At 39.9% G+C, this 72,089-nt stretch overlaps 2 protein-coding genes across 2 annotated transcripts; one reads left to right on the top strand and one right to left on the bottom strand.

Annotated features, from left to right (window-relative positions):
- Positions 1–8,387: 8,387 nt before the first annotated feature.
- Positions 8,388–24,892, bottom strand: LOC124115784 (O-acyltransferase like protein-like). Its single transcript, XM_048381598.1, has 16 exons — positions 24,316–24,892; positions 22,603–22,805; positions 22,349–22,445; positions 20,349–20,442; positions 18,071–18,470; positions 17,249–17,366; positions 16,183–16,359; positions 15,407–15,500; positions 14,464–14,580; positions 13,467–13,683; positions 12,856–12,995; positions 12,134–12,232; positions 10,717–10,840; positions 10,360–10,552; positions 9,540–9,682; positions 8,388–9,159 (listed from the first exon to the last, which is right to left on the bottom strand). Exons 1-16 carry the CDS (start codon positions 24,761–24,763, stop codon positions 9,046–9,048), a joined length of 2,778 nt encoding a protein of 925 aa, XP_048237555.1. The 5' UTR covers positions 24,764–24,892; the 3' UTR covers positions 8,388–9,045.
- Positions 24,893–32,324: 7,432 nt separating this feature from the next.
- Positions 32,325–43,597, top strand: LOC124114340 (checkpoint protein HUS1-like). The gene is made up of 8 exons (XM_046474840.2): positions 32,325–32,477; positions 33,657–33,784; positions 34,317–34,493; positions 35,656–35,763; positions 37,768–37,842; positions 38,514–38,613; positions 39,809–39,946; positions 42,036–43,597. Exons 1-8 carry the CDS (start codon positions 32,426–32,428, stop codon positions 42,119–42,121), a joined length of 864 nt encoding a protein of 287 aa, XP_046330796.2. The 5' UTR covers positions 32,325–32,425; the 3' UTR covers positions 42,122–43,597.
- Positions 43,598–72,089: the final 28,492 nt, after the last annotated feature.

Here is a 72,089-nt window from a genome sequence, read left to right as displayed (position 1 = left end):
TACTCGTCTCACTGCTCTTTACTAGTTTTTTTCATATACTAACATGGGGCGTCTCTGGTGTTCATAATAACAACCTTCGTCAAAATATCGCAAGCAGCCTCCTACCAACTGGGATCACACCTTTTAAAAAATCATGATGGATGCTGTCGAATCATATGCCGCTGTTAAATGACTTTCAGAGTCAGTTCAGTCAGTTCGTGATGTTCTCATAAGTAGACTTCACTGACAGAAAGAGGAAACAGAATTGGAATAAACCCATTCTGGTGCAGCCAGCTGTCATCCAACGTCTGGCTGCTCCACATGAAATGTTTTTAGTTGCCAAAACCACGCATCAGTATAATCAATTTTTTACTTGTCTCTGTCTATTCCTCATTCGTGCTGGATTTAAAACCTAAAAAATCCGTACGAGTGACAAATAGAGAATCTCATAGACAATTGCCGAGGACTTTTTCCACTTTTATCAACGAGTGTTGATATTTTATCTATCATAAGACACGAGGGTGAGATTTTATTTATCATCCAACATCATTCTTCAAACTTTTTCAGTTTTTAGACAATAATAAGCAGTGTCTTAAGTGTAAAAAGTACTGGTAACAGCTTCAGTAGCAGAGCCATTTGTGATGTCTTTTGGTTGTGACGCCATGGTAACCAATGACGTCACAATGGTCTGCAAAGCATTGTGATGCAATGTCATTGCAGCGATATCTACAATGTAGATATCGCTTGATCTCACCCAAGGGAGCCAGTTTGGGATGATAAATTGTAATCTCAGAAAGGATCGTAAGAGGTTTACAGTCAAAAATTAAAGGAAAGGTCTTCCTCATAGATATGAATATTGGAGACATTCAGGCATGGAGTTGCCATGGGCATCCCCATAGGCGCCAACTGCGTTAAGGGTCAAAGGGAGACAACTCTCCAAAACGTAGAGGCCAAACCTTGTTGACAATTTTAACTATAATCTTTATCAATAAGGTCACGAACGTGATCTAAAACACAGATTAATGTCCTTGCACATCACAAATAAGGATAGTAAAACACAATTCGGTGTCAAATAATGAATTTCGGTACCAGAATTTTCATGTGAAATATGTGAGGTGGGTGTTGGAAAATCCAAGATGGCTGTTACTGGCGGTATAGGTCTCATATTAGGTCAGTAACAACCATCTTGGATTTTTTACTGACGGTACACGGGCTCATGTGGGGGTTAGTAGTTCTGCTCTCTGATTGGTCAATCTCACTTTGAGGTTTAATAATGGTGTATATGTGGAGGAAATTTTCAAATGTGAGCCATTAGTGACAAAAGTGAACGCCGATGGCTGGGATATAACTGGAATAATGTTCAAAGCGCCGTAAAATGGAACTCACTTACTCACTCACCTTTACGCGAACACCTGGTACTATCACTATTTGATAGTGATAGACACATGCTTATGATAGTGTGGAATTGTACAACGGAATCTTTCTCATGATAATGGAATGGCCTTTCGCTTTTATTTACTTTATTTACAGTGTATGTAACCTACGATGATTAATAAAATTAATGTGCTGATATATGATATATAGATCACAGAAATCCGTTCTGGCAGAGAACAATCTACCCATATACGATCTGTGGTTCGTAACGCCAATAAAACAAAACTAAGAAAGAATATATTTCCACCATGGTTACTGTATCTAACGCATACATGTACTACGTGTGGAAAGGCGTGTATTGTATTTTTCATTTATTACGCTTCAGTAAATTTACACATATGGCCAATTGAAGTTTACACATAAAAGCACTGGCTTACTATCTGCGGTATTAAGGGCTGTAGTACATAGATACCTCAGTGTTAACTTCTGTAGTACAGCATACCGCGGTATTAACTGCTGTACAACAAACATCATCTTTGAATGATAACACCAATATTCTACAACGCCCTTTCTCTGTCTTTAATAAGCAGATATATTGTCATCGACTACCTATTTAGTGTGGAAGTCACATGACGAAATTTACAATAGCAATTTCAACGATGCATATCAAGCAAAACTGATGTAATTTCACAATTCTTTTCATAAGATATTTAAAACACAAACATAGAATTGTCACAAAATATACAACAACTATATAGATAATATATCCAAAATATCTCACCTGACCGGACTATATTCATCCTATTTAATAAGTATCACCTGGTTTATGATATCGCCGTTTGATGTTTCAGAGGGAATTCCCCATCACTTAAACCAAGCACATACCACACAGTACATCACACCTATCCATACATAAGAAAAGAGACACTGATTTTCCCACCGGGCGCTGCTATAAATACTGATCCATGCCGCTGTCGGTGTTTCCTCTCCGAGTGCTGTCATTGCGCTAGGTATATATAGCCACGCGGGGCGCCAAGGTGTATCCAAGGTCGTCTCAAGGCTAGAAGCCCCCGCTCAGCACGTACGGGGGAACTCCCCTTCTTGACGTCATTGTTTATTTCCTGGTTGCTAAGAGCGTTAATATTGATTTCCGAAAGAAATGACGGAGAGTTTAAACCGACAGATAAGGTTTGGGTTTAATCGTATATAAATGTAGACAGTATAATTAATTCCCAAAATGCATATATTATTACAAAATATGGCATGATAATGACAATAATATCAATAAAATACAGGCTTTCGTTTTTCAAATCTCGGGACCAAATACCTTCAAATTACAAAAGTTAAATATAATATTAATCCTTACTGGACCGTGGTATATACCCTCCCAAATGTATCTTTTGCAAATGGCCCCCTTTGTGACATTTGTCATCGGAGTATATGCTTCTACATAGCCGTATTCTACTGGGACAGGGTGATCTATTAATGTATCTACATTCATATCATATTTCTAATTTTTCTATTTTCAAAAATACCCTGAACAGAATCGACACCTCAGATTCGATTTGAGCACGATTTGGCAGAAGCTAAAAGTAGTCATATTATCGCATAACTCTCATGAGAATGAATCATTCAGTGATGTGGTGACGTCACTTCCGAAACCAAGTTATGGGTCCAGGCTTTTTATATAAAAGAAAGAATGAAAATAGAATACACTGGGCAATCGAGGCTGTTCTTCAGAATGATCAGAATGATACTGGTATCATAACTATTTGATAGTGATTCATAAACACATGCTCATGTTATAGTCGGCATCGCCCAGTCGGCTCTGCTTTTATGAGAGATTTCTTATGAATACGGAAAGGGTTTTGTCGCTTTTATTCAAAATAATCAAATAAATGTGTGGATCATGATGATAAACTTCCATGTTCATCACCACTGGGGACTTATCTCCTCTACTGGAGTGAGCACGGGTGACCCAGTCGTCGCTGTACGGAGTTGCGTCCCTTGGGCACGGCAGAAACCTATGATTGTGGGTTCGAATCCCGAATTATGTTTCTAGTTTTGTTACCACCATACCTGCTCATGGGTTTCACCAAAATGGTAAGCGTCTAATACCTGGATCACTTCGGGCTTTCCTCCCACATTAAGCTGACAAGCCGTGATATGACTGGAATACTGTTAAAAGCGGCGTTAAACCCAACTCACTCACTCCTTTCTTTGAGATACCATAACGGTAAGTGTCAAACAAAGAGAGACGACGATAGAATGATTAGTCTTACAACTGCAACAAATCCTTTTAAGGCGTATGAACATGAATTGCTTATAAGGGTGAGCAACAATTTCTTCAAAGACAGCATATTATCTTTGAATACTGGGACTTTATATTGATTATGTCTATTTAACGGTCATTCATTCCTGCAATGGTTTGTGAAAAGTAGGCTGTGGCTTGGTAATTAAGTGTCAACATTAATAGGTTCCATGAAGACTGAGGTGAGAAATTTGGACTGTCTCCCTGGTCTAGAGGATAGAGTGTCTGCCCGGATCGTGGGTTTGATCCCCGATCACGTCATACCAAAAGACTTTAAAAGATGGTACTCGTTGTTACCTTGCCTGGCGCTCGGCTTTAATGGGCCGAAACAAGGACTGGTCGGCTCGGAGTCTTAATGGGGTCATTCCTGTTATATTCGGGTATGGTATCTCAGTGAGCTAGCACTATCAAATCGGCATCAGTCCAGACTAATACAAATAGACACACACACGTGCATGTACGTCGCTATATATGTGCAACAATTTTAAACGCAACTTCAAACCCCATTTCACCTCACCATACCATGTTTAAAATGTTGTAAATTTGTGCCGAAAAAAACAAGTTTATTGATTTTCAAAGATAAGATGTCTAAGATTTGTATTATGCGAACTATTTTTTCATATTATTTTTTAAATCTTAAATCAAATTATTTTTTTGAGTGCTGACTTAGCGTCAGTACAGTTCATTATGTGGTATATAAAATCGCTAACTGATATTTGCAATTGAAAATAAAACATATAACATCAACTGAAAGATATTATAGTTTCTTTTGTCCCACAGTTTCCTCTAGATACGGTTAGCGTTATGGGAGATATTTAATGTCCGTAATAGATCCTCATCGTGGCAATTGTGCAGGCAGACACGGAGAATGCGACCGATGTGACTTTGCTGTGGAACACTTCCAATTATCATTGGGGATATTTGTCAAGTTGATGTATAGCAAGTGCAGTGCTTACATGTACAGAAACGTAATTCCAAAACAGATTTACTGCTTTAAGGTTATTTGTTCCAAGTTAATGCGGGATGGTTGTTTTTATGGAAGGTAATTATATTCTGATTCTGCACACATCATACCAGACTAGACAAGCAAACAATCGGAATGCAACAACAAAAGTGATAGAGGTTGGTCTCTGGTTCCAGAGAATTGCTGTTCAGAACATACAAGACAACAGTGAAAAATCTCGGATTTTTATTTTACTTTTTTCAAATTCGTCTGGAACACTAAGACAGTTTCCAGTCTGACATTATAGTATTATTATATTTTTGTAAGCGTAACATAAAGCACAGATTTGCTATTATATTACGCATATACTCTTTCATACTTTTTATGAATGGAAAAGATAACAGACATTTATTGTACAGTGGGTTGTGATAGGAGTAACGCAGAGGTACAGCATTGTACATCTCTGTGGTACTTTTCCGTGTATCAAAACGATCCGTGTTACCCAATTTTCTGTGTAAGAAGGTATTATACACATTTTCACTGAATCATGTAAAGTGTTGACCCGAAGTCGTATATTCTCCGTTAAACCATAAAAATATCGATACACTCAAAACATGTTAATAAGACAGGTGTCCGGGAAACATCCAGGAACTCAACAGAACTGATGTTTGAACCATAGACAATGTACCGTTATGTGGTCTCTGTTTGAACATACAGTAAAGTACGGTTATAACGAACCCAAAGGGACCACTAATTTTAGTTCGTAACAACCGTAGTTCATTATAAGCATATGTACAGCATATATACAACAATTGGCCGGGACTAATAATGAGTTTGTTATATCGGTCAGTTCGTTATAAGCGTGTTCGTTATTAACGTAGTTTACTGTTTAACTAAAACTGAAATAAATTGCACGAACCTTGAAGTATGTTCCCAGCTGGTCATCAATATGTGCGCCGTAGCAACGGTTCTGATCATTTGTCAGAGTAATGGTTTCGGGCTAGGTTGCTTTCTAAGATGTCCGCGCTGACGTCACCCAGTTTCCGAGAAGCTGAGTGGGCCACTAACATCCGTGGTGAGCAGTGACGAGTTGCAGCACGTGTAACGGATACCACTTGTTATGTAAACAAGGTGTTGTTGTGATACAAGGTAGCTTTAACCCCAGAGAGTCCGGGAACAATCACGACACAGCGGTTGGTCAGACGGTGCTGATAAAAGCGTGAGCGAGATACCGGGAATCTGAATGGAATCTGAATGGAGTCTGAAAGGAATCTGAAAGGAATCTGAATGGAATCTGAAAGGAATTTGAAAGGAATCTGAATGGAATCTGAATGGAATCTGAACGGAATCTGAATGGATTCTGAAAGGAATCTGAATGGAATCTGGAAGTGTCCCTGATGCAGGAAGACGAATGCAACACATCATCCCTTATATGATCTTTGTAATAAAGGTGACAAAACTATTTCCTAAAACTAAGTAGAGTACATTGTGCGATTCCCATTGTGTCACAAGCGAGTGTCACTATCGAATAGTCATGATACCGATGGCATCTGTCTCAGACTCCATCTCAGATTCCAAACCCTCTTATTATAAAGTAAACTACGGTTATAACGAACTCCTATGGACCACTCATTTTAGTTCGTAATAACCGTAGTTCGTTATAAGCATATGTACAGCATATATACAACAAATGGCCGGGCTAAAAAATATGTTTGTTATAACTGTCAGTTCGTTATAAGCGAAGTTCTTTACAGATGATTTTTTTTCTCCCTGCAGTGTTTTATTGTACAATAAACAACGACCACGAGTCGTGTATTTTCATATATGAGATATCAATATCATGTAACGATGTTATTTAAAAGTAAAAGCTTTATCAAGCAAGTTATCATCATGTGCTTGATAACGCGGTGTTAGAACCTACACCGAAACGTCGCTCTTAATTGTAATAAAGAAGTTGTTCATCCATAAATTCTTATCCTTACTTAGTACTCCAACTTCTAAATACCTATCAAAGAAGTAAATATGAAGGCAAGTAGGATACAGTGCGGCTGGTTGTTGATAACATGTCAGACGCAACGGAAGTTAATAAGTAGCATCTGAATCACCCGCCCTTACATGTACAAACTGTGTTGCGCTGATACAATCTTAGATACACAATGTAATATGACGAGCTACTCATAATGAAAGTTGACCCTTGAAAATCCGTTGTTAGAATAGGTCTTCGGCAACCCATGCTTGCCGTAAAAGGCGATTGTTCTTGTTGTAAGAGACGACTAACGGGATCGGGTGGTTAGGCTCGCTGATGGTTTATGCATGTCATCGTATCCCAATTGCGTGGATCGATGTTCATGATGTCAATCAGTGGATTGTCTGGCACAGACTCGATATTTACAGACCGCCGTCATATAGCTGGAAAACAACTAACAATCAAACAAACAAACATAATGACAGTTAGAGTTTAGTGACATAAAAATCAAACGTGATTCATGTAAATGATCTTGGAATAAAATAATAGCTGCTTAATTAGTCATACATCTCAAACCTAAACTTAAAAGTATCGCAATTATCGCTGTTTACAGAGGTTATATGGAGTCCAGTGATCATGTCTATTCACGTGTCAAACAGGAAGCACACAATAACTGTTTATACTAATATGCTCATTTAAGCTTTTTGGGATATACTTGGATAAGATAGGAACTGCAACAATAGCAATAGATTTGCTTATTACCGGCGAACAATTTGCTTGCCTTTGCATGTGTTTGTGACAGGTGCCACCGGTGGGTAGTATACGCTACCATTTCGCGAACACTTGGTACATCACCATTTAATGGTATTGTCGTAATTGTACAATGGACTCTGCTTTCATTTCTTATTAATAAGGAAACGGTTTTGTCGCTTTTGTTTACTTTTTTTTTGTAATTGAAAGTAATTAATATATCCATTAATATACCAGTAAGTGATCGTTGCTGAAAGAGAACAATGGTTTCGGTTCTTGGACATAATTGTTGTCAAAACCGGCATATAAATGTCTATAACACGCTGTCGTTATGATCAACTTGTTTTAAAACTTTTTACTGTTAGACCCAGATCCAAGCAGGGTATAAAACAATATTTAGCTGAGGACGGTCATTTGATGGTGATTCATAAACACATGCTTATATTTATGACAACGTAGGACTCGTAATAGGTTTTAAAGAAAAGGTGTTGTTGGCTTTATTTACATCGACATGCAACAGTATGTACCGCGCAGGTGTGTGGTGACAACAGTGGTTCGCAATGTCAGTTTAAAGAAATCTCAAAACAAGTAGTTATAGAGGAATATGAATAACGCCTAAGGAAGAGAACATATGGATGTCAACTTCTTTATAATGGGGAACACAACGTTTCGGAGTATATGCTTACTCCTTCATCAGGTGAATGAATGCCACGAGGCATTGTGTTCCTCATAATAAAAACGTTGACATCCATATATTCTCTTCCTTTAGTGAATCACTTCTAAATGCCTTTCAAAGACCTGATGAATAACACTGCATATTCGAAACAAGGGATGCAACATTGTTGTTACGGATTGTTTCACCAGCATCACGTATTTGAAACATGTATTCTGTAACGGTGCTTATGTCGCTTCAATACAAATGCTACATCCCTCCAAATATGACGTGACTGTGAGGGACGAGACATCGATCGCGAACCCGCAATAACCAAACGTCAAAGACATCAACATTAAACATAAATTTATTCATAAGCATTACATAAATAACATGTATAGATAATCTCTGCTATAAATAACACTCTCATTTAAAGTGTAAATAAAGGTATGACACAAATCGGAATTTCCCCAAAGGTTATTTAAAACAATAATTCCTGTGATATTGTTGAGGCCAGGCATTTCTGATTCGGATAAGCGTTGTTTATTTTTTATTACTTGGTTTACGGATCCTCCGACCATAAATTTCAGAAATGTGCAATGAAATAAAAATAATTTTATATTCCCGAGATATATTTCACTAAAACCCTTAAATAGTGTCGAGAGCATAGGCAACTTCAAGACAGCTAACGTGTGACAGTGCAATAATTACAACCGTTGCATACTGGTTCCGGAATTATTTTCTTTAATAGTTCTGGTCATACATTAGTTTGTTAAAAATCTAGTCCGACCAGACAATGCAGTGATTATTATTATGAAACATTCGACGTCGTCAGCGTTCGATAATAGTTGTGTTCAAACTCAGACCTAATTTACCTTACCTTTCTCTTACAGTCAGCATAGGCCTATTTACAAAAATTGTAATGACCAATTTAAAAAATATCTTTTCTTCAATTACATAATTATAATGTCTTTATTGACCACCGACCCAGTGTTTTTAAAAGAGAAATCCTTAAACCATGTAATAAACTATCAAAGGCCTAAATGAAGTCTTGAATGAAACCGCCATTGCTATGTGATGTTTCTGATCAGCGCCTCCAGTGTAATGAATGGCTGTTGTATGCAGGTGATGAGCACCAGTGCCAGCATGGTGGCCATCACGAGTATAGGGACATACAGCAGCCACTGAAACACAAAATAGTATCCGACACAATCACAACTGTCCAATATATATAGGTACATATGGGTCAGTAAGTGAGTTTGCACTCAGTAAGTGAGTTTGGCATGAAGTGTTTGTCTGTTTTATAGCGGCGTGACGGTTTAATGTGGGAGATAGGTCCAAAGTGTTGTAGAGCGATCGTAAATGATTACTGAAAATCGCTTGCATGTGTATGAGGCTGACATTCCAAGGATGGTTATAGGTTGGGTGATTTTGATTCAATTTTGCACAACGTCTTGGGCCTCTTTGCCATAAGTGACACTAATAGAGTTTTTGGATGGACAAAAACAATTTACAGTTTAACTTTACGGCTTAATAACCTCAGAAGCATCTTCAGCACACATACCAGGCCGAATGGTGAGAAATGGATGAGACTGCGAGAGGTGTCACGCACAAGCATGATGACCAGCGGATGGAGGAGGTAGATCCCGAAGGTGATGCGGCACAGAGGGAAGAAGTAGTTCCAGGACAGGAATGTGTTGATAAAACCTGGAACAAAAGCAGGAAATGACAAGTGACATTACATGTCATAAGTGGATCCATGTGTACCTTTCTCGCAATGTGTTAAGGAGAAATTCGGAATGAGTGTGTTTTACCATAAATGATATTTCTTTTAACAGTATTTGCGTTACATCACAATGTGTCAGCTTAATGAGAAATCCGAAAATGACAATGGGCATGGCTATATAATGTTTGTCGAAACCACGGAGCATGGGAATGTCGCTGACAAACAAAAGATCACAAATCGGCGAGAATCTTGGATTCGAACACACGACAATCGGATCTTTGCAGCTAAGGCACTCGACCCTACATAGCTACAAGTTTGAACCTTTGACATTTTTTTCAGAGTATTGCAGAATTGTTGTTAAATACGTGGACCGTTATCATTAATTGTGTTTCATTCGGCAACAACGAACGGAGGTACAAACCATGGTGGATATTAAGTGAGTGAGTAAGTATGGTTTTGCGCCGCTTTTAGCAATATTCCAGCAATATCACGACGGGGGACACCAGAAATGGGCTTTACACATTGTACCCACGTCGGGAATCGAACCCGTGTTTTGGGTGGGACGAGCGAACGCTTTAACCACTAGGCTACCCGACCGCCCTGGTGGGTATTACGGTGGTTTTGAAACTTGGCTAGATGTTCAGAATAGTTGACGTACCTCCTTGCCCCACAGCGCAGGCAAATATAACCCAGGATAATGCCAGTCCCCAGGCAGGGCGAGCAAGTGCTTCATAGACCCCCGCTTCTATGGCAGTAAATCTCCTCCCGCCGACTCTGTTCTCTAGGTACGTTATATAGATCACTAAAGCCATCGTGCAAAACGACATTAGCCAGCCAAGTAGCATTGGAATCTGGAAAGATATCGCAACTACAGAATGTATGTCATTACATCACGAGGAATAGGCTTATAAGTGTTTATGAAGTGGCCATGGAAATGGTTTTGACACTTTTAATTACGTAAACCTATGACATCTTTATGTTGATTAGAAGTTTAGCACAGTTTCTATGTAATAACCTTTCTGAGATGAGTCCTTCGGCCCACTTTGTTTAAGATATACCCCAGCATCATCCCGATAGCAAATACGCCCACCCGGCAGTAGGGCTTGGCGTACACATCGGAGAAGTACCCGCTGTCCATTCTGAAATCAAATCAAGTCATCAAACTAAAACTGTTATTTGCATTTTTCACAATTTTTGATAAAGTTGAAACGGTCACCATTAAACTAGTGGCTCAAAGGAACTCTTTATGTTCTGCTATGTTATTGCCTGCATTGTGTTTGCCGAGACCGAGAGTTTATTTCAGTAAGACGGAATGAAGATTGGCTTTTGATGTTGTTGTTTGTTTGTTTGTTTGTTTGTTTGTTTGTTGTTTAGCGCCGCACTCAGCAATAGTCCAGCTATATGACGGCGGTCTGTACATAATCGTGCCTGGACCAGACAATCCAGTGATTGACATCATGAGCATCGATACACGCAATTGGGATCGATGAAAAGCATCAACAAGCATCGACCACCCGATCCCGTTAGTCGCCTCTCACGACGAGCATATTCGCCGACAAGCACGGGTTGCTGAAGACCTATTCTACCCCGGATCTTCACGGGTCTGAGATTGGCTGCTGATTATCTTCTTTCAAAGAACATTACTTGTTTGTTTTGTTTGTTGCTTAACGCTGTTATGATGAAAAATCTAGTCTGTCCAGAAAATCCAGTGAATGATTTAATGAATAACGATCAACGCCGTCGGAGTACTGTGACACGTAATGAACCACATCACCGAGTCCGAACACCCTGACCAGTGGTCCCTGGGGACCTACTCTAACACCGCAAACACTGTTAACAATGTATACAAGAATAAAACTATGAACACCGGTAGGCATGTTCCATGTGAGCGTGATCCATGTCAGATGAGTGAGTGAGAGAGTTTGGTTTAACGCCGCTTTTAACAATATTACAGTTATATCGCGGCGTGTCAGCTTTATGTAGGAGGAAAGCCCATAGTGATCAGATCTCAGACGTTTACCACTTCGGTGAAACCCACGATCAAGGCACGGTGCTGACAAACCTGGAAACATAATCGGGGCGAACCGGAATTCGAACCCACAATCACAGGTTTCTGGCGTGCCCAAGGGACGCAACTCTGCAAAACGAATCGGGGCGCCTCAGACGACTGGACCACCTGTGCCCCCGTCCCATGTCGGATGACATACGGCAGATCAACTACATTGTATATGAGTGAGTGAGTGAGTATGGTTTTACGCCGCTTTTAGCAATATCCCAGCAATATCACGACGGGGCACACCAGAAATGGGCTTCACAACATTGTATATGAAGTAAAAGGGATCGCAAAGGCAACGCTGTTACAATCCTCAATGATGGTGACCAGCGTCAGTAAATTCTAATAATCCAAATGGAATGCTGATATACCGTCCTACCTTAGCATATTGCCGTTGATCTTGTTATTCAGGATGCCAACAGATACCAGCTGTGTGGCTACGAGCAGACCAAGCAGGACAAAACCAAGGGGAGGTAACCTGGAATCATACTAGACTTTAAGAAGAAAGTATACCTCAGCAGCTTTATCATACATTAAGTGGAACCTTTGTCATGATCATGAATAAGTACTTCGTTTATATGTGAGGTATCAATGAACTACATTCCTAACACACCAGTTGAAATAATTTAGAACAAGGGTAGATGTTTCTTGAAGAACCATACATACTACTCAAAACAAGTTAGAGAATACCCGGCTCTGGCATGACAGATTAATAGAGTAATATGAAGGCTTTAGGTGTTCTTACACTTCTTTTGAGTAGTATATATGTACATGTACGTTTCGAGTCAAGAGCAGATTTAAGAGGGGAAAACAATAATGTAAAACGCAATACTGTGCCACCTCATTTTATTTGAAATTGCACAGTGGCCCATATATGTATTTTTGTTTGGCTCAGCTGCCGTGATCCGAAAGTAGAAGGTTCGGATCCAGATCCGTCTCTGTTTTTGTCCTTGGTATAAAAGTATCAGTACCAAGGTCACGCTTATGGTCTTGACTTACTTGTAAACGTCTACGATCAGCGTCACTTAAACATTCCTCCTTCACTGTAGTGTGACTTTCGGCTCAGGCAGGTTATGTATGTGTGATAATATGGAGTCATACCTGACCAGTGGGATGAGGATGAGTGGAGAGATGAGGTAGAACTGCGTGTCATTCACCAAGAAGAATGTCCAGCTCATGCACTGGAACATCAGCATGGTGATGGACAAATTGATTAACATGAATGATCTCTTACAAAACTCCTAGGTAAAATATAAACTACAAAAACTGCAAGAAATAAAGATTGACACCGTGACACATTCCTGTGCTTATTAATATCTTCATTTTGTGGTTAGCATCATATGATGGGGTATCCTTTCAAGGATAATCTATTCAATATGCAGCACTTCTGTAACTAACCAGGAACAGAAAATGAAACCTTATATTAATATCATATATTAATATTTGTATTCATATCAAAAGAACAGTATGATTGTAAAAGTGTTTCACCATTTTAACTGACCCCTTGAAGTTACGGGAGAGAAATGGTCTTCAGCAACCCATGCTTGCCGTACAAGGCGACTATGCTTGTCGTAAGAGACGACTAACAGGATCGGGTGGTCAGGCTCGCTGACTTGGTTGATGCATGTTTTCTTATCCCAACTGCGTGGATTGATGCTCAGTATGTCAATCATGGTTGTCGGATTCAGACTTGATTATTTACAGACCGCCATCATATAGCTGGAATATTGCTGAGTGTGGTGGTAAACAACAAACAAACAAACCATTTCATCTGCCATATAGAAGTTGCTGAAGAAGAATACGTTGGCCCACCAATGGTCCCTGCACTGGTTGACGGCGGTTGTGGCATACTTCCAGCGAGGTCCGTGGCCCATGTAGGGCATGAGGTTGGCAAATATCATCAACACCACCAGGTAACACGGTAATATTCTATACGACACAAATAAAGTAAACAGCTTTATGGACGAACTGAACAAGCAGGGTGCCGTTGGACAAAGCGATCTCAGCGCTAAGGTGATCGTTACTCCCATACCTTAACAGAGACTTACGACAGTCGTAGCGCTAAGGTTGTATTGAACAACGGCACCCAGGTGTATGTTTATACCCCCGCAAAAATAGGAATTGAGAATACAGAAATATTTGATTGACATGCGTTTTCGTCCAGCGTTTCTTCTCAAACTGCCTATTTTTAAAATGAGGAACGCTAATGGAAAAACATTATGAACATATTTTAGAATATATTAGAATAATCAGTTGTATTCTCCATAAACAACTATTGGATAGCAGAAGAAGAATAGAGAAACTTTGGAGCACAAATACATTGAATTTATAATTTATATTGGATCTATTAACGTGTTTATTTTGTTGAATATTGTGCATTTTTGAGTGAGTGAGTATCGTTTTACGCCCCTTATGGCAATATTCAAGCAATTTAAAGACGGGGAAAAACCAGAAATGGGCTTACACATTATACTCACTCACTCAACCACTCACTCAACCACTCATTCAGACATTCACTCAACCACTCCCTCAACCAGTCAATCACGTACTCAACCACTCACTCAACCACTCAACCACTTACTCAACCACTCACTCAACCACTCACTCAACCACTCACCCAACCACTCACTCAACCACTCACTCAACCACTCACTCACCCACTCACACAACCACTCACACAACCACCCATCCACTTGCTCACTTACTCACCTCAACAAACGATGGAGATAGAACAGCAGGAGAAACTTTGGAGTCACCCTAAACTCTTTGCCCGCCGACTTCTTCTTCTCCACAGTCCGGAGAAAATTGTAGGACAGCAACGTTCCACTGTTGGAAACAGAGAGGGGCAAACCCGCGATTGGTTGAGATAAATATAGTGGCATTTGAAAATATAGTGACACCGGGTGTCATTAGACGATTACACATTATTCGAGAGTTTCGCTTTTATGGATGGGCTGCTCCTACATTCCAACAGTGACTGTGTACCCTCAGTGCTTTGATCAATGCATCATTGTATCAGTGATGTGTGAGATGTCTGGTATTTACTTTAAGAAATGTCAAGTGTTTATTGAGTCTTCCAGAATCAACTTCTCTTCTACATTCCAACTATTTTCCTTACATTGCCATACAGATAATAACCATATGGCTGCTATTGAGTGAGTGAGTTGGGTTTAATGCTGCTTTTACAGTAATATCGCGGCGTGTCAGCTTAATGTGGGAGGAAAGCCAGAAGTGATGCAAGTGTCAGACGTTTACCACTTCGGTGAAACCCACGAGCACGGGTATGGTGCTGGCATACCTAGAAACATAATCGGGGTTCGAACCCACAATCATAGGTTTCTGGCGTACCCAAGGGACGCAACTCTGCACAGCGAATCGCGGCGCCTCAGACGACTGGGCCACCCGTGCCCCCGACTGTTATTGAAAGCCAAAAGTTTCTTAGTGAATGATCAAACAGCAGGCGTAAACCACTTTGATCAACGCCATATAGGATAAAACAACTATATAAAACTCTGAACAGCGACCTTGCTAAGTGTTGCATGAAATGCAATGTATTGACGTTTGTAAAGTTTGTTCAATAATGCGCGGTATCAATTTTGGATGCGCACTACATGTGTTATACATACGCGTCCGAAGTATGAGTTCACCTCACCTGAGTATGAAGAAGGAGTCTGAAGCAAATGTACTGTTGATTATTGCTTGAAACAATGGACACTCAGCCAATTCCACGAGAGTGACGCTGTTTTCTGAAAGCAAGTTTGACTTGTTACTTCATTGCTGTGTGTTCAAGTATTCAGCATATTTCCATCGACGAATGGCTGACGATAATAGGTTTGATTGCACACCATGACATGAATATGAGTCACGCTTTGAAACCGTTTCATGGCAATAGTTATATGATCCCGTCTTGTCCCAACTTAACACTTATAAAACGATATCAATGTCATATTTAAATTTCCAAAAGGTAAATGGAAGCTAAAGATATGTAAAATAAAACTGGTACTAGAATGTTTGTTTGTTGTTTAACGCCGCACTCAGCAATGTCGCAGCTGTATGACGGAGGTCTGTAAGTAATCGAATCTGGAACAGACAATCCCGTGATTGACATCATGAACATCGATCCACGTAATTAGGATACGATGACATGCATCAACCAAGTCAGCGAACCTGACCACCCGATCCCGTTAGTCGTCTCTTACGACACGCATAGCCGCCTTTTACGGCAAGTATGGGTCGTTGAAGACCTATTCTACCCCGGAATCTTCACTGGTCTGGTACTTGAATGAAATATGAATGAAGCACTGGTATATACAGGACCAAGTTTCCATGCATGATACGACGGTTTGAATCGTTTGTACTGTGTTATGGGGTAATTTAACATACAATAAGATACATTCCGTTGCATTTAGGAAACAAAATTATAGTTACCAATCACGTCTGGTGTTCTGTGTATGAAGCTGATGGTGTTGCCAAAGACGACCCAGCAGATGGAGAGGAACCGGATGCCACTGAGAAAGAGTAGCTGGTCTGGATTGCCCCCTCCCAGAACTGACGCCAGGTTATTTGGGAGGGAGAAGCACAGGAGGATATCAGTGACCACTCCACCTGAAAAAAACACAAAGTAGTACTATGCACGTAGAAAACTTCTAACAAATATATATGAGACGAACATATTGAAATTATGCACTTTAAAATGGCTAACCAATGTGCATGATCACATCCGTCATGAGTGAGTGAGTTGGGCCCCATCAAATCTGGACTGGCAAATCACGTTTGTCGGATTGTATTTGCCAAAATACCTCTTCAGTTTGGTATATGATTTCAAAACGGTCGTTTTGAAATATGACAGACGAGTATTTGGAAATATCTCAGTGTCGTAGTTGTTACCAATAGTGGGACTTATTGCATATAATTTATTCAAAGATTGATAGACATAGTTATGAATCAACAAACTAACTATGGCCTTCAGCCATATCTCAGCAAAATCACGGCAGGGTGTTTAAGAAATGTCTTTTACACTTTGTGCCCATGTGGGGAATCAAACCCGAGAATTGGCGTGACGCGGGACGCTTTAACTCACTGAGCTACCCCACCGCTCCAAACATCATTTGAGTGTTTCATCAATACTAAAGACCGCCTCCGTGGTCTAGTGGTAGAGTGTCCGCCCGGAGAGCGGAAGGTCCGGGGTTCGATCATACCAAAAGACGTTAAAAGATGGTTCTTGTTGTTACCCTGTCTGGCGCTCGGCATTAAGGGGCTAAAACAAGGACTGGTCGGCACGGAGTCAGTATACGCTGTCTAAGTGGGGTATTCGTGTTAAACTGCGGCATGGTATCTCAGTGAGCTTGCACTATAAATCGGCATCAGTCCGGACTAGTACAAACAGCCACACAAACACACACACGTAGATGCACGTCGCTATATAAGTGCAATAATCCTGGTCGCGACGTTAAACCCCATTTCACCTCACCTTCACCTCAATACTAAAACTTACCTATTTGTCGTGTACCTGGTGTCAAACTGACTTGTTGGCTTGGGTCAAATTTATCGTTCTGTCGGGAATCCATTCTGACTGGTAAAGACAGCAAACCGATTGGCTGAAGCACGCCATTCTGAAGTGTGCAAACATATGGTGAAATATATGCTAGTATAATCATGCTTCAGGTAGAAGTTATTTTAGAGGACACATTTTTTTTCATTTATACTTGGAAAAAGCATATGAATTGCCACCACGAGTACAACCATCGCCAGGACATGATCGTTTTCGGGACCGCCTCCGTGGTCTAGTGGATCGATCTTCTACCTAGGAAGTGGAAGGTTCGATCCCCGGCCGCGTCATACCAAAAGATGGCGCAAGGCATTAAGGAGATAAAACAAGGACTGATCGGCTCGGAGTCAGTATTCTGTATCCATATTATAAAGGGGGCATGGTATGTCACTAGGCTAGCACTATAAAATCTGTATGAGTAGGGACTAGTGCAAGCAGCCACGCACACGCACGCACACACGTATATGCACGTCGCTATATTAATGCAATGATCTTGAATGCGACGTGAAACCCCCTTTTGCTTCACCTCGTACTCGCTGAGATGCCCATACCAATATTTCGGTTGGGATGACAACTAAACGACGAGGTCAATGGTTTTTAACTTTAACTCGCACATGAACGTTAACGAACAATAATGGGACCGTAATTCAGTCGAACGACAGTCGTTATTGACGGTTAAGGCCAAAATACGCCTCAATATATTCTACGACCGTCAAAGTAAGAAATTCCACGAAACTGACAACATTTTCAAAATGTGACAAAACCAACCTGGAGTTTGACCTCTTTCCGTTTCCCTAAGGGTCTGTCCCCTTTCTGTGTAATCTGAACCATTGCCTGATTCTGCAGTCTTGCAGAAGGTGATTTCTCCACACCTATCGCGACGTCGTTGACGTGATCTGTAGAAGGTGTTGGTGTCGTGCAGTGGTCCGACACAATCTTCATACTGTCTTGTCTATAGAGGGACCCCGCCCATATAGACTTGGAGTAGAGTTTGCATCTATTGTAGAATACACTGTGTTGGCGGGCTACAGTGAAGACGTTCCCCCTTCTGCTAAAGTAGCCGACACACGGTGCTGAGTTTAGTTGTCCTGCCGGGGTTTTCAGTCGTACAATGACAGTAACCATGCTACCAAGGAACACCAAGCAGGCAAATGCAGCCAGCAAGCATCTGGAACAATCACACAAACAAAGTAGTGGTTTGAGGATGTAAAGTTGGTAATATCAGTATTAGCAGGTACAAATAGATAAACTAGGTACTGCTACTACTATTACTACTTCTACTATTATTATTACCACTATTACTTCTACTCCTACTACAACTATTTCTACTACTACTATCAACACTACTACTACTATTTTTACTACTACTACTACTACTACTACTACTACTACTACTACTACTACTACTATTACTACTATTACTACCACAACTACTACCACTACCACAACTGCTACTGCGGCTACTACCACAACAACTACTACTACTATTGCTACTACATCCACTACTGCTACTACTATTGCTACTACTACTAGCATCACTACTACTATTGCGACTACTACTACCACTACTACTACTACAATTGCATCTACTATTGTTACTACTAGTACTATTACTACTACCACTACTGCTACTACTACTATTGCTACCACAACACTACTACCACTTTTGCTGCTACTACTACCATCACTACTACTACTGTTACTATTGCTACTATTACAACCACTACTGGGAGCACGGGTCCCCCAGTCGTCTAAGGCGCCCCGATTCGCTGTGCAGAGCTGCGTCCCTTGGGCACGCCAGAAACCTATGATTGTGGTTTCGAATCCCGGTTCGCCCCGATTCTGTTTCTATGTTTGTCAGCATCATACTCGTTACTACTACTACTACTACTACTACTACTACTACTACTACTACTACTACTACAACTACCACTACCACCGGTCAGGGAAGTTATAATTGTTGAACTATTTATTTTTAGAATTGACTTCAATATGTTTTTGCAAATACATAGGCTGGCGTATCTTGGGTCATTAAAGTTACCGCAATTCGCTGTGGTAGAGGGTTAAACTTCCGGATTCGCCCTGATTTGTTTAAAGGTTTATCAGCACCATGCCTCATCAAAGTGGTAATCGTCTTCAGGCTTTACTCGTACATCCAGCTGAGACATCTGATATATTTGAAATACCGTTCAAACTCATTTACTCTGGGGTAGTGTTGTTAGATATATATGCTGTAACATAAACGACTCATTAATTGTTATTTGAAGAGGACAATCTCATCTACTCAATGGGTAAAAGATACCACAGACTTAATTACCAAAAACAGGAAATTAAGTATCACTATCCTTCCCAGAGTTCCATCCGACCGGCAGCCAGCCAGCATAGTACATCTGCCACAGGCCAGCGCCATGTGACGATTCGTCACATCTTTCACCGTCCATTCAAGATATTGCATATGCTTTTCATCCGTTTCATGTTTGACAAGTCTACACATTTTCATAAACAAATGTCAAAGAATGGTTACGGTTTATTTATAAAAGTATGCTAATACGTAAAAATCTACTTGTTTTTGCGTAGTTATCCTTTGTTTACATTGGTTGTACGGCTCCACGTGCTGTCATCGAAGCCCAACGGAGAGCTAGCGATACGGTCACTTTGGTGCATAAATATACATTGTCATGCAACTCACTGTCGCAGTTGTAGTAGCATATCTATCACCATATCTATCATGCAAAACAATGTGTTAAGCGCCCCCAAATACTTGCATTTGTCCGTTCTATACTGATTTCTGAAAAAGCGCGTTTGTTTACAAACAAGAGATAAGTCCGGTCACGTGATATGCAAATTAGCCTGTGGCAGTAGTGTTATGCTGAGTCACCACTGCGCCGGAGTGTGATTCAGTATACTCACTGAGATCTTTATTCTATGTTCTTCTATTATATTCTGTGTTATCTCAAAAAGACTTAGTCCCAACTTGGTGAGTTCAGTTACTTCACTCGGGACAGCTAATCCGTAATTTATCGTAGCCGTAAGTTGGAAAGCGTACACTGAGAAGATGGCAGCAGCATCATAGGCTAGTTGCATGTCCTTCTGGCATCTGATGTTTGACAGGGAGATGTTGGCTTCTTGTTGTCCTGCGTCTGTATACAACAGATGGGAAATAACAGAAAAGTTAGTGTCCTATTTGAAAAGTGTCTGATTGTAACATGGATGAACTATGGACATTTATATGGACATTCATTTGATCACTATCCTCAGAATATGCTCAAATGATATTACTTTCTTTACTATCTATCTTCATCTTCATGGATGAACTATGGACATTTATATGGACATTCATTTGATCACTATCCTCAGAATATGCTCAAATGATATTAATTTCTTCACTATCTATCTTCATCTCTAATTGAAATTCTGCACTGTCAGTTAGTCATACAATTAAGACAACGACATTAACATAAGAAACAGGGATATACCCTTACATACTTTCGAATCGTAAATGTGAAAAGTGGCAATAAAGAAGCATTGTGGGGCATTACCATCTAAAGAATATTTAAAATGTTAAATACATATTTATGGTTTATACAGCGAAACATCAAATTTACTAAAGGACACGCGTGGATTTCTCATTTAATAATATTTAACAGACTTAACATCATGATACGATGGCTGGTCAAAATGTTCTAAGCCCGATTAACTTCAAATATGTGCCATAACACAGTGAACTAGTCAAAGCAGTACATTGTTTCAGTAGTTAACTGGAAGTGTATTTGGTCTGTTGAGGCCGTTTGTATATTAGTGACAGACAGTTGAACGTAATAGGGGCCCAAATGGACACAGAAATGGAAACGAACGAGTATCGAGCAGTCATCAAGTTTTTGACTTTAGAGAAAAGTACTCCCCATGAAATTCATGTCACAAGTGTAAGGGGAGAAGTGCCCTCGCTATTCCACTGTTAAACGTTGGGTAGCTATGTTTAAGGCTGGGAGAACAAGCCGTGATGATGACCCTCACCATCCATCAATGAAGATTCAATCAAGGAGACAGAAAGATTTATTCAGATAGACGTAATACCATTGCTGAACTTGAGGAAGACACAGGTCTAAGCCATAGATCCATTGAAACTATTAATCATGAACATTTACGGATGAATATGCTCGTTGGGGGCCAACGTTTCGAAATCCTGATCATAAGGAAAAAGGAAATGAATGACATTGCCAGACAAAATTTAGACCTAACTGTGGAGGATTTCGTTAAATTAAAAAAGAGATTAGTAACGGGTGATGAAACATGGGTATACCACTATGATCCCGAGTCAAAACGTCAATCTATGGAATGGTACCATTCCACTTCTCCGGCACCAAAGAAATTCAAGTCTTCAAGATCAGTAACGAAAGTTATGGCCAATATATTCTGGGAGGCAAAGGGTGTGATCCTTGTTGATTACTGAGAAAGTCAAAAGACGATTACCCTTGCCTACTATGCTGATTTGCTTCCTCGCCTCAGAGATTCCATCAAAGAAAAGCGGCGAGGAATGCTGACTGCTGGAGTTCTACTACTTCATGACAATGCCTCTTCTCACACCTCCCCACTTGCAAAGGCTGCTGTGCAACAATGTGGGTTCGAAAACCTTCCACACCCTCCATACTCGCCAGACCTGGCACAAAGTGATTTTCACCTGTTTCCTAAACTGAAAGAACCCCTTCGTGGAAAACGCTATGACGACAACGATGACCTCAAACCTGCCGTGAATGATTTTTTCAGGGTGGCTTCAGAAAACTTCGTCCTGACTGGAAGTGAAAAGCTTTACTGTCGAGAAGTGTATAAAAAAGCAGGCAGATTGAAAACTAAAATTATAAGCACTTTCACAAGTTTGTTTGTTAGGCTTAGAACTTTTGGACCAGCCCTTGTAGGTCCAATATCACCATACAGAATAGACACCTAAATAATTATCAGAATCTCTTTTTAAATTTGATGTAAAATTCTGACACTGACAAAATTGTTCCTTATCATACATTGTCTTTGTAATACCTGAGAAAGACCTACATGTATTGATGATGGTTGTGATGTCATCCTCATCACATCCAGAAGGGATGCAGATGTCCACAGTCAGGTGCGGCAGGTGCACCGGGAACGGCAGGTGCTGCGGGAGACAATATGTCAAAATCAGTTACCGTATTATTGTTGTATAAGTTATATGTTTGTGTTTTTCATAATATGTCATATATCTGCTTTGGATCTTAGTGTTCACGATTGTATTGTACTTTCCTCTTCAAACAAAATAAAGACAAAATTATCACCTGATGGGAAATATAATTGTCCAGCAATATGGGAGAATCAAACGACAGGGAACAATATTGAGCAATTATCTCTCTCGTTACGTCACTTCCTGTATCAAGTGACGTCATCGTGTGACGTATATTACTGCACTGGTCATAGTCTCCCTGCCAAGTGACTGATCCTTGGAGAAAACCAGATCCTTGACGACCAGTCGCATCAAACACTGCAACACAAGAATCACGTGAGAGACATAAGTCCCAGAAGCTGATTGAAGACACGAGTGCAGTTAGCCACATTCAGATAACTATAGTATCTGGGAGTATCGAGATATTCTTTCAACGTTAAGGCATATACGAATAAAAAAATTAATTTAAATTATTACATCACCATGGCCAGTGAACTGCATAATTCTGTGTTCCTACAGACTAGCAGGTACGCCAAGCCAAAATTGAAGGGGGATTTGCACGAAGGTAAATCGAAAGATTCGTGGCCTCACATAGAAAATATTTCAGAATGTTTCACTTCAATACACTTGGTCCATCGTTGCTTTAGCTTTGTTAATTCAGTACTATGTCTTCATCTTGGTTCCAAAAGAGGCCTCAATTACTTAGTTACTTTTTACAACTCTCCCGTGCAGGGGTGATTTGACTTAGGGAAGACAAAACAGCCAAAGGTTTTGGGTCAGGAAGGTTAGGAGAATGGGGACGTAATTCTAAGCCCAACTCTGCAGCAGCCACTGTCAAATGTGACTTCTTCACTGGTGCATTGTCCAGAAGCAGAAGCACACCTGAACGGAGTGTTCCTGAATGTTAGTCAAGGATAGCCTGTCTCAAATGATCCTTGCGGCATAGTATTGCCCATCGATAGATGTTCTCTTTACAGACAGTCAGCCATGATTATCAGCTTATTGTCCAAGAAAACGGGAGCCATGACTTGCAAACTGACGCCCTCCGCATGTACTTCTTTGTTGGGGTAAGGCCAGATGTTTCCACGTTTTGCCCTGACGTTTTAATACTGGATCAAATAAACGCCACAAAACCCTTCTCATTGTCATAAGAAATCTCTACTAAAAGCAGATCCGTTTTATGATCAAGACTATATCATAATCATGTGTTTATGAATCACTATCAAATAGTAAAATGTTCACCTGAACGAAGACGGGAACATCATTTTCTATGGCATAAGACAAATAAGGAATTTCATGTGATATCATTTTGGTCCTTGATGCGCCAAATTTATGAATTTCCGTCACTTGTCAATCTACCACATAGATATTACAAAGTGATGGACTAAGGTCTCATCCTGGGTGAGAATTAACATAAAAAACGTCTGTCGCCATGACCATGGGTTGATCAGCATCCATTTGAGTTTGACACTTGGCAGCGTTAGGACATCCAGGCTCACCATCATCTTTTGAGCTTCTTCGCTAAAACTCATCAGACCATTTCCTTACAGTTGAATATGAAAGGCTGTCATCTTCAAGATTTCTTATGAATATGGAAAGGGCTTTGTCGCTTTTATTTTCATATCTTGGTAAATTACCTCAATTTCGCAGTTTCTCTAACCTGTGTCAAATTTTGTAGTAGGATTCTCGGAAACAGCCAATGTGTTATTTGGTGTTATTATGTCTTCCAGGACATGACAATCTTCATGACGTGACAATCTACACAAAGCAATACATTTGAGACCACGAACATTCCTATTCCCACCGTAGATGTTAACATTCGACTTACTTCTGACGGCCCAGTCCTTCCTACTTTGAAGGTCCACGGCGTAGTGGTTTAGTTCCACCTTGCAGTCGTCAGTGACGTTGTAGCTGTAGATGTCCACGCCGGCCTGGATTATTCCCGCCCATACAAGAGGGAAAAACACAGGTAAACCCAAATAGTTAAATGACGATATGGTCGCCTGGACGATGTCATTGAAATGAGTCCAGTCGGGGACATCTTTTGTTGACAGATGGACATCTTTTGACGTTTGGGGGACATGAGGCAAATGTCCTTGACCTTGTGACCTTGTCTTATTTATGTGACCTTCAAGTGATCCGATCTGAGTTGGATTATTCAAAGATGAGTCTGTCTGTTCTGTGTCATTAAAATTTAACTTTTGGCCTGTTGACTGTGCAGTTAAATGTACACTGGATGTGGCCATCAGTAGAACGAACACTAAATTGTGTCCCATGGCTGTGATTGAATGTGTTTACATAATATCCTCTGTGAAGCACATTGCCTTGTCCCTTGGTGATGAGATCAACGTCGTGATTTAAAATCGGTATATTTCGTTCACACAATTAATAGGATAATATATCCGAACTGTTGCGTAGCTGAAAAATACAAGCAGGAAATGAGGATATAAGGGTATAATAATTTAGGTTAAATCATGAATTGTCCCCAAATTGTTCTTACCAATGCATTTTGGTTCACCAGGGTTGCGTTTGTTGGTGGTTTGTTTGTTTTTTAATGCGGCACTCAGCAATATTGAAACTATATGACGGCGGTCTGTAAATAATCGACCAGACAATACAGTGACGGACAGCATGAGCATTGATCTACGCAATTCGGATACGATGACATATGTATCAACCAAGTCAGTGAGCCTGACCACCCGGTCGTCGCCTTTTACGGAAAGCATGGTTTCTGATCAAGAACAATTCTAATCGGATCTTCATCGTCATTGCGTGGATCGATGCTCGTGATATCAATCACTGGATTGTCTGGTCCAGACTCGATTCTTCACAGACCGCCGTCATATAACTGGAATATTGCTGAGTGTGGCGTAAAACAACAAACCAACCAAATCCCATATTAAGCTGACACGCCGTGATATAACTGGAAAACTGTTGAGAAAGGCAACTCAATTCACTCACTCACACTTAATCATCATGGGGGTAAAGAGAATGAAGGAGGCATGCACGTATACGGAATTTCATAATTCAAAGCTAACTGTTTCTATTAGACTTACTCAAGCCACAGCAAATATCTACGTTGCCTCACGCCATGTATGGTCTGCAACAAGCCGCTGTGCACAGGGACGTCATGGAGTGTGATCACGTAGTGAAGGCACGTTCAGTGTATTCACAGTTGAATTGCACTATAAAGTTATTTTACATCACATAGAGGACACTGATGCTTGTTCAAGTGTATATAGGACGGTGGGGTAGCCAAGCGGATACATTGTTTGCTCGTCACGCCGAAGACCTGCATCACTTCGGGCTTTCCTCCCACATTAAGCTGACATACACGCCACGATATAGTGAGTGAGTGAGTGAGTATGGTTTTACACCGCTTTTTAGCAATATTCCAGCAATATCACAGCGGGTGACACCAGAAATGGGCTTCACACATTGTACACATGTCGGGAATCGAACCCGGGTCTTCGGCGTGACTATTGAACGCTTTAACCACTAGGCTACCCGACCGCCCCCGCCGCGATATAACGGGAAAAGCGGCGCAAAACCCAACTCACTCACTCATTAACAGGTTTTCTGCTTAACCTACTACGACTTGCATGTCAATATTGAATCGTCTACCTCCCGTTCTAATTAATTGTCACACACACGTAGATTGATATGACACACGAATAATATTTGTTTGTTTGTTTCTTTGTTGTTTAACGCCGCACTCTACAATATTCAAGCTATATGACGGCGAGTCTGGACCAGACAATACAGTGATTGACATCATGAGCATCGATCCACGCAAATGGGATTGATGACATGTATCAACCAAGTCAGCGAGCCTGACCACCCGATCCCGTTAGTCGCCTTTTACGACAAGCATAGTCGCCTTTTACGGCAAGTATGGGTTGCTGAAGACCTATTCTACCCCGGAATCTTCACGGGTCCACACATAATAACTAAAATAAAGGTAATGAGGTTTACAGTTTTTATGTGAGGTTTAAATTTAATCCTGAATAAACGTTACATAAGTTTTATCACCTGTTCTCCAGATGTTTATCCTCTCAGTACACTAGCAACACTTTATTACCCACATGAACTCAAACTCATTGCGGATTAGGGATAAACAGACTAACGGGATCGGGTGGTCAGGCTAATACCATCTCTCCAGGACAAGTGTTGAAATCAGGTACAAATCAATCATCTTATCAATACCCGATTACTGTAGTATACTTTGGAATAATTGCACCAAAGATCAAGAATTGATACTTAAAAGACTAATCCTGGATGCTCTAGGAGCCACATGTGGTGCAACCTGGTGCACGAGCCAAGAGCAATCGTATACAGAACAAATCTGAAACCTTTATCGCTCAGGCGCAAATATCAATCTTTATTCTACAAATGGCAAATAATTCAGCACCCTTATCCCTGACCATGCATGTTAACGCTCATAGTGATTGCAGCCTTAGAAACTCTTCAGACCTCATGCAACTAGATGTAAGACTGAACATTATGCAAAACCCTTTATACCTAATTCTAGAAAATTATGGAATAATCTATCTAAAGAAAATAAATCAGTTGAACCAGATTCTGTCACATTATTCACTGCCGCCTCAATCTCGGATGTAGTAACCAAAACGTAAATAAATGGGACTTATTATTAACGACAGCCCAAGTTGATCTTGTGGTCACTACTATGAAGACACGCAACGATACTTCCTTGTTTGTCGCAATTATGATAAAATCAGAAGCAATTTATAATACTATATTGTATATAACGAAATTACGTGTAATACAGCACTCTGCGGATGTGAGGTAGGGTTAAACTTAATTAATACTCAAAACACTCACATATAGTATATTTGTATCTTGTGTACAACAAGTGGTATTTGTATTACGTATAATGCCATCATTCTGTCAAAATCGGACACTGTTGATTATGCTTGATGACTGACGGCCAAGATATACCTTGTGTAATTATTACGTATGCACCTTGACGTTCTTCTGTTACTTGATTATCATATAGGGAGAGGTATTTCAACATGTGTTGTCTTGTTTACCGATCCCAATTATCAGTCGAAATAAAAATATAGACAGAGAAACTATAGCCAAGTCTTCATTGAACCAATTCATTTTTACACCAAATTAGTATTTACAAACTGTTGCAGAGATGAGTAATGATTAAATAGACATTATACCCGTGAAGATCCGGAGTAGAATAGGTCTTCAGCAACCCATGCATGCCGTAAAAGGCGACTACGCTTGTCGTACGAGGCGACTTACGGGATCGGGTGGTCAGGCTCGCTGACTTGGTTGATGCATGTCATCGTGTCCCAATTGCGCGGATCGATGCTCATGATATTAATTACTGGATCGTCTGTTCCAGATTCGATTATTTACAGACCGCAGTCACATAGCTGGAATATTACTGAGAGTAATATTACCCCCACACACACACACACACACCTCCCACCCCACCCTGCCCACCCACACCCGCTATTGAATGAAGAATGTCGAATATAAGATAAGTATACACGATATAAGTCTATACTTATGTTCTATACGTACCTTAGCTCGGAATCTTCCCATATGTACAATAGTCAACACCACATTTCTCATGAGTATGTGCATTCCTTGTCAGCATCCCTAGCTTGTGTCTTCACAGTCTGACGTAAGACTGGTTCCGACAGTGCTGAGACCGACGCCTTGTACATGTAATGCTCGGTGTGGTTTAAGTGATATATGGTAGATATCCCCCTGAAGATGTTTCCCGTGAAGTCTGATGAAGGAAGTCGTAAGGAGGGATGAAACAGATTCATACCTGCTCTCACCGATGGACCCTATGACCAGCAACATGTAATGATTGAACTGAGGGAGTTGTAGGAAAGTATCACTTGATTGCGTTATTCTCGTAACGTTTCTTTACTGCTTTGAACAACGCATGTGGTTAGTTTAGAAAATTATTTAAAATGTACTTCCCCTTGAAAATAATTCAAATTGTATTTTAACCGCATTGTCCTGACAGTGACCGTGTATTGCATACCGATATCGTCACGTTCTTCCGGGATAGTTTTTGTTTCTTTGTTTGTTGTTTAACGCTGCACTTAGGCCAGGTTCACACAGTGCCGATTATATGGTTAACGTTTAAGATCATCAGACAGCGCTACGACACGAAAAGTGAAAAAGTCCGATTGCTATCCTCAATGATCTGGAATGTCCTATCATTGTCTGAACGCAGTATATACCGTATATGTTCGTAACAGAGTCCTACGGATCGGGAAAGGTTCAGAGAAGTCGGCCAAGCACTCCCGACGGTATGGTGCGTCCCGTCACATTCGGGAAACTCAGCCGATTGTGTCTAGTCGGATTACAATCGTGATGTCGTGAAAGATTCTGTTATATCGGATCAAAATCGTAACACTGTCCTGTGTTGTCTAGACGGTGTCCTGTGGATCGGGACGCTGTCGTGATGAACGGGCATGAATTGTTCGTTGCCGTTTCTTGTCGATTGAGTCCAGATTGCGTCCAGATCTTGCCGAATGCGAACCGTCTTTGTCGGTTCACTCTCCGGTCACTGTCGGATCTCTGTCGGATCGCATTCGGGACAATCGGGACGCTGTCGGGAGAGATTTGGTCGTTTTTAACCATGCGGAAGATACAAATCGGATGAGATTCGGATTGAGAACGGGCGAATCGGGATGAATTCTGGTGGAAACGGCTGGGTCGGGACGCTTCCTGAGCAATATCTGATTGTTTCTGAACTTCCCGCCACGAATCACAGGATCTTGATCAGACTTTTGACAAATTTTAATCGTGAATAGTCCTGTCAAGGACGGCAGTGAAAATCCTGAATGTTTGACTGAGCCCTGAGCAATATTCTGTTCATTCAGTAAACATGCCAGTAAATAATCGAGTCTGAATCCAATGACTGATCTAATGAGCAATGTTTCGAGTGAGTCAATGAATTGGGTTCAACGCCGTTTTAACCAGTATTCCAGTTGCTAGTGTATCACGGCGTGACAGTTTAATGTGGGGGGAAAGGCCAAAGTGATGCAGGTCTTAGACGTTCACTACTTTGATGAAACCCACGACCACGGGTATGTTGCTGCCAAATCTAGAAACATTATCGGGGCGAACCGGATTTCGAATCCATCAGGTAAGGACATGTATGTCATATTCTATAGCTTTTCAAGTGTACATTTTTAAACATCATAATAGTGATTAACGTCTGTGCTAAAACGAAAATTAAATTCAGTGTATGCAGAGTAGCATTCTATAGTTTGACTAAATCTATTTTGAACATCTGTTGTTCCTTTAAGTGCTGAAGTGGTCGCCTTCTGAATCAGCAGTTTCGGCTGACCTGTCGCCCTTTTGGAGTGTGTGTGAGAAGGTTACACATATCTATTGTGAGTTTCAGTATTTATAAGATTTCTGTCTTCGTATTAATATAATATATTTTTATATTTTTTTAAATAGATAGTATTTCTGTAGCTGCTCTGTTTATATACGTTCGAGTAGCTGACCGTGTCTCAGAAATAGAGTTAGTTTGGCCTTCGCTATGGCATCTCTTGGCTTTATGAGATCTATGACAGACAGCGGATCTAACTGCAGTTCTTGTTTTAGTCGAGGCCGGGCTGGGACATGGTCTTGACATTCCAGTAACAAGTGAGCGATGGATTCAGGTTGACTGCAAGATTGGCATACGTTGCCATAGTGCTTTTTGTGACCGAGTCTGAGGCGCAGGATGGCGACTTTAAATTTCAATCGTTTGAGTAAGAATGTGGGTTTTTGTGGATTTGGGTTTGAATTTTGTATACCCATATGCCGATCTTACTTTCGTCCCATGGGGTATGTCATTTTTGGGCTATGGAGGCTTTGATCTTGCTTTTGATCTCTAGTTTGTGGAAGGGAATAGGCTGTATTTCCATGTCCACTTTAGCTAGGGTGTCTGCTTTTCATATGCTTTTTCATATGCAGTTTTCTTTGCAAGAGACTCGGGAGCAGGTTTTGCACTTGGGTGGCTGGTTGCATGATGTTTTTGAATGGCCATAGAACATACGTATACAGTGTGTGCACTGTGTTGGCCTTTTCCTGGGTGTCCTTAGGCTTAGCTATATAGATTGAGGTGGTCGGGGACTGACGGACCTAATAATGTGTAACTACTCGTGTGGTGGTGGCGCCCATTGATTTGATCCTGAACGCGGATAGGATTGTTGGTTTGGTTTTCTTTGGGGTTTGACAAACAAGTTGCTAGATCTAGTCATCGGTGTTTTTTGGCAAGGTGTACTGCGCACCTGACGACACAAAGCCACCTTGGGGTATCCTATTTTAGTTTGATTTCATGAATGCTTTTGGGCATTTCAGTTGATTCTGTAAGATTGTCCCCGACCACAAATTAGCCTCTTCTACACTTATTTTTTCTAATAATACTTTTGTGCTTCAGCTCTTTAGCACTATCTTCAGCTGTTAGGGTTTTATTAATATCTTGGGAGGAGTCTGCTCTGAAGACTACTTCCCATTTGTTTTGTGATTTTCGACTCTGACGAGACCATTCGTGGACTTTTCTTTTCGATTTTATCCTTGGGTGGGGGTAATGGGGCTGTTTTGTTTAGGCATGCATGCCTTGAGCCCAGAGGGCTCTATCATCAATGTTTTCTTTGTTTTTAGTTCCGGGGAACGTGGGGATGTGCGACAGATGGATGGTGGTGGTTCAGACAATTACATCAAAGTAATAAGTCCACAGCGCTGGAAAGACAAGTTTCTGGGCACGGTTCATGGCTGGTTGTAGTCTCCTGATGTCAATAGCTTCTTGTAGTTTTCAAAGACGCCAGCTGTTGTTGGTTGACTGAATATATTTGCTCTCTGCTCCCTGGCATTCATTCACCGGATGAAGGAGTAAGCATATACTCCGAAACGTTGTTTTCATCATAATAAAGAAGTAGACATCCATATATTCTCTTCCCTATTTTCACCATGTTCAAAAATGTCTTTAATCAATTTCGATTTATGCATTGACCATTCATGCAAATGCATATGTTGTTCATTATAGTTTTTAGCTTAACATTACATAGTTTTCTGCACACTCTTGCTGGTAGTAGGGTTTCGAACAGTTTCATAATCCTCAATTTTGACTGCACACACCTTCAAGGCGGTTTTTTATCTTTCGGGCATAATATACCGCATTTATGCCGAACCAATGTTTCGAGAAACATTCCCTGTGTAACGCCGTACACGTAAATAAACTGTCTCTCTTTTTTCTGTCACTTAAATTAAGGTGAATAATATTCCCAGTAACTATTTTTGTTTATGTCTTGAAACTTCATGATTAATTTTCAATTATTTTATATACAGTACTATATTAAGTCGTTGTATGCTATATTTACATTGTCAACATTCCGTCTGAAAATTTTACTTCAAACCATTCAAAACGATACTTTCACGTCTCGTTAACATAATTTTACGTCCGCTTCTATTGCTATTTACAATGCACTCCCCTCGTAAGATTCGTTGCGCAAATTGTGTATCGATATGTAATGAGTATTTCTCGGTGTCTATGACTTATGCAGACTATCTCGTTGCATTGGTTTAAACAAGCAACTTGGAAAAATGGGAACGCAGACCTAAAATGATAGAACTTCATTTTCGTGTCGATCAGGTTCTACAAACGCGATGCACTGTGTAATTGTTATTTCTAAATCGCTTATCTTGTATTTGTAAATATACTCAGTATATAAGACAAATTACTTGCAAGCTTTTATTGCAACCATCATCTTATTAGAAATGTTAGTTTCTAACTGGAGATTTATTCTGCTTTTTAAAGTTGTTATTGTTAGAACATTACGTCCCTTTCCAAGATGGCGGGAAATAGGAAATTTTGCGAATACTCATGTTTCCGTTAGATTCAAACTACTGTTATTGGTTTTATCAACAAAGTCAATGCCCGGAAAATGAAGTTCAGAGGAAAGATTGTTGATATTGGATGTATTCAACACTTCACAAGTGCGTATTTCTGGTGATTTCAGGACCGTATGAACACGGAAACATTAGGCGTAATGACTAAATTTACCACGAGACTCTTTCCTAAGTTCTTGCTTCAATCTTAGGTGATCTACTATTTGGTGGAAAGGATGCTACTTCTTTCCCTCGCTTCTATGTCACTGTCTCGTCGATTGGGATTACACAGGGGTCTATCTTTTTCGATCCAGGGGACGCTTTGCAATAATGTCGATGTCTGAGCCTGACTACCTGTGGCACGCTTCACTCACCTAATTTCATTGCATATGCTCAGAAACAATCATAAATGGGGATTCAGTGTTCGATTGTAGAAAATTGATCACTATTTCTCTGAACTTGATTGTTATTCTTACCGGGATAGAAATGTCAGCAATTATTGGATTAGTTAAACTGATTGAGCCATAGTTTAATTCATCATCACCCAGGAGTCTCAATTTAAATTATTTATGTCTATATCAAATTTGTATGAGTTCAGGAAAATCCTTCTTACACCACTTAGTATTCCTTCTCAGAATATGTCTGAGATAGGATGATCTTAGCGACCGTAACTCCAATACTTTGATATAGACTTACGACAGTCGTAGCGCTGCGATCATTTTGTGGAACGTGTCCCACTGGTGTACTGGTTTGCGTAAAATTAACAAAAGCTTAACCGTACGATGAGTCAAATTAGTATCGTAATAGATTACCATGATTACGGTAACTAATAATGTCCACAAATAGTTAAAACTGTATAGTTTGTCATAATTATGATAAAATCTATCAAAAGACGCATACAACTAGCCTAGATCTAACGGCACAACAAAACGGTCAGTGTCGGGTATTTGCAAAACATGAATTACAGTATTGAAACGAAAGTAGGACCAGCTGTCCCTATGTTTCCCAACACACTGACTGACGATTTGCATTGAGGTGATTTCATATATTAGCTGATTAGATTCGGCTTGACTTGTTTTTTAACCATGTTAACTGATTAAGCGGAAACAATACTGACAACTAGAGGCCCCAAATTTTACTGACTACTGACTTTTAACACCCTCCACCAGGACCTTCATTACAGCTCATTATGAGAACCACATCGAAGGACTAAGATTATTCTATGCAATAATGAGAAATGCAGGCAAATCAGCTACAATATTTAATTTAATTGATTCATGGTTTCAGAGGTTGTTGGTACTGTGTCCAAGCTAATCAAGACTTGTGTTCTACGAATCACCCCCGACAAGGTCTACTTCATTCTCTCGGAGCAAGCTGTCAATGGAGGGATTCAGATCTGGTGTGAACTGCCCCAGGTAGGGTGTCAAATCAACTGTCACCTGAATGGGACAGTTTTGGTCTCTGTTGGTAGTGGGGTAGCCTCATGGTTAAAGCGTACTTGCTTGTCTCTAATTTCATGAAAGTGGTGTACATGACTGGCATGTATTTAGATTCATCAATATTTCTCAGCATTACGTCACATGGCAGATACTGCCCCGTGAAGATCCGTAGTAGAATAGGTCTTCAGCAACCCATGCGTGCCGTAAAGGCAACTATGCTTGTCGTAAGAGGCGACTAACATGATCCGGTGGTCAGGCTCACTGACTTGATTGATGCATGTCATCGCATCCCAGTTGCGTGGATCGATGCTCATGATATCAATCACTGAATTGACAGGTCCAGACTCGATTGTTTACAGACCGCCGTCATATATCTGGAATATTGCTGTGTGCGGCGTTAAACAACGAACAAACATAAACTATGTCATTCTTTTCACAATTCTGTTACATATCACTCACAATGAGGGGTTAAACCATGAAAGATCTATTTTTTTTCTCTCTTTTCCAGGGTAATTTCTTTGATGAATTTGCAATGGATGGCTTGTCTGCAGATGCAAACGAGATCTACCTGGAACTAACTCCTGAGAACTTGCTCCGTGCTATGAAAACTGCACAGACTGCAAAGTGGGTCAAGATAAAACTGACCAAGAAGCACAGTCCCTGTCTGACAGTGGAAGTCGATCTGGTGAGAATAACCATGTCTACCATGAGGTAGCCAAATGACTACCTTGAAAAATATCTTGTGGCGACTAAATTCTATTGCTACACATATGTAGACACAAAAATAAACATGTCTGCTACTAATAATTCCTCCTAAAGACAACAATGAACCGAAATACATTAATATTAATGTAATTGGTATTTTATTTTTGTTGATACAGTGTTGATAGTTTATTGGATAAGCAAGGATATAACTATATAATCTAGTAACATAAATTGCATCATCGTTTGAGTCACAAATAACAAAACTCAAGTACAATTTCCACTAATATACAATTTTGATAAAAGATAATTTCAAAGGCTTTTGGCTACCAACACTTTTGACTTGACTTCTATTTTTACCACTGGCTACCTGGAAAAAAATACTTGTGCCATATGGCTACTTGGTAAACATTTACACTTTGAGGCCTGGGTTTATTTCATGATAAAACATTGTTCTATCACGACGTCATTTCTGGAGATTCGAATACGCGCTCAGAAGTTGATGACATCAGTATATTGGACAACCTTAATTATGTGAGGGAAGTGTCTAGTGAGTTGTTCCCCATAGATGTATCTGGGCAGTGTCGCAATGGCCGGACAATTGCTTTCAAAAGTGAAAGTCCCACACCCCCCCCCCCCCCCCCACCCAAATATTTGCTCTGAAGTATTATTGGAATATATTCATCGTAGATATTTCATCCGTCTGGAAGTAGACAGAAATACTTCTACACAGCATGAAAGCTTATGTCCCAGTTCCAAGGAGAGTAGGGACGGTTGGGTAGCCCAGTGGTTAAAGCGTTCGCTCGTCACGCCGAAGACCTCGGTTCAATTTCCGACATGGGTACAATGTGTGAAGCCCATTTCTGGTGTACCCGACGTGATATCGCTGGATTATTGCTAAAAGTGGCGTAAAACCACACTCACTCACCCCAAGGAGAGTTGCAATAGAGTGTTGCATTTCATAGAAAAAACAATTTGAGTTAAAAAAAATAAGTGTGCACAACCACTCCTGGTATTGATCTCTCTGTGTTATGTTCTGTGTCTGAAAACAAGGATATTTATTAGATCTCTTCAAGTATATGGTGTTTGTCCAGGGACTCTTATTCCACTGACCGTATCAATTACGACTTTATCTTTTCTTTCAGCCTACAATCGGATCTCACCAGCGGCTAGTGACACATGACATCCCGGTTCATGTTGTTCCCCGGAGACACTGGCAGGACTTCGACGAACCAGAGATGCCCCAGTTTGATGTGAGCGATATAAGTGAAAGAAATGACATATTCATTTTAGCAGCTCGGTTATGGTGAAGCTGTTGTGCAAGGGGAGGCAACTCTAGACCAAGTCATGTTTTGTTCACTCTTGCAAAAGTACATGACACATCACAAGGCCCATTTCTTTTTCAAGTTTGCTTGCTCCACTGATTTGAATGGTTTTATTATTCTGTTCTGGTTCATCTGGGAAGACTATCAATTAGGGCAAGGAAACTAACCAACAAAATTATCCAAATTTGATTTTCCTTGAGAATTGATTAACATTCTTAAAATATATATGAATAGAACTGGATGATGATTATCATTTTATCATTATACCTATTATTTGTCTAAACAAACTGTGGATTGATCTGAAAAGTATGTAGAATTGCCGTCCTATTCAGTTCTGTATGCCAGATATGGAATGGGCAAACAGACGTATGTTAAGGATGACCCAAGAATGTGTGGAGTAGGCCTTAGGATATGTGTCATGCACTTGGGGACAGCTTCTACCTTGAGCATGTTGAGTCTGGTGTCATGTGAGTGTACAGTTATGGTCATAATTTTTTATTAAAACCCTTTAAACAACTGGTTACATCATCAGGATTAACAAAGTTTAGGAATTAGAAGAAAAAAACCATCCAAATTAACAAATTTGAGTACTAACAAGTCATTTTTATCAACTGGTTTCCTTTGTATACCAGTGGACATTTGTTGCATTAATTGCATGGAAGGTAGAGTTTCTGGTCTAACAGGGTTTCACTGAGGGCATTGTGGGGTCAGAATAGGTACCCAGTGTCCACTGTTCAATCTCATTAAAATCAGATCTTAGTTCTCGCTACAGCTGAACAAAGATCTGAGGACATCCCATTACAGGTCACGTCAGACCGACCTTTCTCGAATTTTGACCGACCAATGGAATGACTGCCAAGAAGTCGACATTAGCCAATCAGAAGGCAGCTTTCTTGTGCCTTACGGCACTAGTTTCAAACTGACTACTACGCTTTGAAATATATTTGACAAATTCTCGATAACAAATTTGAAAACGGAACATACGAACATATTGGAATGGCTAATAGATTGTATGGATTCAGTCATAAAGCCCGTAACTGTCGTTTGGAATACCCCGTTTTAAATCCTCCGAGGTTGCATGATCAGCAATCCCATCCCGACTGTCATTTTCATGATCTGGTAAGTGGCACTCTGATTGGTCGGTTGAAAGCTCGTTCTGACGTGACCTGTACTGGGATGTCCTCAGATCTTTGTTTAGCGGTAAGATTGGTCCACTGTTTGTCATAATAGTCGATAAGTGAGGCCCTGGTGTTACAGTTTGTGACATGTTTGATTTTGTGTCATCATATCCTGATGCCATTAAACCTTGTTCATGATGGCATGCCTGGTCCAGACTTAATTATGTATAGGACGCTAACATAAAGTCAGTCACTAACACGTACACATCAGGAGAAATATTGTACAATGTACAGGAAAGTATTTCATTTCTGGTTTGAGAAAAAGGATGATAAATGCAAACTTGAGACCCTTTGGGTATGACATATTGTAAGTTAAGATATAAGTTCCCTGTTTACATGAGGCAGACAATTCTTGTCCTCACAACGCAAAATATCCAACATACATAAAACCTTAACAGGCCCTGCTAAGATTCCAGGGTAGACCAGGTACCAAGTAGCCCAAGTCTCTGATAGGTGATTGTGAACATGGGTCCAGTGGTCTAATGCGCTGCAATTCGCCATGCAGAGTTGCATCCTTTGGGCATTCCAGAAACGCATGATCGTGGGTTCAAATCCTGGTTTGCCCTGAATGTGTTTCTAGGTCTGTTCACACCATACCTGTGTTCGTATTAAACGTCTAAAACCTGCATCAGTTCGGGTCTTCCCCCCACATTAAGCTGACATTAAGTTGACATGAAGCTGACACTCACTCACGCATGCACATACACACAAACTCACTAAAACCTCACTCATACTTGTTGCATGTCCTTTTCAGGTGAGTATCGCCATGCCTCCCATCAAGTTGTTGAGGAATGTTGTCGACAAGATGAAAAACCTCAGTAATTCAATGGTGAGTTGCGTCACAATAAGTTGCCCATTGTACGATCTTTAACAAGTTATCATCCCACACAACCACCAGAATTCAAAGTGAAGACCTAATTCATACAGTCTCCTAATGATGAACTGATGATGACAACGCCCTCTCTAGGCATCTGGAGTACCACTTAATTTTTCTTGGCATCCATTTTAAGGACTATTGAGTCCTATTAGTGTCAGGGATAATTCTAGGGTGGGGTATTGTGCTTTTAGCCCCTAAATTTGAAAAAAGGCCCACATTTTCAAATACAGTGGGGCATTTCAACATTGTGCTGTATGGGCAAGTCTGGGCATACATCTGGAATACATGAAATGTTTACATGAAAGGCCCATGTCAGAACATTCCTAGAGTAAACCCTGTAGTGTGGCACAAGTAAATTACAGTGAGACTTTCACATAGAATACATGATCGTGCATGCTCACTAGCTTCGAGCTAAATATTTAATTGATATATCACTCTTGGGAGATATATTTCAAGAATGAAATATTGGCATCTGATAAACATTTCATGGCATCTTCCATACTGCACTGTGGCATCCGGAATACCGCTGAACAGGGCACAGTCTACAGAGTACCAATATGGGGATGGCGCCCTCTGTAGTTTGAATGACGCTGATATTGATGTTCTGATTGGTCATGTTTCAGGTTCTATCAGCCAATCAGAATGGAGAGATGAAGCTGAGTGTGGAGACGGATATGGTTTCAATCAGCACACACTTCCAGGACTTACATAACCCCACATGGAGTAGGTCACACCTCTTTTGTATTCTATGGCCTAGGACTTTGGGATAACTTCTGCTTGGGCAGGTCAAAACAAATAAATAAAAACAAATTTTTGAAGACTTATCCTATTTCATTGTGTGCATTTCCCTTTTCTTTCTCGATCCTTGTGTGCAAATGAGCCTCCAACTTGATTCAAGCATAAAAAAACAATGCATCCCAACACATCCAAGCCGTATCCATGGCTACTGTCAATAGGCTGTTCCCTGGCTTGTTTCCCACCTATTTGTTCACATAACATCCCAAGCTGGAGACATTTTTGAGTTTGGAGAGAATGTGTAATTTCTCTTGAGTCTATGAAATCAGCCCTTGCTTTATTATGGAGTCGTTATAAACGCAATAACATGGTAATTGCAAGAAGACATTTTCTACACTTGATCCTCATCATGCCCATCATTAAAATTGAACGTTGTGTTCGTTATTTGTAGCTTGATATTTTTTCTTATCAATCAGAGACAGCAGTCAGACAAATATTTCTAGTGTTGACTGGACATGCTTGGTTCGTTAAGAGTGTTGGGTAGAAGGTGTCCCAGCATCCCAGTGCTGGAGGTGTCTACATTAGCCTTAGGACCTTAGCTGGTCATAAAAGGCGACATAATGGATCGGGTGGTCAGGCTCAGTGACTTCGTTCATGGTGTGTCAACATACTCGGATTGCATGGATCATTGCTCTGGATTTTCTGGTCCAGATCTTGATGATTTACAGGCTACTGTCACATAGCTCACACAAACAAACAAGATGCTTATGTCATACAGCCATGCTGATCCAGGGCATCTGTTTGGGATGAATGAGTCTGTGAGAATCCTATGATGGTTATTTTTGATTTGCTGACAAGATACCATGTTTTTACGGTAACCAATATAAAGAAAAAAGTTGTATTTCCAGGATAGAAAACGAGTTTGTAAATTGGGCACCCTTGAGGAGTGTCTTAAAAAACACACAACCACTTAAAGAAAATATTCTTTCAGAATAACCCTTTTGGGACCTTGGTAAAATATTGCCTACTGCAGCATTAAACAAGACAAACAAACATTTTGAAGTGTGGTGATAGTCAGCACTTGTTGATGTGTGATTGTTAAACTCTTTACATGGCTACAAAACATACTTATGTCACTGACGATGAAGAGCATATCATGTAGCCCTGTGTGTGCTTGTTCCAGGAAGAAATGCCGATAATGCTTCTCAGATAAGTCAGCACGATAAGAACGAGAAAGAGTTTTCTGAAGCAAAAATCGACATTCGCCGATTTGCCCAGTTCCTGTCAGGACAGCAAGTGAACCCAACTAGAGTCATATGCAGTGAGTTTCACGTACTGTTTATTTGAAGTGTAAATAATTTGTTTAATAAGTGTTTAAGTGCTTCATTCTTGGACTCTTTTAGAAGTCTTATATACTATATACTCCTATATACTCCTCAAACGAAGTTCAAGAACACCAGATTCTTTCATGGCATGACATATTAACTGCAGAAACATGAAAGAATCAGGTGTTCTTTAACTTCTTTTGAATACTATGCTTCATTCGATAATCCTTTTATTTGTTTTCCTGCCTCATTTATTAATACGTTTCTTCACTTAAATTTTTATTTATCCTGTCTCACATATTACATTTTGTCTCATTTTTCGAACCACACGTGGAAACCTTGATCACGAACGCAACCATTCGCAACTTGAAACACCACATCTGAAAGCAGCCTGTCCTTGATGCACGAGGCACGGGTGGCCCAGTTGTCTAAGGTGCCGTGATTCACAGTTGAGTCCCTTCGGCATGCCAGAAACCTATGATTGTGGGTTCGAATCCCGGTTCGCCCCGATCATGTTTCTAGGTTTGTCAGCCAATGTCCCAACATCATCGGAGTTACAGCACAGGCACATGATGTTAGAATAGACATAAACCTATTGAGTCTTAAAATTTTATGTTGTCCCACTTTTGAGTAAATACCACTTATTTATACATTTAAATTAAAATAAGAGATGTTTACTCTACAGTGGGTCTTCATCAAATTTCAAACACAGGTTTTATCTCCTAATTAACAGATGTTAGTGGTCGAATTGACCTCCCTCCATACTGACTGTCGGAATATGTGAGACATAATAAGTAAAAATGAGTTAATTTTACATTTAACTTAGTATATATTACTTATCCTGTCTCACATGATATATTGCCCGTCTCTTGGGCCTCATGTGGCATGGACGGGCTGCAATCGGGTGGGGTGTTTCAAGTTGTGAACGGTTGTGTTCATCATGTTCATGAGCAAAGTTTCTACCTTTTGTTTGAAAAAAATAGACAATGCCATATGTGAGACAAGATAAGTGATAAATGAGTAAAAATAATGCATAGTCTGCAGTTGAATCACTGGTCTACTAATATTGTTGGCAGTTTAATTTCAACGCCTGTTAACATGGTTAACCCTTGCTATTTTGTTCTATTTTAAAATTTCAAAACAATTGTTCTGTTTGGACATGATTTCATCCACGTTTGCTCTGTGACACTGCCTGCATCATTTGTCTTTGCTGTGAAATTGTCATTCATTGGCACATCAGAAACAACAACACATGAAACCATTATGTTCCTACTTCCCCTTGGAAGCAGACATGTTTGGATTTATAATTAAATAGGCCCTCAGTCTGGACAAGAGACTGTGCTCAACAGTTAGGTGACTGGAGTATATCCGGGTTAGAGTATGTCTTCAGCAACCCTTGCTTGTCGCAAATGGCGACTATACCTGTTGTAAGAGGCAACTAACGGGATCGGGTGGTCAGGATCACTGACTTGGTTGGTGCATGTCATCGTATCCCAATCACGTGGATCGATGCTCATAATATCAATCACTGCTTTGTTTGGTCCAGACTCGATTACTTACAGACCGCCGGCATATAGCTAGAATATTGCTGAGTGCTGCGTTAAACAACAAACAAACCAAACCAGTCAACAGTCTGGTACTGATGTTGCAATTAGGGCCATATGTGAAAATGCGTCCTTGGCCATCATAAAGTGCTCAGGTTCCCCAGTCAATTAAGCACAACAATTTCCTGTGTTGCATCTTATCGTCCTGATTATGTTTATAAATTCGTCACCCTAACATTCTCGTGGGTTTCACAAAAGTGGTTCATGTCTGAGTTCTGCATCAATTTGGGCTTTCCTCCCACATCCAGCCATGATGTTACTGAAATACTGTTAAAAGCAGCATTAAACGAAATTCACTCACTCACTTCCTATTTGAAGCTTAATGAATATGTATTGGTGAGTATGATCAAATGCCGCTTGGAACAGTAATTCAGTTGGTGTGCAAGCTTAAGATATTGTAGAAGTTGGGTTTAATGTTGACCCTCAAATACAATAATTCAGTATTATTTCCCAAAGTTAATGGCATATTTCTATTTCACAGATATAGTTGACAAGAGGATAGTTCACATCTTCATGATGCATGAAGACGTGTCACTTCAGTACTTTATGCCAGCCATCAGCTCATAAGTTGTACCATTGAGACCTGTGTGTTGTCTTCAACATGTGCTGGTGTAGAGGCTGATCTACCATCAGATACCAGTGTTGCCTTCTACCATTACTTGAGAAGGCATGAAACTCTACCATCGTACACCTGTGTTGCCTTCTACCATTACTTGAGAAGGCATGAAACTCAACCATCGGACACCTGTGTTGTCTGCCACCATTACTTACGTAGAAGGCAAGAAACTCTACCATCGGACAACGCTGTTGCCTGCCACCATTACTTGTGTAGAAGGCATGAAACTCTACCATCGGACATCTGTGTTGTCTGCCACCATTACTTGTGTAGAAGGCATGAAACTCTACCATCGGACACCTGTGTTGTCTGCCACCATTACTTGTGTAGAAGGCATGAAACTCTACCATCGGACACATGTGTTGTCTGCCACCATTACTTGTGTAGAAGGCAAGAAACTCTACCATCGGACACCTGTGTTGTCTGCCACCATTACTTGTGTAGAAGGCATGAAACTCTACCATCGGACACCTGTGTTGTCTGCCACCATTACTTGTGTAGAAGGCATGAAACTCTACCATCGGACACCTGTGTTGTCTGCCACCATTACTTGTGTAGAAGGCATGAAACTCTACCATCGGACACCTGTGTTGTCTGCCACCATTACTTGTGTAAAAGGCATGAAACTCTACCATCGGACACCTGTGTTGTCTGCCACCATTACTTGTGTAGAAGGCATGAAACTCTACCATCGGACACCTGTGTTGTCTGCCACCATTACTTGTGTAGAAGGCGAGAAACTCTACCATCGGACACCTTTGTTGTCTGCCACCATTACTTGTGTAGAAGGCATGAAACTCTACCATCGGACACCTTTTGTTGTCTGCCACCATTACTTGTGTAGAAGACGAGAAACTCTACCATCGGACACCTTTGTTGTCTGCCACCATTACTTGTGTAGAAGGCGAGAAACTCTACCATCAGACACCTGTGTTGTCTGCCACCATTACTTACGTAGAAGGCAAGAAACTCTACCATCGGACAACGCTGTTGCCTGACACCATTACTTGTGTAGAAGGCAAGAAACTCTACCATCGGACAACGCTGTTGCCTGGCACCATTACTTGTGTAGAAGGAAAGAGACTCTACCATCAGACACCTGTGTTGTCTGCCACCATTACTTGTGTAGAAGGAAAGAGACTCTACCATCAGACACCTGTGTTGTCTGCCACCATTACTTGTGTAGAAAGCGAGAAACTCTACCATCGGACACCTGTGTTGTCTGCCACCATTACTTGTGTAGAAGCGAGAAACTCTACCATCGGACACCTGTGTTGTCTGCCACTATTACTTGTCCAGAAGGCAAAAAGTATGATGTGAACCGACCAGGTTACTGATAATGGACAAATGAGGAATATGGTTCCTTCCTATGATTGTGACAATGTTATTATTTATGCATTATGTTGAAATAAATTATTTTCTTATCAGTCTTGTTTTGAATAATGTGGCTGAGATAATTCTTCATTAAGGTTTAACAAAATAAAAGAATTGGTTCTCAGGCAATGGCTTTTGAAAATATAGCGTGGGTAGGCGTTTTTGTTGTTGTTCAAACTATTATGTAACCAAGTAAACAGTTGGTACAATCAACCTGGGAAAAGGCCATGAGACAAACACTCTCTGCTTATGACACATTGTTCGACATACAGTACACACATACCTTTGAATTTGTAAATCATCATGTCTAGTGATCACATTGTTTTTAAGTATTGTAGCATTTCACTGCCAGTTGGTGTATTTAAGACGCAGAATATTGAAGGATTATTTTTTTAAAAATGAAAATATAAACGAAACGTGCTGCGGACTTAATGATGATGCCTGAGAACAAGGACTAAGGTGTGACACACTCACTTGTTTTATAGTGGCTTATATGAATGTATGTTGAAACAAGGGAGACAACTTTTGACACTTCACTGGTAATTTGTATGGTCTGTAAATATGTTTGGTGAAGGGGATTTTACTCAGAATTGTCCATCCTTTCCAGTCCTTGTGAGATGTCATAATTCCTTCGCGGCTTTCTTTATGTTTCTACTGGTCGTTCATGTTGTTTGCTGCTGGGCCAATATCTGAATGAAGCTCTGGCCATCCCTACCTAAAGAAATAAACATCTGCAAATATGAAAAGACATGGTCATAATACTTATCTCCTAACAGTAATTCTTTCATGATCTGATACTTGTTCGTTGACAAAGTCTCAAAATCATCCTTTCTATATTTACAGAAATAAAAGCGATTGAAAATACGTGATTCGTTAATATCCAAACTTTATCAGAGTTTAGCAAGCTTCTGCTGTGCTAGCACTATGGAAAACCATCAACTATCAAGTTCTTCTTTGAGATGACAAACACTTTTCCCAAAACTGTATGAATGAGAAAATTTTCTGAAAAATCACAGTCAACCAAGGTGTTGTTTCACATAGATTTAAGTCTGTGCTAAGAGATTTTAGAAGGCTTGTCCCGTCTGGATATCCCACAAATCTAATTACTGGGTTGGTGGCCCTAGAGTTGCATCCCATAGGCTGTACGTTCCAGTCCATGCTTTACCCTGATCATGAACCTTGTTGGTCAGAGGTAGATGTCTGAGACCTGCATGCTTTCAAGCATTCCTCCGCTTTAAGCTGCCACACTGATAAAACTCAAATGCTTTTCACATCAGCCCACTAATAGTGTTAAACCCTTCTCTCTCACTTATTTATTCATTGCAACAGTGCGCCAGATTCCTGAGTGTGGGTTCGAATCCCAGTTCACACCAATTTTTAAACTCATTGCAACAATATTTTCAATTATGCATTTGATTTGGGCTGATGACTGTTTGTAGCATTGTGTTGATATCTCTTCATGTTATGCTACATCAAGCCAGTGGAAAAAAATGCACATGTTGCAGGTGTAGGATTTTTAGCTCACATTGACATCACAGTACATAGTCGTAAGAGGCGACTAACGGGATCGGGTGGACAGGCTCGCTGGCCGTCGTATCCTAGTTGCGTGGACCGTTGCTCATAATATCAATCACTGGATTGTCTGGCCCAGATTCGATTATTTACAGACCGCCGTCATATTGAATAATGTTGAGTGCGGCGTTAAACAAACAAACAAACAAACATCACTTTACATGGTAAAGTCGTAATCTACTGAACGTTGTGTTGTCACAAACACATTGCATATCTACATGTCCCCCGCTAAAAGTGCCTCCTTTACCGGGACTGTTTGGCATAACACTCTTCAGTACAAGATATGTTATGTCTATATTTGCTGTTATTTTTTCTTATTTGTGACTATATAGAAAATGCTTTTATGATACCTAGATATCAAAGAGTTTCCCAATATTTCGGGTTCTGATTTATCAGGGAATTCAGACATGCCACCCAGGTCCCTTTCCACAAAGCGTTAGTAGTGCTACGATAGTCGTAAGTCTATTTTAAAGTATGGGAATTTATCTACGATCGCTATGTGGAACAGAGCCTGGACTCATAAAAACGCTTTTGACGTCACATGAAAATCAAAATGATTCGTAAAGTCTTTCATTACAAATAAACGAAAGCCTATCAAATCAAAGTCACGGAAACAATTTTACGAGTCGTGAAACGTGTGACAGTTCTAGAAAAATTCCTAGCCTCAAATCGCTTTTAAAAACGCTTTGCAACAAATCCCATTTTGGCATACATTCCTTTTCGTTTTACAACGGAGGCTGGACAATATACTCATACATACCGTTCATTATGGATTCAACCTATCTCTTTTGTTAACCTTTTTCCGATATTACCCATTTCCATCGAAGTAATATTTCATATCCCTCATTTTACGACGAGGACCTGTGACAGCTGTCTGTTACGGTGCCGACGAATGGTTCAACGACTGAATCAGATATTGCGCCCTATTGTAATCTCTAGATTAATACCGATATACGGTTTTCAAAGGGACAATCTCAAATGCTATCTCCACAAATACCAATGCATGGTTATGAAACTGAAAACTGAGAGATAGTTGAGTTTTATGGAATTCAGAACGAACGGTGAGTTTTGTACCCGTGGGAACTCAAGGAAGACCATGAGCATCAGCCCACAGAGCTTGATATTTGGTGCCCTGTATACGTCGAGAAAACACGCACAATTGTTGATGTGGCGTAATAATCACTCTCACTCACTCACTCACACTAAAGACCCATGAAATCCGGGTTAGAATATTGGTCTTCAACAACTCATGCTTGTCGTAAGAGCCGACTAACGGAATCGTGTGGTCAGGCTCGGTTACTTGGTTGACGCACGTCATCGTATCTTAACTGCGTATATCGCTCATTATGTCAAACACTGGTTTTTCTGATCCGGACTCGAATATTAATAATATAATAATTTTGCTTCAGACTTTGGAAAAAAAAGAAATGGCACAAAAACTACATTGTTGAAAGATGTTTTTAAAAACAATAATATTTAGACTCCCATCTTTAATTTTTAAAAATATCTGGTTTTGCAACTGTAACTGAAAGAAAAATATCCAGACTCCATATAATATACCCAGAATGACAAATGGCGAGTTCCTAACATTGTTGTGTGTTATTGAGCCGAACCAAGCTAGATTAACTTTACTGTCAAGAAATTTGAAAAATCTGGTTTGCACTTTTAAATGCCACTCATGTATAATAACATATTGTTTAAATATTATTACCGGGGTTTCTTAATACTAATCCGTAATCTACTAAAACCGCAATGCAATCACAATATGCGTTTACATCGCCCTTAGATCCAGACATAAATGCTAAACAAATCGCTTAAAGTATGAGTCATCGTTCCTTAGGGAAATCTATTCTTTCTGTGCTAGTCCGCTTCAGTGATGATCTAAACTGGACGCAGTGCCAGGGCGTGGGCCTGAGCTCGAAAGGACTGACCACTTTGTGTATTGGTATGTGATATCCTCACCGCAAGCAGATGCTGTCATTTTGATCTTAAGGATCTAGTGGGCTTTTGTGGTTCTATACAATCAGCGAAGTACCATAGGCTCAATCCATGCTTAACCCGATACATAAGTTGTTGATTTGCTGTCTGATTGGAAGCCAATTGAAACGATCTTAGCGCTACGGTTATAATATATGTTGAAGTATGGGAGAAACTCTACAGTTTGTTGAAAGGGGTATGTGTTTGAATCCAGCACATTGCCGCCTGGGAGCTATGGGACACAACTCTGCACAGTACCTCCTGAGAATGCAGTTGAATATTCTTCGTTCATATATATAAGATTAAGGCGCGCGGGGGGGGGGGGGGGGGTGGGGGGGGGGGTGGGGATATCTACCTGACACTATTGGTGTAAGTACTGCGTAGTCATACAGATCCTGATACAAATATGTCCAATACAGCCCATGCAAGTCTAGATTGCTGAAGTATCAGTATCTGAAACTGAAGTGAGTCTATGGGCTCCTTAAATGATGTTTCTGTAAAAATAATCTGTTTTTATCCGTAGTATGATAATGATAATGAAGTCACCAAATCAACCATTAGACATGTATCTGTCACAACATATGAATTGGTAACACCGGTGCTTCAAATGACAGTGAAAATCTTTATATATTCAAATATGAGCGAGCGTTACCTGTCGCCAGTCAACAGTGTATTGCTTCATCTATCTGGAACTTGTTCATTCATGCGATTCGCTGTGCAGAGTTGCGTCCCTTGGGCACGCCAGAAACCTATGATTGTGGGTTCGAATCCCGGTTCGCCCCGATTATGTTTCTAGGTTTGTCAGCACCATACCCGTGCTCGTGGGTTTCACCGAAGGGGTAAACGTCTGAGACCTGCATCACTTAGGGCTTTCCTCCCACATTAAGTTGACACGCCGCGATATAACTGGAATACTGTTAAAAGCGGCGTTAAACCCAACTCACTCACTCACTCACTCGTACAGGTGGATATTTCCTATAAGGGGAGATTTGTTACGTATATTTTTCATGTACATGCATGTCAGCAGCTGAGCTGCATGTCTGTCCTATCACACATTCTTCATTTCGATACATCACCTTGGATTGCGTAACCTGGGTCATATGTAGAATGCGCATAATATATACGAGAAGTTCACACAGCTCTGTTTCAACCTTCAGATTAGGAGCTAAATGCGTAATGAACATTGTTGTATAAACTGTACAATACAACGTTGCATAAATGTTACGTGTAACATAAACCTGGACACTTGACAAGCAGTCATTTCTCAGTGTGGAACATTTACATTTCTTTATCAGCTATGTACGTATAACATTTTACGTTGTGTAAGGCTTATGAAACGGACAGAGACAGGCCCTGACCCAGAATAACTACTTGTTTCAAATATATCAGATAACGACACTGTACTGTGTTGTAATGCACCACAACCGGGGTTTGGATGGGAATGGGGAGGGGTGGTGATGGAGGACGAGACAGGCCCTGACCCAGAATAACTACTTTTTTCAAATATATCAGATACCGACACTGTACTGTGTTGTAATGCACCACACCCGGGGGTTTGGATGGGGATGGGGAGGGGGGAGGATGGAGGACGAGACAGGCCCTGACCCAGAATAACTACTTTTTTCAAATATATCAGATAACGACACTGTACTGTGTTGTAATGCACCACAACCGGGGTTTGGATGGGAATGGGGAGGGGTGGTGATGGAGGACGAGACAGGCCCTGACCCAGAATAACTACTTTTTTCAAATATATCAGATAACGACACTGTACTGTGTTGTAATGCACCACAACCGGGGTTTGGATGGGAATGGGGAGGGGTGGTGATGGAGGACGAGACAGGCCCTGACCCAGAATAACTACATTTTTTTCAAATATATCAGATACCGACACTGTACTGTGTTGTAATGCACCACAACCGGGGTTTGGATGGGAATGGGGAGGGGTGAGGATGGAGGACGAGACACAATGGAGCCTATTTTCTTACTGGCTAAACTAAACAGTGACATTTTTTCACGAGAATGCGTCCATTTAAATTCCATGATTTTTCTATAGCCCGTATCCTTACTGGGATTTTGTATCGAGATCAGATATGTTTTCAGTTACAGCTACAAAACCACTTTTTCATTTAAGACTATGAGGTAATGTAATTTTTATGGCAGGCTCTTTCTTCTTCTTCAACAGTCTGAAGCATTATTATTTTTTCAAGAATTTTCGGTGACAATTATATTTTTCGATAAAATTCCAAAATCGCTTCTTAAAGTGATCAAAATACTAAGATGTTGAGAAAGAAACAATATTAAAGTTAAATTGTAGCCATTGGGGACACGTGAACCAAAGGTTTCTTGTCGTTCGGCATTGTATATCCCTTTCATTGTGTTGTGTGCCATTATCGATGCACCTCGATTTAGAATGCAATTCGGTTTTCGTCGCTTGGACACAATCGTATTAACATCAGATGGTGGGGCTCCGTACCGTTACTCAACGATTTCAGGACTCCCATTACAAGTCACGTCAGAAAGACCTTTTGCCAACGCTGACCGGCCAATATTTAATTGGCTGACATGACGTCGACATTAGCAACTCAGAAAACAACTTTCCTGAGCTTTACGGCAATAGTTTCTAAATGTCGACTTCCATTCCATTCGCTTTGTTAAATATTTTGATTAAGTTTGAAAACTGAACAAAAGACAATTCTGGAATGTGAGGCTGAAATATTATGGCAGTGATTGCCACGGGCTTTGGAAATTCCAACTTCAGTAGTACGTGGTCTCTGTTACAACTGTTTATCACTGAAGAGGAAATGTTATTTCTCCAGGTAATAATTATGTTAGACTTGAACCCTGCTACTCCCACAAAAAGAGACAATAACAGGATTCCGTACTGTATAAATGGGACCTTTAACATTCTATTTTCGTCTGTTTCGTTTCCTTTCCCTTTCGAAAGTTGTAAATCTTCAATTATTTGAGGAAATAAAGCTATGTATAATTGAAGATGGGATTGTCGGGAAAATCTAATTTCTTCAGTTTATGATTACGCCTGTTATTAAGGACAATGGCAAAGGACACCGCCAATGATGATTGATCACTGTCGATTATTTATCCATTGGAAATATATGGATAAAATATAGGAGAACCGAACTTTGCTCGTGGATACGTGCACCATCGGATAAAGTTAAACATTGCATTTATCATAATTGGACGTCGTTAATCTATTCGAAAGTATTTCTCTTTCGAAATCAGAGTAACATAAAGGTGAGGTGAAATTGGGTTTAACGTCGCGTCCAAGATTAATGCACTTGTGTGTGGCTGCTTGTACACGTCCGGACTGATGCCGATTTATAGTGCTAGCTCACTGAAATACCATGTCACAGTTTAACATGAATACCCCACCCAGACACAGTATACTGACTCCGAGCTGACCAGTCCTTGTTTGAGCCCCTTAATGCCGAGCGCCAGACAGGCTAACAACAAGTACCATCTTTTAACGTCTTTTGGTATGAAGCGGCCGGGGATCGAACCCCGGACCATCCGCTCTCCGGGCGGACGCTCTACCACTTGACCACGGAGGCGGTCAGTAACATAAAGCAAATCTGGCTGATGTCTCATCTTAAGGTGATCAAAATACAGAAAAAGACTCTTCAAAAGAAACAGGACAAGGGAGTGAAATGGTCGACATTTGAGGAATGACATTTAGACCAAAGACTTCGAGTCGTCCCGCATTGCAATTCCGCTTTTATTATGCCCAGTGTTTTTATTGATGTTCCTTAATTTAACACACAGCTGGCAAAGCACTGGGATGAATGTAGCCTATATGCATTATCTTAGGTGGAAATACGTTTAGCCTCGAAAGTATTCAAGGCATTGAGACTACGGCCAGTCCAATCTTTCCCTCGACTGCGTGTACCGTCGGCAGTATATTTCTCAACCACACATGGCTAGACCTATTACAGTAGAGAGATACATGTGTAAACACCAATTATGGCAGCAGGAGGAGATTCTGCAACCGTCAGACCATAGCGACGTTGACGCTTGTGCCTAGGTAATAGTGAGAGAGAGAGAGAGAGAGAGAGAGAGAGAGAGAGAGAGAGAGAGAGAGAGAGATTCTTTATTTCCTCCAGAAGTTAATCCGAAGATTATACATAATTAATCAAACGTATTCACACAGACTCATATTACCTGTACATATATACAATAAAAGACAGTAGCACCAGTGTCATGCTATTCACACAGTACAAAAGGTTAGATCAGATGACATAATCAAGGTAAGGCTTTAGTGTAAGTACATAAGCAGAAAATATCAGTATAACAGATTCCCATGTAACTATATCAATACATTGTGAGAAGTGAGTATCAGCACCAAAGAAAAATGACAACATATCTTCTTCATCTTGTAATTCCAACTGGACATAGGTTTCAACATCAAGCAGATCAATAAAGGTTGAAAACAGTTCATTTCTTTCCTGCAGTAGAGCTTCACAATGTAATATGATGTGATTATCATAATCAAAGGCATGCTTGTTACACAAGAAACAGTCCCTGGAAGTTTTGTTACGTGATGAAACTCTAACACAAAATGTTAAACTTGACCTCTGTTCTGGGTACAGATATGCTAGTTGCCATAATATATGGTGAGTAAGCTTTGTGTGTATTAGCATGAAGCGTGAAAGACCTGTATTGACAGAAACTTTTCTGCGCCACATATTTTCTTCATATTCATGAATGGTTTTATTTACCAGTTGCTTCCAGTTTCTCTTTGTAGGAAATACACCACAGCTTATATATGTACAAAGGTTGTTTCGTAGGTTATACTTGTTAAGAACTGATAATAAATCTCCACATACAGATTTAGAATTAGTTGGATTTGCAATGTATGCGCAAAAAAAGATGTTTAACAAGACTGTTACAGCTGACCAGTCCTTGTTTGAGCCCCTTAATGCCGAGCGCCAGACAGGCTAACAACAAGTACCATCTTTTAACGTCTTTTGGTATGAAGCGGCCGGGGATCGAACCCCGGACCATCCGCTCTCCGGGCGGACGCTCTACCACTTGACCACGGAGGCGGTCAGTAACATAAAGCAAATCTGGCTGATGTCTCATCTTAAGGTGATCAAAATACAGAAAAAGACTCTTCAAAAGAAACAGGACAAGGGAGTGAAATGGTCGACATTTGAGGAATGTCATTTAGACCAAAGACTTCGAGTCGTCCCGCATTGCAATTCCGCTTTTATTATGCCCAGTGTCTTTATTGATGTTGTTTAATTTAACACACAGCTGGCAAAGCACTGGGATGAATGTAGCCTATATGCATTATCTTAGGTGGAAATACGTTTAGCCTCGAAATATTCAAGGCATTGAGACTACGGCCAGTCCAATCTTTCCCTCGACTGCGTGTACCGTCGGCAGTATATTTCTCAACCACACATGGCTAGACCTATTACAGTAGAGAGATACATGTGTAAACACCAATTATGGCAGCAGGAGGAGATTCTGCAACCGTCAGACCATAGCGACGTTGACGCTTGTGCCTAGGTAATAGTGAGATGAAAGGTCAAATTCGCTAAGAATCCATCGACTTGCACAAAAACATGATGTGCTGCAATTATTAATATAATCCATAGACTCATTTGTCAGTAGATGTAGTTTAGAAATTCAATACATGAAGGAGATGTGTTGACGGGAAAAAAGTTCAAATTAATAATTTTCTTAATAAACTGTGATATGTGATGCCTCACGTCGTTTACTGTGTCAGGGGTTTCTTTGAAATCGAATCTTATCGATATTATAATATTTATAATGAAATAAAGTTAAAATCTTATCATGAAAAACAGTCACCGCTGCCTGATATATTGCTGGTAATAATGTATGACTAAGAGGTGTATATTGTAATGTTCATTTCAGTAGGATCAGGGCGTATGTAAATGAAACTGTTATTTTACTTTATAGCAATATTAGATCGATAGCATGTCGCTTTTAAATAATCGAGTCTCTGTGATGAAAGCAAGTTGATGACTGCATCAGCAATGTTCTACTATACACCGTCGAGGTACGAGGGACGACACAAGCAGCTAGGTCACACAATGAGACCACCCGGTCCTCCTTTTAGTAGGCTACGAGTGAGTGAGTATGGTTTTACACCGCTTTTAGCAATATTCCAGCAATATGACGGCGGGGGACACCACAAATGGGCTTCACACATTGTACCCATGTCGGGAATCGAACCCGGGTCTTCGGCGTGACTAGCGAACGCTTTAACCACTAGGCTACCCGACCGCCCCAGTAGGCTACGACAAAAAGGGGGATTTAATACTTTGGATATGCGCTGCCCCTGAATCTACACAGGAGTTAAATGTTGTCTCTTGGTCAGATGAAATAGGATTCAGGCATTATATTTACATGCAGATGGATTTACGGTTTGATGTCATTGTTCTTTGGGAAAATATAACGCAACTTATGGCTAATTGTTGTAGACATATGGTTAGTGTACTATTTAACTACTGAAAAGATAAAAACTAAATCAGAATCAGTTTAACCTCTGCCAAGTTGAGATGATCTTAGGTCAAATAATATTATTTGTCGCGAATTCCTGAATTTTCACCGTAGTAACGCCTAGAACATTTGCAAACGTATTGTTATTGACACAGCATCAGTTTTAACGACATCGCGCGCGTTTTGTTAGATTTTTGTGCCCAAAATTGTCCATTTGAATTGGGCTTAAATCGGAGCATCAAAATTGGTTATAACAACATGTTCGAGGATGTGGCTGTAGTACTGTCCGACTTGGAGGTTGTCAATACTTAGTATGCATATGTTGGGAAATCATCCAAAGAACGTTACTGACCAATTGGAACAGTTTCCTGTAATTTCTGGAAAATTCGTGTCTTAGATTAGATACTCTCAAAAGATATTTATCAAGGTTACAATGCTGTTTTACAGGATAAACATGTTTATATTATTCATAATATCATTGTGATATCTTCTGGTTTAAATGGTCAAATTATGTGAAGAAAGTCTAAATTAAGAATGATGAATATTTTCTATAAATGACAGGAATTGCTTTTTGCAAAAGAAAATATTGTCCATTAAAAGTATCCATAATGTTTATTGACTTCTTATGAGCAAAAATGCAAGATCAATATTTCTTTGTTTAATTACAGGCAAATAACTAACATTAAGTTCTTGTTTTTATTCCATATTTCATCAAACCAATTTGTGAACCAAGTTGTCAATATATTATATGATCTGAAGTTTACACGATATACGGCTCTTCCAATTAACGAGAGGTCGGCCAATTGACCGCCAAATTGACGTTAAATTGAGAAGCACAATTGTATACACTGTCTGTTTCTGCCTCATCATATAAATAAATCATAACAACCACGTAGAATACAATTCTCAGTTACAAGCAACTTCCACATGTGTTTATGATATCAAAATATTTTGAATATGTTAAATGGTTATTTCCACTTCCTTATTGAATTTTTTTTTACCAACTTCGACATTGTATTAATGATTTAACAATTTGTAGGGAAAAACTGTTTCTCCAAGACTGTATTTTATGCCATTTCTTTTCGGTGAAATTTTGGGTTTGAACCACTAACATATGGTTGAAAACGATGCAGATATTCTAAGCAAGTTAAACCTTTCGTAGGATATCTCAATCTTATAATGGGTGAAATCATTTTACAAGAAGGCAGTTTCTTTCAATACTTCTAAACTTCTATCATGTACTTGTGATATGGTATTTAAAAACTAAATAATTTATGAACAATGTAATTATATCCATCTGTCATGATTGTAAATATATATATATTATACACAAAAAAGTAGGAAAAAATATGAAAAGAATAATTTAGATATTTTCGTTTTGTCATGATTATTAGCAAATCATATATTCATCTACATGAACCTAATTATTTACACCATACACACCTAGCGGTACGTGTTGAAGTCTGAATTTTTGCATCACTCACTCGTATCCTGGAACGTGCCGACTTTGCCTTTTCATGTCACACAATATTTGTTTAATACTATTTAGTAACGGACCTTCCGGAGAGCGGAAGGTCCGGGGTTCGATTCCCGGCCGCGTCATACCAAAAGATGGTACTTGTTGTTACCCTGTCTGTCGCTCGGCATTAAGGGGCTAAAACAAGGACTGGTCGGCTCGGAGTCAGTATACTGTGTCTGAGTGGGATATTCATGTTAAACTGCGGCATGGTATTTCAGTGAGCTAGCACTATAAATCGGCATCAGTCCGGACTAGTACAAGCAGCCACACAAACACACACACGTACATGCAGGTCGCTATGTAAGTGCAATAAGCTTGGACGCGACGTTAAACCCCATTTCACCTCACCTCACCTATTTAGTAACGTTGGTGAATAGATTGGTAGTTGCTTTCTTTTGGATCAGTGCCAAAGAAATAACATACAGAAGTATGTCAGAAGACAGATTAAATATATTATCAAATCACTCTGAGCTGAAGTGTAATACAATCTTTCTACATACCCAGATCGCTACATTAACTGACTAATCCATTGACAGGGTTTCTGTTGGCAAACAGTACAAACACAAATAATTAATTATTGTCCCATCCGGAAGAACCAACCTTTATTTGGCTTTCAATGTGATGTCATGAATGTCACATCACATATTGAACAGGGTTTGAGATCTACAGATTATTACATTTTTGATTTTCTCATTCACATTCCACTGACATAATTAATACATTCGTTTCATACTGATTTGATTACCGACTGAAGTTTATTTCTTTTCATCTATTGTTTTATATGTATCTCATCAAGATATGAACATAAAATGCAGGATAATTTTAGTAGTGTCCTCTATAAGGTTATTAAATATCAATCATCTTATGATTAGGTCAAAAAAGTTGTTTTTGGTATCACTAGTAAATTTCTTTCTATTTCATGCGATAGTTGTTTTTTTAAAGTTTCATTGTAAGTCATTCCACACATTCTTACTTTGTCATTTTGCAATATTATTCGCTTAGGTAAGTAATGTCCGAAGGAGATTAAGCTTTCATCAGACAGTGTACAAACTGAATCGAGTTATCGGCCTTCTAACCTTGTAAGTTGACTCGAGTTGTTTTACTATTTTATTTATCATTCAAATCGTATTATGTTTGGTTGAAATATACATCGCTGGAAATGCTTTTTTGGCAAAACGAGAGTGCATGGTGAAGCAGACCCCTGAAATAAGTGGCAAGGTCAATATAGGGTTAAAAGCTTCAGAAGACCACATGCATAACGAAGGTCATATGTCCTTGTGTTGTTCAAACTCTCTATGAATGTATCATCTGTTGCGTCAGGTGCCCCACTTATGTTTAACCCGAAGGACTCTGGGATAACGAAGAAAGAAACGACGACGATTGAAATGTTAAAAACACCTTTGTGATATCTGCTGAATTGAAGTTCTTTGGTAAAGCAAGAAACAGAAACAGACAGTGAAAAATACCCTCTATGTTAAGTTTCAGCAACCCCGTACGTGACTAAAGTGTCAGATCGTTTAAAGAACAACTCTACTGCATAATCATACAGCAAGAAATCATATTTGTTGAGCGTAGAAATGGCCTCAAATTCTTCACGTGAAATATCGTAAGAACACATGCATGTTTGCATATGCGGTGGATGAACATATTTACCGCCTAATTTTAACTGAAACGTTTCTTCGAACAACACTTGAGTCATGTACGAACACTGCTCAACATGTTATCACAACACTGCCGTTCAGACATTTTAGTGGTAGTAAGGCATTCGTCCAAATACATATTTGCTGACATTTGTGTTAGTCTGTTGATGGCGAGGTTCTGTGGACAGCCAGTGACTGACATCTTTCCCCTTGGAAATTGCACGGCATTCTCGGCTCATATGGCCTAGTTTGTCCGAAGGAACCTGAGACCATTTTGACCATATATACTTTTTTACTTCGTCCCATTCATGGTAGAAATGGTGTGCTGGGTATCGTAGAAGTCTCAAGTAAAGATACCTACAACAGAATAGTATCATGTTTTACATTGCTTTAGAAAGATGTCGACTTGAAGCAACATATATACGAACTACGATTTGCCAATTGGGGACGTTTTCGGTTGGAACGAGTCCGTCCAAACGAACGAGGTTACAACTTAGTACAAATCAACTATCTGACATTCTTTAGCGCTTAAGCATAAGCAACGATTCTTGGAGAAAGTAATGCTGATAACAGTTAATCAATGTACTTAGACATAAATAAATACATAAAAAAGCTTTAATTTCATATTTATTATTGCGTGCCTCATGTTCTTGAATTGGGTGGATGCCTAGGTTTCGGGAGACGCCTGTACACGCCTCCAACGCTCTCAGACCTGGGTAATTGTTGCATGGCTATGGATGCTTCATGCTGGAAAGCTACACTGATTCTCTGCTATATATATAACATGGACGGTCTCGTTCTCCATAATAGTCACGACACAAGCTTTATATAAGGCCGTTCTGTAGCACAGTCGACAAATCTGCACCTGTGTAGGGTATTTGTGCGAAGACCAGAACGTCATGTTCCCTCTTGTCAATGTAAAATGTCTGTACATCTTTCCCGTACACATTCTGTACATGAACACGGGTTGGGTCTATTAATGAATCTAAAATGTCATCAGCATAGTTTGTACGTGTGAATATTTGTAGTGAAAGGAAGATCCATAGAAAACCAACAACGGATATAAATCCGATTATCAGTGACACCTTACGTGCCATGAGAGAAGGACAACCTCACAAATTCGAAGAGTACAACATGTATAAGGTCAGTTGACGAAACAAACACGTTATGTTACAATAATTTGCCAACTATTCTATTTATCAATATTGCATGTTATGATACCTTATATTTCACAACAATTTGTGTTACAACGTGTCATTTAAACCGTATGCTTTGCCTAGAAATTCTGCTCAACATTTTACAAAATAATTACACTTGTTACTACCAGACGGCATCTGGTTTTCTAGCAGACGAGTCAATATTCATCACGTAACATGTAAATACTCATCATGTGACGTGTCTATATTCGAGGTCAGTGTCAGGCACGTGATTTTGGGGTCTCCATTGAAATTTATTGTTTCGTCACGTGGTTCGAGGGATTGTCAAAAAGTTCTACGCCTGACTAACTCTCAACTATGGGCCATAACAAAGTGAACTAGTCAATGCAGTAAATTGTTTGAGTAGTTAATTGCAAGTGTATTAATATTTGGTCTGTTGGGGCCGTTTGTATATTAATGACAGCCAGTTAAACGTGAAAGGGGTCCAAATGGACACAGAAATGGAAAAGAGCGAATCTGAGCAGTCATCAAGTTTTTGACTTGAGAGAAAAGTACTCCCCAAGAAATTCATGACCACATATCACAAGTGTATGGGGATAAGTGCCCTAGCTATTCCACTGTTGAACGTTGTCAGCTGTTTAAGGCTGGGGAAACAAGCCTTGATGGACGCCCCTAAACTTCATTCAATGAAGATTCAATCAAGGAGATAAAAAAACTTATACAGTCAGATAGACATATTACCATTGCTGTACTTGAGGAAGACACAGGTCTGAGCCATGGATCCATTGAAACTTTTATTCATGAACATTAACAGGTGAATAAGATATCTGCTCGTTGGGTGCCAAATTATCTAAATTCTGATCTTAAAGAAAAAAGAACTAATATTGCCAGAGAAAATTAGGAGCTAATTGAGGATTAGTAACGGGTAATGAAACATGGGTCTACCACTATGATTCCGAGTCAAAACGTCAATCCATAGAATGGTGCCGGAGAAGTGGAATGGTGCCAAAGAAATACAAGTCTTCAAATTCAGTAAAAAAAGTTATGGCCACTGTATTCTGGGATGCAAAGGGTGTGATCCTTATCTTATTACTTAGAAAGTCAAAAGACCAATACTGGTGCCTTCTATGCTAATTTGCTTCATCGCCTGAAAGTTTCAAAGAAAAGCGGCGAGGAATGCTGACTGCTGGAATTCTCCTTTATCACGGCAATGCCTCTTCTCACGCCTCTCGAGTTGCAAAAGCTGCTGTGCGACAATGTGGGTTCGAAGAGATTACCCACCCTCCATAATCGCCAGACCTGGCACCAAGTGATTTCCCCCTGTTTCCTAGACTAAAAGAACACCTTTGTGGAAAGCGCTATGACGACAACGATGACCTCAAAGCTGTCGTGAATGGGTTTTTCATGGTGGCTTCAGAAAACTGGAATTAAAAAGCGTCACTATCGATATGAGAAGTGTATTGAAAAGTAGGGAGATTGTGTTGAAAAATAACATAAAATAAAAAACACTTTCACAATTGTTTAGTTTGTTTGTTAGGCTTAGAACTTGTTGACCAACCCTCGTGAGCATTTACCAACAGAATTGCAAGATTCTTAAGAGAGGTATAACGATATGTGTCCTGCTTGAGTGAAGTGGCTACTTTCACACCATTGTGTTAACATGGACAGAATATCCTTTTCTACTAATTCTAGGAAATCTAATTTGATTTTATGGTTTCCAAAGACAGCTTCTCCAAAATACTGTAATGTAGGGGCTTTTGGGGAGATCTCTGAAAATGTTTTCAGTTACAAACTGTCACATAAATATCTTCACTATTTCACAACACTGGTTTTGCAACATGTTATTCTCAAAGCCGTGTGCTGATAATGTTATACTAATGATCGACATCCTAATGAATCGCGCTTAACATAAACAAGTGTTTAATGCTTAATTCCAGTGGTTTCCTATAAACAAACTGCTCTGTATTTGTATATGGATAGAATATGTTTATTGCAAATGTTCAAGGAAATCTAAACTTAATTTCATACTTTGTGAAGGCAGCAATGCGAACAATATACTTATCCAGAGGGAACAAATCTTAAATAGATAAGACTAATGATACGACATTAATGATTATATAAAACGGAATACCTGTTAAGCTTTTGAATATTAAATAATTGAAAGAGCATTTGTGTAGATATCTCAAAATATTTTCCTTCACAAACTGTGACATTCCGTAGCAATATCAATTCATGGACATTATCAGATCATGCTGAGGGGCGTATGGGTAGCCCAGTGCCTAAACCGTTCGCTCGCATCGCCGAAGACCAAGATTCGCCGTGATATTGCTGGAATATTAATAAAAGCGACGTACGATAAAAAAACTCACTCACTCAGATCATGTGGTGTTTACACCAACTACTGACAATGACACTGAGCCCGTTTGTCAGAAATTTCCGCAACATGTTTATCGATGACTGACCGCAAATATGACCCAAAACATTACGTATTGCGACACACATTATATGGGTCGTGAATTGGGTTAACAAATGTAACATTTTTCTAAAACGTCCATAAAATGTGAAATCCTGGTCATTGCATCCTGAGATGTAGGTGCAATGAACATCGCATGTTTCATGGCCACTGAAGTAATATTTCATACATACAGGTGAACGATAAACAGTCTATACATAACTGCAACCTTGTATACATATATTCATTCAGCCTATACATACTATAATCGATAGTTTGTCCCAGTGGTAATGACATGAATAACAAAGGATGCTCAATACACCAAGGACTGTAGTGCCACATGCTGCCTTCCTTCTCCATATGTTGTCACATAGCCATTCAGCTCTTACTTACTGATAACCCGAGTTCATGTATTCAAAGCTCGTTTTTTGGATTCGTTTGATCTTTATTTCAAAGTTCAAACACTTCCCAAAATTATCCCTCTATTTCTCCGAACCATGGTAAGAACAATTAGGCAAACGTTTACGTGCAATAACTTTTGAAGGGTACATGTCACCTGCTTCATTTCAAATTGAAGGTTCTTAAAACATCGCTCTGCAAAGACTGTAAGTATCCCTAACTTAATATATCAATAGCTTCCTAATTTATCGCATATAATTACAGGACTTTTAACGTTTTGCCATTGCTCTTGGGTTTCACTCAAAGGGGAAAGCGACCGAAGTAAACCTATCGAAGGTATTGGCTTGCAATGAATATGGCCGCTGCAGTATGTTTTGAAATAGAACTTTTGCATTTAGGCCGTGAAGTCAGTTTCAGTATCAGATTCTCGCGTTTTGCAATAGAATATAGCCAGTGCAGATATTTTGCCTACTTCGAGGAATAGTTCATAATCCTAATGACACCAAGGGTTCCAAACAAAAGGGTCATATGGCTTAGGTGCTGCATGTATAATCGTCCAATCGTGTCAAACGTTCAAAGCCTTGTAATGAATCAAGATGACTGGATGTTTTTGTTTTAAATGACATTGTCACGGAGCCGAGCTCCTGCGACTAGAGTGTTAATAAATTTAAATAAATAATGAACGAATATGCAAGGTCGTTAACTGCCAGCTATACCAGCTATTACATAAGCTGGCTAAATCGAACCCCTGACAAGACAATCAGGAAGACACGTAGACAGATGATTAAACAGCTGCGAGTTAATTACCGCTGTACATTCTAATGAGTGAACACCCCTGTGTGACACGTAATCCTATCATAATCGATGTAACTATCATGAACCAATGTTTTTAAGCCAACTCTTTGCCGAGTATGTTTTAATATCGGCTAGCATTGTGCACAACCACCAGTAACTAAAGTGATAACGTAAATCCTGTTGGGTATCATGCAGGAAGCGGAGGTACTGTAAGTCCCCATGATCCCCAGCGAGGTGGCCTGGCTTTGGTTAGTGGTGGCATATAGCCCGTTTTTTTCAAATTGTATACATGATATTGTTATGCTCAAATATGTTTTATAAATTGTTTTAAATATTACTTTGCATAAATTTCCAAATTGTGAATGAATTAACTTGGTCTCGTCGCTATATGGCCAATAATACCGATGCGACGTTAACTCACTCACTAATGAGTGAATAGCCGAGACTTGGCTAGATGGGGAGACATGGGTACGGTGGACCTATGCCTAAGACTAAGACTCTTGGACTAAATAGGAAATACTTGACTTCCAGAGTATACAGGCTCTTGACTTACAGAAGGTTTGACTTCCAACAATAAAACGGTTCTTGACCTGAGCTAGATAATCCCAAGAAATTAGTTATTTACAGAATACTACACTAAGGGGAGTATATTATCTAAATATAATAACCTAGCCCATAATTACTGTTGTATCATTAGTCGTATATATTTAAGTGTTTAAGCTTAGATATCCTAGAGCATTTACAATGAACATATTCTTTCCATTTAAGCACACAGGCCAGTTTGCTTGTAAAGGAACCACTGAAATCAAGCATTAAACATGTGCTTATGTTAAGCACGATTCGTATGACATTATCAGCACACGGCTTGGAATGTGCAGTTCTGTTTGTTTATAAAGAAACCATTGGAATCAAGCATGAAACATTTATTATTTTAAGCACGATTTGTATGCGAAATCGATAATTAATATAACATTATCAGTCACGCCTTCGAGAGTCATTGAATGACACGTTGCAAAGCAAATTGTTGTGAAATATTGAAGATGTTTATGTGACAGTCTGAACTGAAAACATTTTCAGATATCTCCACAAATGCCTTTCAATTGCAGTAGTATGGAGAAGCTGTACGCAATGCTGTATTTGGAAACCATTAAATCAAATTTAGATTTAGATTTAGAAAATATATTTTGTCCATTTTTACACATTGGTTAGAAAATAACCCCTGGAAACAAGCTGGACACATCCGTACCACAATAAATTTCAATGTTGACCCCCACATCACGTGACTGACACTGACCTCGAATAAGACTCGTCACAAGATTAGTATTGACCCGTGATGTGATGAATATAGATTCTTCTGCTAGAAAACAATATGGCGTCTGGTAGAAACGAGAGTAATTATTTTGCATAATGTTGAGCAGAATTTGTATGCAAAGTCAATCATCAGAGTGAAAGTGTAAGCATTAGATTTAAATGACAAATTGCAACACAAATTGTTGTGAAATATGAAGATATCGTAACATGCAATATTGATAAAAAAGATAGTATAATGGTCAAATTTGGTTACACAACGTGTTTGTTTCGTCAACTGCTCCAAATAAATGTTGTTCTTTTTTCAGATGTTTAGGTGTTTCCTACTGGCTTCTTGCATGGCACGAAAGGTGTCACTGATAATCGGATTTATATCCGTCGTTGGTTTTCTATGGATACTATGGGTCTTCCGTTCAATACAAATAGTCACACGTACACACTATGCTGATGACATTTTAGATTCATTAATGGACCCTACCACTGTTCATGTACAGAATGTGTACGGAAAGGATGTGCACAGATATTACATTGACAAGATTCGACATGACTGCCTGGTCTTCGTACAAATACCCTACACAGGTGCCGAAGATTTGTCGACTGTGCTACAGAACGGCCTTATATATGGCATGTGTCGTGACTGTTATGGAGAACCAGACTGCCCATGCTACATATATAGCAGAGAATTAGTGTTATTTTCCAGCATTAAGCACCCATGGCCTTGTGGCAATTACCCAGGCCTGAGAGCGTTGGAGGCGTGTATAGGCGCCTCTCGAAACCTAGGCATTCGTCGAAGAAATTTCAAGAACATGAGGCACGCAAGTAAAATGTGAAATTATAGCTTTTCTATGCATTTTTTATTTCTAAGTAATTAATTTTAGCATTACTTTCCTGAAGTATCGTTGCTTATGCCCAAGCTCTTAAGAATGTCAAATCGCTGATTTGTATTAAATTATGACCTCGTTCATAAGGAAATCTCCCCAGTTAATGAATCGTAGATAGTATTAATGTTGTTTCAATTACATACACACGTTATCATCTTTCTTAAGCAATGTAAAATATGATACTGTTCTATTTGTTTAGGTATCTTTACTTGACACTTCTACGATACCCAGCACACCATTTCTACCATGAGTGGAACGAAGTAAAGAAGCATGGATGGCCAAAGTGGTCTCAGGTTCCTTCGGACAAACTAGACCATGCGAGCCGAGAATGCCGTGCGATGTCCAAGGGGAAAGACATCAGTTTCAAAACTTTTACTGGCTGTCCACAGAACCCCGCCATCAACAGACAAACACAAATGTTAGCAAATATGTCCTTGGACGAATGCCTTTCTACCACTAAAATGTCCGAAAGGCAGTGTTATGATAAAATGTTGAGCAGTGCCAAAGATGCCCTTAAACAAATGGCATTCTTTGGAATAACTGAGTATTCGTACATGACTCAAGTGTTGTTCGAAGAAACGTTTCAGTTAAAAGTAGTCGGTAAATATGTTCATCCACCGCATATGCAAACATTCATGAATTCTTCCGATATTTCACGTGAAGAATTTAAGGCCATTTCTACGCTCAACAAATATGATTTCTTGCTGTATGATTATGCACTAGAGTTGTTCTTTGAACGATATGACACTCTAGTCACGTACAGGATTACTGAATCCTAACACAGAGGGTCTATTTTCACTGTCTATTTCTGTTTCTTGTTTCACCATACAACTTCAATAAATCATGTCAACACAGAGCATATTTTCTGTCGCTTTTTCTACCTTTCCATGCTTTATTCCACCGCTGGGGCAGTATATGCTCACATTTTCGCGAACACCTGGTATCATCACTATCCGATAGTGATTCCTTAACACGTTTAGTCATATAGTCGGAATCGTACAATGGACTCTGCTTTTAGCATACATTTCTTTCCAAAAAAAAGAAAAGGTCTTGCCATTTAAATATTATTGTGATCGACCAATGTTTTAAACATTTTCAATTGTTATTGCTTGCAAAATATTGGCTAACATTCATTCAGCCAGTCAGATCTAGCAAAGATGATAGCATGACTGTGCTTTATAAATATGTAATTTCCAAATAACTACAACGGCAAAGGTATTTTTGATGTCACACTTATCATGTTGGAGCACATTACAGCAACTCTGCATATACCATTTTGTATTGTGGTCAACACTAACTGTAATTTACCTTTAATATTTCAAAATATTTCACACATTTCGTAAGCAGCTACTTGATCCGTTTTTAGTAGTACTTTGAGGTCAAAATAATAACGATATCCTAAGCTGGTACCCGGCACGAAATATATCCGAATGAGCAGTCAGAAACGTCTTTACGTCAAATAAATAAACCCAAATTCGGGACCACTATTAACCACTATTTCGTTTTCTAGCTCCTAGCATATGAAATATCAAGCAGGCAGTTTCCAACACGGTGTGAATGCAGGATAATACGGCTGTGCAATTTTTGATTGTGCAAGTGCGATTATTAACACACTGCACAAATTTCGCACAAATATCTCCCGAATGTATTGTTTACATTAAATAAGTCAAATTTTACATTTATTGGTTTACTTATAAATTACCATGACATGGAAGTTTACTGAAGTTTTTCATGATTTAGAAGTAAACAGAAGTTTTTTGCTTCATCATCTCGGAATATTTCGGGATAAAAATGATTGGCGCACCTGAGGCAATCGAAGACACACACTCAGAAACAGTTTGATGAACATCTGGACATTGACGTACATGTTTATGGCCTTTGTGATGCTTGTGGTCTCATTGTTCTAATTATATGTTGAACTTTTCACTTTCACCATGTTGGATCGAAAACGAGGCTTAGAGTGCCTAGTTTCAGGGAGAGAGGCTTTCATCAGCTGATCGGGAACAGGGAACGTGTTGAAACGTGGAAATATATTTCCCCGCATTTCACTGATATTAATTTCTACAATAAAATTGCTTCCAATATGTCTAATACAGGATAGGTCCAAAGATAATGTACTTGTAATACATTTGAATTCGCATTTTGCTGTCAGGAACCCGAAAGTCAATCGAATGGTGCAATTCGAAGTACGTATTTCCGAAATGGATTCGTTCAAGAATCTATGTACGTATACAGCCTTGGTTATGATATGACAATGTAATAGTATATTCAATGATACAAGTTATATATCGTACATCAGCTTCGTAACATGCAAATAAAAACGAAAAAACTCTTTCCATTTTCATAAGAAATCTCTGCCAAAATATGTCACTCTTTATTAATAGATCTAAATATGAAACAGATGAAGCGGTCTCACTGGTCTCCTATATTTCCAGTTCAAATTGGGCAAACCAGTGGAAGATAATTGGCTATTTGACGGTTATTGAACGATATCAGATCATTAATGTACCTGAAGCTTAAGTTACACTTCATGGCTTTTTCCTTGTTTTGACTTTGCCAATCCGAGCAGGAATTCTCATTCATTTACATAAAGAAACAGATCTGCAGGAAGGTGAGCACAACTGGTGCCCATAGGGATGCCTTCTCCTTGCCTTAATGTCATATCACTAAATTATACATAGATGTTACCAATGAGCATTTGGTTTCATTTGTGACACATTGACCCGAATTTCTGAATACAGATATGTCACAATATCTATGGTCACCACGTTTTGTGACATAATCCTTATGTATCCAGGAATGAAGTTTCATCTTAAGTTTGTCATTTGTGATAGTGGTATACAAAGTTGAAAAATCATATGTTTCAATAGAGTTGAACCTGGTTCTTTTCTGAGATTGAAGCAAATCCTTAGAGATTATGAGAATCCACACGGTATTAATTCCACTTGTCTCAAATAATTTCTGTGAATATAAAGGAAGTTCTTCCTCGTTTGTATAAAGGGTTATGGTTAATCATGTCGTCAGGTGTAAAAGTCAAGTCAAAAGTTCATAGTACTAGTGGATGGTTTTGTTAGCTTTCTTCCTCAGTTGACATACTGGCCTTATATGTGGCATTATTGGATATATCACTTATACCAAGTTCTTTGATCAAACAATTAATGTAGTGATGTTTACACCCAATGGTTAGATTATTTCCGGCCTTGTCAGTCGGAACAACTACAAAGCTTTCATGAAGGGCAGCCAGGCTTTGGATGACAACTGACAAGGACAGACTGGGTTTGTTCCATTTCTGTTTCCTCTTTTTTAGTTAGTGCATTCTACTAATGACAACATCACACACACCACTTCCATGTATTGTGCTCATTCGGGTGTATTGCCACTTATTTCACGAGTTGTCGTGTTTGCTTCACTATACACCACGTTTTGCCAATAGTCCAGATTTGAATGATTACGAAAATAAAATAAATCATGTCAAAATTAAAAAAACACACACACAATAGAAGGCCGATAACTCGATTCTTTTTTTGTACACTGTCCGACGGAATCTTCAAACATTACTTACCTAACCGAATAACAGTTGAAATGTGTGGAATGGCAGTAATCAGTTTTAATGGGAAAAGCATGTATCACATGAAAAAAGAAAGAAATATTAATAGTGATACACCCTGTACTGATCATATGATGATAGATAGCTGTGTTAATAACCCAATGGAGGATACAACTAAATTCATGTCGGTAATCTAAAACGTTTTGTTTGTTTGTTTGTTGTTTAACGCCGCACTCAGCAATATTCCAGCTATATGACGGCGGTCTGTAAATAATCGAGTCTGGACCAGACAATCCAGTGATTAACATCATGAGCATCGATCCACGCAATTGGGATCGATGACATGCATCAACCAAGTCAGCGAGCCTGACCACTCGATCCCGTTAGTCGCCTTTTACGACAAGCATAGTCACCTTTTACTGCAAGCCTGGGTTGCTGAAGACCTATTCTACCCCGGAATCTTCACGGGTCAAATCTAAAACGAATATATTAATTATGTAAATGGAATGGACAAAAACAAAAATACAATTATCAGTAAATACTAATCCCCTGTAAAATATGTGATGTGTCATTAATACCATCAAATTCCCTTAGTTGTTAACACCGAGATACATTGTAGGCCATATTTTTCAAGAAATTTCGAGAGGTGACAGTTTCTAGAAGGCTGTACCTGTAAGAACGAGAGTAGGGCGATTCGAGGCCTCTGACAACCTGCCTTGCCTCGTGCGGACCTATCTGAAAGCACCGAAAACTTGATAGTTTCCAACACTGCCTTCGGGATTCAAGAGCAGAGCACGTGCCTCATTAAAGACATTCGAGAGTGACTTTATTCTGGGCATTCGTTAGCGAACTGACTTAGTTTATACGGCCTGTTATTTATTGCTGCAGCCACATATTTCGACCCATTGTATTGCCGCTTGTAATCATCAGTGAGATACCCCGAATAAAGGCTGTTATGTATACCACCGATGCTCTTTGTGGTCATGATATGGTCGCATGTTCAATTATCACTTATTTAAACAATACTTACACAATGTTGCTAATCTAACGAGCTGACTATCTGAATTTAGAGATTACCTCGCAGTTTTGACAGACGTGAGTTTTCTCGGAGAACGTGTTATCATAGAGTAATGTTTACTTTTCACTCCCGACATGTAGTGTTAACGATTAGCCATAACGCTTATCAAGTAAAACTTTGGAATGAAGGAAGGCGTATGCACTGACTAATATAGACATCGGACGGAACATTCATGTAGTCTTAATACTTGGGAATGAAGGTCGGCATATATCAGCACCGACTGAGAGGTCATCGGATAGAACGAACATTTGACAAAAAATAAAGAAGATACTGATGAGTTGTTCTTGAAATTTACTGACAAAAACATCATGGTAACACAGGTACTGTTTTTGACCTTAGACAATACCTAAAAAAAATATGGAGCTGCAGGATTAAGTAAACGAGTTACGTTTGATATTTCATGTGAAAATGTCCCTGAAAGTCTCTACTTGACATGACTCGTGAAACAGATCAGCAGCGGGTGTCCACGTGTCCAGATGACGCATTCCACCCTACGTCTCATGCCTCCAGTCAGACGTTGGATCTGTTGATGGGTCAACAACAACCACTCCTGATGTAATGCTGCTTCCAATAGGCGTTAATCTTGTACAGGAGGATCTCGTGACTGTATGCGCCGCCCCAGAATATTCCAAACGTGTTCAAGGGCGCAATGCTGGCCCTCATGTAATCCACGACTGCATGCGAAAGAGGCCTGGCATTGTCATCCATGAACTGAGGTCGAGTAGCGAGAGGGTGATTGTCAAAATGAGGAACGATTGCTGGCCTCAAAACGTCCCGGATGTACTGAGACCCTGTTAAGTTGCCCCTTATGGTGACCAACTCCAACCTGCAATCATGAGCGATACACCCCCAAGCCATTACCGACCCACCGCCGTATGCAACAGTCGGTTTAATGGGGGTGTAGGCCTTGTTCCGGTGCCTCCAAACTCTCGTTCCTCCATCAAGCAGAAAGCGACTTTCGTCTGACCAATGGATCCATTTCCATGTTCTCAGAGTCCAGTTCTGTCGCGCAATACACCATGCGAAACGAGCAGCTTTGTGGTGATCTCTCAACAAAGGACCCTTTATGACTCGTCTAGCCCTCAGTCCTGCTGCTTTCAGTCGGTTCCTGACGGTTCTGGTGCTGAAACGACGATAGGGCAACCACAACTGTTTCAGGCGAATACTTGTTAAAAAGGGTTCTCGGCGTATGAGACGAAGAAGGTCACTGTCTTCATGATGTGTCGTCACAGGAGGTCTTCCGGATCTGGGACGGTCCTGTACATCACCGGCCGGAGCATGTTTCTCGACTCAACGGCTTACGACAGTGTGATGATACCCAAAATTCCGACCAATGGCAAAACAAGACATTCCTGCGTTATGCATGCCGAATATTTGCAATCTTGTGGCATTTGATAATCGCCTTCGTGCCATGGTCACATGGAATAACTGTTTAAAACCGAGCTTAAGAAAGCAATTTTAACGTTTGGATATACTGCTTTTAGAGATACTCGAGGGAAGCATGGTGCACAGGCATACCATGTATGGCACGTGAGCTTTCCTCACGCATTACTGATTACATCATCTCGAGAAAACAATTCTTCCCGTAACTTTCATAACGGTTACTAATATTGGGACCAAACAATAATGAAATATATTAGGGGGTGCTTAACTTTTTTCTTTATTTATTGATGATGGTATGGCAGTATCCAGCTAGGCGTGTGCTTGGAGCCTCTGTAATGGTACAGTATGTCCCAACCCCTGTTCTGGAACAGGTAGCCGAGGAGCAGACAACTGCTGTCACTGGAGGTAAGTAATGTGTATTTGATTTTGAGTGTACATAGGTATGTGTATGTTCAGGTACGAGTGCGGTGTATTTTGTAAATGGGTTTGAAGTCGGGTGCACTGGAGCGTTGGTTTTCGGTATTTACTGATATGTGGTGTTTTGTGTGTTGTTTCTATTTCAGAAACTTTCATTTCCTGTGTATCCGGTGGTTACGTTCAAAGCTGGTGTTCATGTGGATATGAGCTGCTTGTATTTGGGATTGAATCCCGGGGTTTGATACTATGTTCCTTTTCCGAATGAACATTGTTTTGTGTGCATTTACGTCTGTGTGCATTTACGTCTGTGTGACGTCTTGAGGAGGCCAGTATGCATGGTTGTATTGATGTATGCTCCTATGCATATCTGTTTAGTTCTGAGTGTCCGAAAATAAGGCCATGTAGTGAGATAGGCGTATCGGGTTCGTGTTCTTAAATTGCCATCTTTAGAATTTGGTTTGCAGCTGCCATTATTAGTTATAATACTAATATTCACCTCGCACTTTCTGACGCAGGAATAGCACGTAAATCACCCGGCAAGCAAACAAATATGTTTTATATTTCCAGGTATCTCCAGCGCCTATGTCACCACAGTTCCAGTAATATATAAACATCGTGTAATCAGATTTGTTTTGTTTTCAATAAAAGTTTCGAAACTTTCACGTTCTGATGTTGTCCCTGAGTACCAAGCACAAGTTGTGACAATGTAACTATGTATATTTCACCTGAGACCCGTGAAGATCCCGAGTAGAATAGGTCTTCAGCTACCTATGCATGTCGTAACAGGCCACTAACAGGATCGGGTGGTCAGGCTCGCTGACTTGGTTGATGCATGTCATCATATCCCAATTGCGTGGATTGATGCTCATGATATCAATCACTGCTTTGTCTGGTCCAGACTCGATTATTTACAGACCGCCGTCATATACATGTAGATGGAATATTGCTGAGTGCGGCGTTAATCAACCACGAAACAACCAACTTTTTCATCTGACCACGAAACAACATTTAGTTCCTGTGTCGATTCAGGGGCAGCGTATATCCCAAGTATAAAATGCTTGTCCTCGTAGCCTACTAAAAGGAGGACCGGTTGGTCTCAGTTGTAACCTGGTTCCTCGACGATGTAGAACGTTGCTGATGCAGTAATGAACTTGTTTGCCTGACACAGACTTTAATGTTGCTCAAGTATTGCTTGCTACAATATGTTTCACAATGTCCACCTCTCATACATTATTACCAGCAATATATCAGACTGCGTTAGACTCTTTTCCATATGTTTATGACTTTATTTCGTTAAACATTTATTTCCGATAATATGCGATTCCAAAGAAACCCCCAAAGTAAACGTGTGATCACATTTCAGTTTACATTGAATATGATTAGTTGGAACTTTTGTTCCGTCAACTCATCTTAAAGCATGTACTGAATTTCTAAAGTACATCTAGATCTACTGACAAAAGAATTGACTTTCTATCGATTATCTTCATATCTGCAACACATCATGTGTCTGTGTGAGGTCAATGGAATCCTGGCAAATGAGATCTCTCCTCATCTCACTATTACCTTGCCACAAGCGTCAACGTCGCCATTGTCTGACGGTTAAAGAACTTTCCTCTGTTACCATAATTTGTGTTTTTCTCTCTACTGTATTAGGTCTCGTCATTTTGTGTTGAAATATACTGTCGACGGTTTACGAAGTTGAATGAAAGAAAGGACTGAGCGTAGACTCAAGTCCTTGACTATTTTGGAGGCTAAACGTATTTACGCTACATTCATCCCCGTGCATTGCAAGTTGTTCGTCAAATTAAGGAACGTCAATAAAGGCACTTGGCAGTATGAACGTGGAATTGCAATGTGGTTCAAGTGACACTCATCAAATGGCTACTATTTCACTATCTTAGTCCTGTTTCTTTTGCAGAGTCTTTTTTTCG

This window comes from Haliotis rufescens, unplaced genomic scaffold (genome assembly GCF_023055435.1).
Source record: "Haliotis rufescens isolate VD_foot unplaced genomic scaffold, xgHalRufe1.0.p SCAF_4, whole genome shotgun sequence".
Taxonomy (NCBI): Eukaryota; Metazoa; Mollusca; class Gastropoda; order Lepetellida; family Haliotidae; genus Haliotis; species Haliotis rufescens.
Note: the sequence above shows the minus strand (reverse complement) of the source record. Positions and strands in the feature narration are given on the sequence as shown.

Excerpts from the sequence above, each read along its gene's own strand:
- LOC124115784 (XM_048381598.1), bottom strand. The coding sequence starts at position 24,763 with ATGGGACACAATTTAGTGTTCGTTCTACTGATGGCCACATCCAGTGTA. Across the intron at positions 16,360-17,248 it reads ACCAGGTACACGACAAATAG|GTGGAGTGGTCACTGATATC; the intron begins GTAAGTTTTAGT and ends TGTTTTTTTCAG. Across the intron at positions 15,501-16,182 it reads CAGAACACCAGACGTGATTG|AAAACAGCGTCACTCTCGTG; the intron begins GTAACTATAATT and ends ACTTGCTTTCAG.
- LOC124114340 (XM_046474840.2), top strand. The coding sequence starts at position 32,426 with ATGAAGTTCAGAGGAAAGATTGTTGATATTGGATGTATTCAACACTTC. Across the intron at positions 33,785-34,316 it reads TCTGGTGTGAACTGCCCCAG|GGTAATTTCTTTGATGAATT; the intron begins GTAGGGTGTCAA and ends TCTCTTTTCCAG. Across the intron at positions 35,764-37,767 it reads CAGAGATGCCCCAGTTTGAT|GTGAGTATCGCCATGCCTCC; the intron begins GTGAGCGATATA and ends TGTCCTTTTCAG.